Source organism: Topomyia yanbarensis, chromosome 2 (genome assembly GCF_030247195.1).
Source record: "Topomyia yanbarensis strain Yona2022 chromosome 2, ASM3024719v1, whole genome shotgun sequence".
In the NCBI taxonomy this organism is placed as follows: domain Eukaryota; kingdom Metazoa; phylum Arthropoda; class Insecta; order Diptera; family Culicidae; genus Topomyia; species Topomyia yanbarensis.
In genome coordinates, this window is record NC_080671.1 from 218,290,346 (window position 1) to 218,362,434 (window position 72,089).

At 38.9% G+C, this 72,089-nt stretch overlaps 1 protein-coding gene and 1 long non-coding RNA gene across 2 annotated transcripts; both read left to right on the forward strand.

Annotated features, from left to right (window-relative positions):
• The first annotated feature begins 7,238 nt into the window (after positions 1-7,238).
• LOC131680072 (uncharacterized) lies at positions 7,239-17,871 on the forward strand. The gene is made up of 6 exons (XM_058960794.1): positions 7,239-9,058; positions 9,113-10,531; positions 10,925-11,831; positions 11,990-12,357; positions 15,358-15,889; positions 17,638-17,871. The coding sequence occupies exons 1-6, from the start codon at positions 7,239-7,241 to the stop codon at positions 17,869-17,871; spliced, it is 5,280 nt and encodes a 1,759-aa protein (XP_058816777.1).
• A 27,384-nt stretch (positions 17,872-45,255) lies between these two features.
• LOC131681276 (uncharacterized) lies at positions 45,256-45,949 on the forward strand. Its single transcript, XR_009303883.1, has 3 exons — positions 45,256-45,304; positions 45,449-45,489; positions 45,654-45,949. It is a non-coding gene; the product is annotated as an uncharacterized LOC131681276 (long non-coding RNA).
• Positions 45,950-72,089: the final 26,140 nt, after the last annotated feature.

The following is a 72,089-nucleotide window of genomic DNA, read 5'->3' on the forward strand; positions in this document are numbered from 1 at the left end:
GTTCGACTCTAAAGGTACCTGGGGATGTCACATTAGGTATCTGAAACAGAAATGCCAACAAAGGATCAATTTTCTCCGAACAATAACTGGAACATGGTGGGGTGCTCACCCAGGAGACCTGATCAGGTTGTACCAAACAACGATATTGTCGGTGATGGAGTACGGGTGTTTCTGTTTCCGCTCCGCTGCGAACATACACTTCATCAAACTGGAGAGAATCCAGTACCGTTGCTTGCGCATTGCCTTGGGTTGCATGCACTCGACCCATACGATGAGTCTCGAAGTGCTGGCGGGCGTTCTTCCGCTAAAAAATCGATTTTGGGAACTCTCATATCGATTGCTCATCCGATGCGACATTCTGAACCCGTTGCTAATTCAAAACATCGAGAGGCTCGTCGAGCTTAATTCTCAAACCCGTTTTATGTCCTTGTACTTCGACTACATAGCACAGAGCATCAATCCTTCTTCGTACAATCCCAACCGTGTTCGTTTCCTAGATACTTCTTATTCTACTGTATTCTTCGACACATCCATGAAGGAAGAGATTCGTGGAATCCCGGACCATATACGCCCGCAGGTGATCCCCAATATATTTTATAATAAATTCCGAGAAGTCGACTGCGACAAAATGTTTTACACTGACGGATCAAATCTCGATGGGCCCACTGGCTTCGGTATCTTCAACAATACTATCACCGCTTCATTCAAGCTCAATGATCCCACTTCAGTTTACGTCGCAGAGTTAGCTGCAATTCAGTACACCCTTGGGATCATCGACACTCTGCCCACAGATCACTACTTCATCGTTTCGGACAGCCTCAGCTCCATCGTGGCTCTTCGTGCGGTCAAGCCAAAAAAGCAACTCCCGTATTTTCTGGGGATGATACAGGAGTCCTTGTGTACGTTATCTGAAAAATCTTATCAGATTACCTTTATTTGGGTCCCCTCTCATTGTTCTATCCTGGGCAATGAAAAGGTCGACTCATTAGCAAAGGCGGGCGCATTAAATGGTGACATATACGAAAGACCAATCTGCTTCAACGAATTTTTTAGTATTTGTTGTCAGAGGACACTCAACAGTTGGCAAACCTCGTGGAGCAACGGGGAACTTGGACGATGGCTACATTCGATTATCCCAAAGGTATCAACGAAGCCTTGGTTCGGGGGGATGGATGTGGGTCGGGATTTTATTCGCGTAATGTCCCGACTTATGTCCAATCACTACACCATGGATGCGCATTTGCGGCGTATTGGGCTTGCGGAGAGTAGTCTGTGCGCTTGTGATGAGGGCTATCACGACATCGTACACGTTGTCTGGGTATGCGCCGGGTATTGTGACGCCAGGTCTCAGTTAAAGGAATCCCTTCGGGCCCGAGGTAGACCACCCAATGTACCAGTCCGAGATATGCTGGCAACTCGTGATTTCCCCTATATGTCCCTTATTTATACCTTCATAAAAACGATAAATATCCCAATTTAGCCCCTCTCTTTTATTTCTCGTTTTTAGAGTTTCCTCCTGCCTTGTGGAACCGATCAGCTCCAGAGTGCCACTATGTAACCGCCGTCGCCCTTACCACTACGCCTGCATAGAAGGAAACTGAAGCGAGAGCGACTCGAGGTCCGATGAGTTTTGAAGGATTCCCCGCGGGTCCGAAGAATACCATCCGCCAATCCGGTACTCGACGACTTACTAGACTGAGGCGCAAATTTGTTTTGCTGATCCCCCTTACCCCCCCCCCCCCCTTTCGAGCGAAAGTTGCAAGTTTTGCTCTTCTTTCCCTGTCTCTCCCCCGTCCATGATACAACTGCTGCTACACTGATGCGGAAATAAGCCACCCTCTGAATATCTTGACCAAGCATAAGTTTTAGTTAAAAAATTCAAATTAGTATTCTGTATTCCTAGTTTTAAGCTCTTTATTGAAACTCTTGTCCTCCATCTTGTAAATAGAATTGAATCCCTAGTTTTAAGATTTCTGTGAAGTTCTCATAAATATTTGTTCCCCCTTTTGTGTACTAAACCATATTGTTAGTTTTAAGATAACCGTAAAATATTTCGTAAAATACTATTACTCCCCCTCTTGTATATCAAAGTGAATCCCTTGTTTTAATTTTTTTCATAAAAAAATCTTTTGGCCCTCTCTTGTATATTGAATCTTATTTCTAGTCTTAAGATAGCTGTAAACTTTTTTTTTCCTTTGTAAAAAAAATATTTCAACATTGTAACCTCCTAGTTTTGAGATATCCAAAATGTAAAAACATAAGCATTTGGCACCGCCAAGCTAACGCATTTGTGCCTATCAAATAAACGAAATGAATAAAAAAAATGAATCAAATGAATCAAATGAATCAAATGAATCAAATGAATCAAATGAATCAAATGAATCAAATGAATCAAATGAATCAAATGAATCAAATGAATCAAATGAATCAAATGAATCAAATGAATCAAATGAATCAAATGAATCAAATGAATCAAATGAATCAAATGAATCAAATGAATCAAATGAATCAAATGAATCAAATGAATCAAATGAATCAAATGAATCACATGAATCACATGAATCAAATGAATCAAATGAATCAAATGAATCAAATGAATCAAATGAATCAAATGAATCAAATGAATCAAATGAATCAAATGAATCAAATGAATCAAATGAATCAAATGAATCAAATGAATCAAATGAATCAAATGAATCAAATGAATCAAATGAATCAAATGAATCAAATGAATCAAATGAATCAAATGAATCAAATGAATCAAATGAATCAAATGAATCAGATGAATCAGATGAATCAAATGAATCAAATGAATCCAATGAATCCAATGAATCAAATGAATCAAATGAATCAAATGAATGAAATGAATCAAATGAATCAAATGAATCAAATGAATCAAATGAATCAAATGAATCAAATGAATCAAATGAATCAAATGAATCAAATGAATCAAATGAATCAAATGAATCAAATGAATCAAATGAATCAAATGAATCAAATGAATCAAATGAATCAAATGAATCAAATGAATCAAATGAATCAAATGAATCAAATGAATCAAATGAATCAAATGAATCAAATGAATCAAATGAATCAAATGAATCAAATGAATCAAATGAATCAAATGAATCAAATGAATCAAATGAATCAAATGAATCAAATGAATCAAATGAATCGAATGAATCAAATGAATCAAATATATCAAATGAATCAAATGATTCAAATGAAACAAATGAATCAAATGAATCTAATTTGTGGATATGTTTGGTCTTTGATCCGTTATTTCTCATGAAAGTTCGTACCAATATAACGAATGTGCAGCTGATACAACTCATGGTTTATTCGCCTGTGCCACGTTCCGTCTTCCATCTGAACTCCACCATAGATGGTACGCAACACCTTTCGTTCGAAAACTCCAAGGGCGCTTTGGTCCTCAACGAACATAGTCCAGGTCTCGTGGCCGCAGAGGACCACCGATCTAATCAGCGTCTTGTAGATAATCAACTTCGTGCGGCGGCGAATTTTGTTCGACCGGAGCGTCCTCCGAAGTCCAAAGTAGGCACGATTTCCCGCCAAGATCCGTCTCTGAATTTCTCTGCTGTTATCATTGTCGTCTGTTACCAGTGAGCCCAAAAAAATGAATTTGTCGACCATCTCGATTTCGTCACCGTCAATCCGCACTCGGGTGGGAGGTTCACATTGTCGTCTCTAGAACCTCTTCCTCTCATGTATTTTGTCTTCGAAACGTTGATGGCAAGTCCAATCCTGCTGGCTTCAGCTTTCAGTCTTTGAGCATATGTTTCATTCAAAATTTAATAGAGATACGAATAGTTTAAATATCGCACGTGGAATGTCTCTTCTGAAAATTTTCATGTCAAACTTTCATATTACCCAGTTAAGCCAAATATTTTTCTGATTTAGCCATGAATTTCCTTAATTATAGTGTAGATAAAGGCTTTGAATACAATTGAATTAAAGTTGAGTTGATGTAGCAGCAGTCAAAAAATAGTTTTGTTTTCTCAAACCTTCGCAATTACAATTAATAAATATTTCAGATTGGCAGAAGATCTTATCACACAACTTAGAAATGGATACAGAAATAGCTAGATAGATGCGATAGAAGAGAAACATAGCGAGAGAGATGGGGGGGCGTGTGAGGAATGGCAAATGTTGGTTAATGCAGTGACATTATTTTTATAGGTATATTATTATGATATACTGATTTCTTATATTCTTGTCATAAATAATGTAAGTAGTAATTTTTGCGCCATAACCAGTATAACCTAAGTCTTGCAAAAGAGCTAAATTTTTGCTAGATTTTTGGGCTTCAAACATACTTACTACTTTACTTTCGGTGACGCCACGAGTATAATTATATGAGAAATCTTTTATCGCACTATTAGGTGAATTACTTGTTGATCTGTGTATTGATATACCATCCAACATTTACCTCATGATTGAACGCAATGCCTAATCCAAGGGATAAATACTTGAACTCACTGTTTCTTTATCAACACATTATTTTGTCATTGAAGTGAACTTATATATTGATTTTTAAGAAATAGTTAATTTATTATAAAGGTAATTCACAAAATGTCAACATCGAATTCCTTGAATCACGTAGCTATGTTTTCATACCCCGATATTCAAAATCGGTTTAGTTTTGCCCCTAAAACACCAGTAAAGCAACACTCTGTATGAAACAATCTCATTTTTAGTTAGTGGAAATTGGTAAGCGAGGACTAAAAATACAAAATGTTTAATATCTCCGCCGCTCGTGCACGGATTTAGACAATCTGTAGCTTGTTAGAAAGGTATTTTTACAAGCTTTCTGTTTATGTGCATGTCTATGTTTTGTGGGACAATATTATATTTTTCGGAAGTTATTTGCGAAAAACCTGCTGTGTTTTGACAAAATCGTCCATATCTCAGAAAGTAAACAACATATCGAAAATCAAAAATAATAGTGTCAAATGGCAACGTTAGGCCTTTCATTTGAAACTAGTTTCATTAAGATCGGTTCAGCCATTGCTGAGATAATTACATGACATTTTGTACATACATACATACACACATACACACACACACACACATACAGACATTGTCTCAATTTGTCGAGCTGAGTCGATTGGTATATGAGACTCGGCCCTCCGGGCCTCGGAAAAGGTTTTCAAAGTTTGAGCGAATCCTATACATTTCTTTTGTAAGAAATGTAATAAAAAGGTAAAAATTTCGCTAAAATGTCTCTCAAACAACTTAAATTTGCTGTTCTAGGTCACTGACGGCCAACCAAACTTTCGTTGACTACATTGACCACCATAGACGGTTCTGGAAGTGCCCGGGAAAAGCGGCCATCTTTCAAAATTTACGAACTCACATCAGTTTCCTGGAAATGGTTGGGCCGATTTTCACAAACTTAGTCCCAAATGATAGCTATAATATCCCCACAGATGTTTATAAAATTTCGTACGGATCGCTTATATAGGGCCGAAAATATAGACTAAATCGTCCGGTCACATATGAAATTCCCATATAATTTTTTTTCGAAGGGAGGACGCCATGAAATTTCAGAGATTGAATTCGTATTTTTGATGCCAAACTTCTTTAAAATGCATGAAACGTCGAGATTTTATGTTATACCGAAAAAAATTTTTTTATAAATGTTGACTTTTTGGGACTTTGCCGATTTCGCACCTTTTTTCAGTTCAATATTACCGTGGCTGTTTTTTCTTTTTCAAAATTTTAGAACTCGAATAATGATTTATTTTCCTGTATATGTTTGCCATGTGATGTACAATAATAAAATGTAATATATGCATTTAAAAGCTTTTAATGAATATAAACAACGCACACATTCTCGTGATTCATGATTGAGAAAGGCACAATTGCACCGCTAGGTGGATTAAAATAGGTTTATCAGTTCAATATCACCGTGGCTGTTTTTTCTTTTTCAAAATTTTAGAACTCGAATAATGATTTATTTTCCTGTATATGTTTGTCATGTGATGTACAATAATAAAATGTAATATATGCATTTAAAAGCTTTTAATGAATATAAACAACGCACACATTCTCGTGATTCATGATTGAGAAAGGCACAATTGCACCGCTAGGTGGATTAAAATAGGTTTTTTTAAATAGATTCACAATAGTTCATTTCACATGTTATGTTTTAATGTTATGGTAGGAAGTGAGTAAACACTACAACCACCGCGGAAATGTACCCTTCACCTAAGAATGGTTTGCAGTAAAATATTAATAGAATTGTATGTATTTAATAATTATTGAACAATCTTAACAAAATACACCTACGGATGGTTTGCAATAAAGTTATTGATTATTGTTCAATCTGAACAAAATAAAATTTTAAACGAATGACATCATCCGAATACTCCAATAATGTATAGGAGATGCAAAGTCCCAGACAGCAGACTGAACAGAGTAATAGTTGTTTAGTAGGACCGCACTCATAGCATAGGGAAGTGAATTTTGGTACCGCGGTATTCAAATAAATTAAACATCGAATTAGAGGGACACACAATCTGTAGAACACTAACACAGAACACAACGAGGAAGCACAAAAACAGCGATGTAATATAACATACGAGTACGGCATGCAGTACGAACACAAAGGTACATATGAGGTTTAAAAGTAGAGGGACATAGGCAAGATCAGTCAGTCGAAATTAAAATCCAACGAAAAAAGGGACAGTGCGCGAGACAAAATAAAATTAATCGGACAGAATAAAATTTAGTGTTCTTAAAACGGACAACGTGCTTTTCATAAGATAGAAAAAGGAACCAGTGTTCGCTGGTGAACTATCATACTGTTGGTGACCCGGGGATCAAAGGTGCACGCAGCTGCTGGAAAGGCAGAAAAGCACGCGAGGATCCGGCACAAGTTGATGAATTTCGTATACATTTAATGGTCCTTCGAGCCGGATCCCGCGTTTTACGAGAAGCAAATTTAATCCTCTGGAAAAAGTTGTGGTGAGACCTTGCGGTTACTGGTGGATTGGATAGCCGGTGCTATACTTCGCTGGTGAAGCTGCTAGCAAAGCGGAAAAAACGTGGCTTGAGCCGCAATTGTACGGAATTAACTTCGCAACGCTTTACGAGAAACAGGTGGGTGAAAATCTTTAGTTATTTTATTGCCTGCCCACTGTTCTGTGCGAGTTCTGTTCTTGTCCAATATATGAGCGCCTTTTAATATTTACCCGTTCAAACAAAGCGAAAAAATGAGCGACATTGATCGAGAGGTGTATATTGGGAAGCTCCAGCAGCGTTTGTCGAATCTGCAAGAATCAACGTCTTTTCTGGAAAACTTTCTTAAAAAATATAAGCCGGAAGAGAATTTAGGTCAGGTTCAGGTTCGGCTAGAGAAGCTGGAGGAATTCTTTGTTAAATTTTCGGATGTTGCAGCAGAATTAGAATCGTATTCGACGGACAAGTATCCGATCAATCTAAAAAAGGATCGTTTTGCGTTTGAGTCATTATACTATTCAATAAAAAGTGGTCTTTTGTCGAAACTACCAAAATCAGAACCCCCGTCCCTTCCTCCCAGTTCAGCTGCTTCTGGATCGGCTATTGTTCACTCACATATTCGTTATTCCGAGCTGCCGTTGGTCAAATTTAGCGGTCGGCCAGAGGATTGGGTATCTTTTCGCGACAGTTTTGTTACTGGAGTGGTCAACCGGGCGGAAATTCATGAAATCGACAAGGTACAGTACTTGAAGGGACTGGTTCAGGGCGATGCAGCCAGATTGATCGGTCATATAGAGCTTAGCGAGGAGGGATATGAGTCGGCATGGCAGCTACTGAAACGGAGATATGAGAGCAAACGTCGACTGGTTTTCTGTCATTTACAAGCTTTGTACGAAACCCCACCGATGCAAAAGGAGTCCAACGACGAGTTGCTGCGTCTGATTGATAGTTTTGAGGAGCATTTGTCCAAGCTGAAGCGTCTAGGTGAGCCTGTTAACAGATGGAGTTCTAGTCTCGTCTATCATGTGTATGTGCGCTTAGACTCGAACACAAAGCGGGAATGGGATCGACATTGCAACGCTGTCGATTCGTTGGAGCATGATCACGATTCTCTAAATGCATCACAGGACATAGTGGACGAGATGCCCGCATACACCGACATGATCCGGTTTCTACAAGGCTATGCTAAGGTTCTGCCATCATCCAAACAAGTTTCTTCCAGCAAGGGTGAACGTCCTTTCAAAGGAAACAGCAGCGTGCGTTATGCCTCTCATTTCACAGCAAATTCAAACCAGACTTCTTCGTCAATTCCCGGCTGTTATCAATGCGGGCAGAAGCATTACATATATCAGTGCCCAGATTTTCGAAAACTTTCAATCGGTCAACGTTATGAATTGGTGGACTGCAACGGATTGTGCAACAACTGTCTTCGCACAACCAAGCATACGGCGAGATCCTGTCCATCTAGAAATTGCAACCGGTGCAGCAAAAAACACAACACGTTACTGCATGATTCTAGAGCCGATCAGCAGCGTGGTCAGCAGAATCAGCAACCGGCATCGGGATCTCAGAATCAACTTGGCGCGCACCAGCAAGCATCTACTTCAGCAGGTCCATCAAATCAGAATCAACAATCGGGAAGTCGACAGCAAGGTTCACAATCAGCTGGGTCACAGGTGGTGAGACAAGCGCAGTCAACCTATTCAGCTACGCCAGCCATACAGTGTTCATATGCGACACAAACAAAACATCAAGATCGTATTGTTCTGCTTCCAACAGCCTTCATCAACGTGGAAGATAAAATGGGAAAGCTGACTCGTTCCAGATGTGTTCTCGATTCCGCGTCACAATGCCATTTTATTTCGAATGATCTTTGTAACAAATTGAAGCTTCCACGCAAACGAGTTCCATTACCGATTATCGTTTCCGGAATCGGTTGCTCGTCGGCTAGTGTCACCCATTACGTAGTTGCCGAGATTTCGTCTTTTCATTCAAACTTTAGAGCAAATTTGCGAATGCTAGTTCTTCCCAATGTGACAATAAAGATACCAATCCAAGATGTCGATTCTTCCGAGTGAGATGTCCCGAGTCATATTTGTTTGGCAGATCCAACATTTCACAAATCCAGCCGTGTGGATGTTATTATTGGGGCAGAGCACTTTTTCAGCGTGTTGCAGTACGGTCGAATCGAGTTGGGAAAAAATTTACCACTTTTACAGAACACACATTTCGGCTGGGTTGTGTCAGGTGGATGTGGAAATGAGGATCCACAAGTGTCACTTCACAGCACTGTATATTTGGGAATTCTGGAAGATTTAGTCAAACGATTTTGGCAGTTGGAAACATTTCATGACCTGAGGGAATGGTCGATAGAAGAACGAGCCTGCGAGAAACATTTCGTCATCAACACCGTGCGTAACGAAGTAGGACGATATGTGGTGAAGCTCCCGCGCAGGGAGGATATCTTTGGACAGCTGAGGGATAACCGTTACAACGCGGAACGACGACGAGTAGAACCTCTCGAACGTAGATTGGAAGCAAATGCAGAGCTCAAGGCACAGTACCACCAATTCATAACGGAATACGAAGAACTCGGCCACATGAGAGAAGTCGACTCTGGTGAATTGGATACAAATCCGCAATATTTTCTACCTCATCATGCGGTTCTGAGACCGGAAAGTTCGACAACAAAGCTGAGAACGGTTTTTGATGCATCCTGTAAATCCAAATCTGGACTGTCTCTCAACGATGTCCTAATGCCGGGACCGACCGTGCAGGACTCACTAGTCGCAATAGTTCTACGCTTCAGAATGCATCCGTTTGTTGTGGCAGCGGACGTGACCAAAATGTATCGGCAGATATTGGTTGATCCATCCGACCAGCCGTTGCAGAGAATCTTCTGGCGGTTTTCAGCCGATGAGCCACTAAAAATCTATCAACTGTTAACCGTAACTTATGGAACTAACTGCGCCCCATTTTTAGCCACAAGAGTTCTCCAGAAGTTAGCAGAGGATGAAGCACCGAATTATCCATTGGCGGCGTCAGTAGTACGGAAAGATTTTTATATTGACGACATGTTAACTGGGAGTGACAGCGTACGCGGGTTGCGCGAAACGATCAAACAAGTGATTGATATGATATCATCGGCAGGATTTTCTCTACGCAACTGGTCGTCAAACAGCCCGGAGGTTTTAGTTAACATTCCAGTCGAGTTTCAGGAGAGCAAAACTGAACTTGAACTGGATCACGAGAGCTCAACCACCACACTTGGCCTTCGTTGGGTGACAACGTCAGATGAGTTACGATTCAAGCAGCCAAAGTGGAGTGAATCGGAAACCCTGACAAAACGTGTTGTACTCTCTCAATTAGCAAGTTTATTCGACCCATTAGGACTCATCGGCCCAGCTCTATCGAAGGCCAAAATCTTCATACAAACACTGTGGAAGCTGCAGATTGACTGGGACACACCCCTTCCTACGAGTTTTCAAGAAGAATGGCGAGAATTTCAGTGCCAGATTTACAACATAGAGCAACTAAGTGTTCCACGGTATGTTCTCTCCTTGAATAAGGCTAGTTCTTTGGAGTTACATGGCTTTAGTGATGCGTCGGAAGCAGCATATGGAGCGTGTTTATATCTTCGATCGATTTCGTCCGACGGATGTTGCACAATTCGTCTACTCACTTCCAAGTCACGCGTTGCCCCGCTCGATAATAAATCCATTCCGCGGTTGGAGTTATGCGCAGCTCTTCTGTTAGCACATCTTCTGGAAAAAACTGTCGAAAGCATTGGAATTAAGGCTGCTGTATATCTCTGGACAGATTCTACAGTGGTACTGAGCTGGCTCGCAAGTACTCCATCTGCCTGGAAAACCTTCGTGGCCAATCGAGTGGCGGAAATTCAGGAACTGACGCCACACGCTTCTTGAACTCATGTACCCAGCGAAGATAATCCAGCAGATTTGATTTCTCGCGGGCTGGACGTGACTGCGCTATTGAAGTCCTCGTTGTGGTGGAATGGTCCAATGTGGCTAATCACAACTCATGTGCCATGGCCAGCGAAGTTTAATGTGACCGATAAAGCCAGCCGAGACTCGCCGGAATTCGAATCGCGCAAAGCAGTGGCATTACCAACAATCGCAGTTCAGGAAGATGTGGATCTGATCTCCAGGTTTTCAACACTTCATCGTCTACTATCTGTTTTCGCATGGGGATTAAGGTTTGCATACAACTGTCGTGCTACTTTAAGTAAACGTCGATCAGGGCCCTTAACAATCGAAGAGAAACAAGAGGCACTCATCAAACTAGTGCGTCGTGTACAGGAGGAACACTTTCCTGCGGAATTTGCCGCTCTGCAGAAACAGAAACCTGTTTCTAGATCATCGAGACTCCGATTTCTAAAACCAAGACTTGTAGACGGGCTCATTCGCGTCGGGGGTCGTTTGCAACATTCCAAAATCGCAATCGATGCAAAGCATCCCCTGGTATTGCCTGGAAAGGACCATCTAACGAAACTAATCGCCAGGGCAAAACACTTCAAGACTCTTCACGGAGGTCCTCAACTTCTGCTGTCTACAATTCATCAGCGATTCTGGCCACTAGGCGGTCGAGATATGGTCCGACGCTTGGTTCATTCATGTGTCACCTGCACAAGAGTCAAGCCGCAAACCTTGGAGCAGTTGATGGGAAACCTTCCTCGTGATCGCATCACTAGCAGCCACGTTTTTGAAAACGTGGGAGTAGATTTTGCTGGACCAATGTACATCCGTTCCGGCATTCGCAGAGTTCAAACGATCAAGGCTTACGTCGCAGTGTTCGTCTGCCTTGCCACAAAGGCACTGCACTTGGAGGTAGTGATGAACCTGAGCACGCCTGCCTTCCTGGCAGCTCTTCGGAGATTTGTCGCTCGTCGTGGAAAACCAGCCAATATATATATTGCGACAACGCAAAGAATTTCCGTGGAGCCAGTACACAGCTAGAGGAGCTCCGCCGACTTTTCATTTCACAGAGTCACAAGAATGCTGTTATCAACTTTTGTGAGCCCGACAACATCAGATTTCACTTCATTCCGCCACGATCTCCATCGTTTGGCGAACTATGGGAAGCATGTGTAAAATCAATGAAGTTTCATCTACGTCGGATCGTCGGAAACGCCACGCTGAACAAGGAAGATTGTGAGACAGTATTAGCTGAAGTCGAGGCGTGCCTGAACTCGCGACCGATCACACCGTTATCCACCGACCCATCTGATTTGCAAGCTCTAACGCCCGGCCACTTCATCATTGGAAGGCCCTTGAATGCCCTGCCCGAACCTGACCTGACCGCAACTCCGCCTAATCGATTAGCTGCATGGGAACGATGTCAGCAGATTGCACAGCATTTTTGGAAACGCTGGCATCATGAATACTTGACGTCACTTTAGAAAACATACCGCTGGTCCACCACAACGAAGAACCTCGCAGAAGGAGCCATCGTTATCATGAAGGAGGACAATCAGCCACCGCAGAGGTGGCCCTTAGCACGAGTTGTATCTGTCCACCCTGGAGAAGACAAACTAGTTCGAGTAGCCACGGTACAGACAGCGACAGTAGGACCGCACTCATAGCATAGGGAAGTGAATTTTGGTACCGCGGTATTCAAATAAATTAAACATCGAATTAGAGGGACACACAATCTGTAGAACACTAACACAGAACACAACGAGGAAGCACAAAAACAGCGATGTAATATAACATACGAGTACGGCATGCAGTACGAACACAAAGGTACATATGAGGTTTAAAAGTAGAGGGACATAGGCAAGATCAGTCAGTCAAAATTAAAATCCAACGAAAAAAGGGACAGTGCGCGAGACAAAATAAAATTAATCGGACAGAATAAAATTTAGTGTTCTTAAAACGGACAACGTGCTTTTCATAAGATAGAAAAAGGAACCAGTGTTCGCTGGTGAACTATCATACTGTTGGTGACCCGGGGATCAAAGGTGCACGCAGCTGCTGGAAAGGCAGAAAAGCACGCGAGGATCCGGCACAAGTTGATGAATTTCGTGTACAATAGTTTTTTTTATAAATATATTTTGAAGTACATTTCACATGTCAGTGATGAAAGGGAAAGCCTCTTAGATTAGCAAAGCATTTCAGATAATTATTGGCACTCTGATATTATGATGCTCTCTGTGCCATCTACTTGGGAGTTACAATCGTTCTGGCTTTTAAGTTATTGTAGAAAGGTATGTGTCGTAATCTAGTTCTACGATGCCAGGAAAATGTTTAGAGATTTCTACTATGAATGAAGGAAAGAAGAATACACTAAATTTGAACGTTAATAGTTTTAAAAAGACCGTTCCTAAGGAGATATTTTTCATTGCATGGGTATCTGCAATAATGTAATATCTATTCCAATGACCATTGGCTACTACGTGGTTTCGGAAGAGGTTGTAAGTCGAGATAGAAGCTCATAGGATTGATTGAATAGGTAATCATACAGCCTTGTGATGCTTTTATAAATTTTAAAATCTGAAAAAATTGTTCTAGGGTCGGAGATGAGACCCTCTGGAATCAGGTCATACCTGTTCCGGGGACCTTTAGCTATAACGTGGCCTAATATCAAGTGCCAAGAAGCGGTCTGAGCCAAGTTATAAGCTCATAGGTTTGATTGAGTAGGACATCATACAGCCTTGCGATATTTTCATAAATTTTTAAATTTGAAAAAAAAATTGTTCTAGGGTCGGAGATGAGACCCTCTGGAATCAGGTCATAACTGTTCCTGGGACCTTTAGCTATAACTTGGCCTAATATCAAGTGCCAAGAAGCGGTCTGAGCCAAGTTATAAGCTCATAGGTTTGATTGAGTAGGATATCATACAGCCTTGTGATATTTTCATAAATTTTTAAATTTGAAAAAAATTGCTCTAGGGTCGGAGATGAGACCCTCTGGAATCAGGTCATAGCTGTTCCGGGGACCTTATCCTACAACGTGGCCTAATATCAAGTGCCAAGAAGCGGTCTGAGCCAAGTTATAAGTTCATAGGTTTGATTGAATAGGATATCATACAGCCTTGTGATATTTTCATAAATTTTTAAATTTGAAAAAAATTGTTCTAGGGTTGGAGATAAGACTTTCTTGAATCAGGTCATATCTGTTCCGGCGATCTTTAGCTACAACGTGGCCAAATATCAAGTTCCAAGAAGCGGTCTGAGCCAAGTTATAAGCTCATAGGTTTGATTGAGTAGGACATCATACAGCCTTGTGATATTTTCATAAATTTTTAAATTTGAAAAAAATTGTTCTATGGTCGGAGATGAGACCCTCTGGAATCAGATCATAACTGTTCCGGGGACCTTTAGCTACAACGTGGCCTAATATCAAGTGCCAAGAAGCGGTCTGAGCCAAGTTATAAGCTCATAGGTTTGATTGAGTAGGACATCATACAGCCTTGTGATATTTTCATAAATTTTAAAATTTGAAAAAAAATGTTCAAGGGTTGGAGATGAGACCCTCCGGAATCATGTCATACCTGTTCCGGGGACCTTTACCTACAACGTGGCCAAATATCAAGTGCCAAGCAGTGGTCCGAGCCAAGTTATAAGCTCATAGGTTTGATTGAGTAGTTAATCATGCAGCCTTGTGATATTTTCATAAATTTTTAAATTTGAAAATAATTGTTCTAGGGTCGGAGATGAGACCCTCTGGAATCATGTCATACCTGTTCCGGGGACCTTTAGCTACAACGTGGCCAAATATCAAGTTCCAAGAAGCGATCCGACCCAAGTTATAAGCTCATTGGTTTGATTGAGTAGGATATCATACAGCCTTGTGATATTTTCATAAATTTTTAAATTTGAAAAAAATTGTTGTAGGGTCAGAGATGAGACCCTCTGGAATCAGGTCATACCTGTTCCGGGGACATTTAGCTACAACGTGGCCAAATATCAAGTTCCAAGAAGCGGTCCGAGCCAAGTTATAAGCTCATAGGTTTGATTGAGTAGGAAATCATACAGCCTTGTGATATTTTCATGAATTTTTAAATTTGAAAAGAATTGTTTTAGGGTCGGAGATAAGACCCTCTGGAATCAGGTCATACCTGTTTCGGGGACCTTTAGCTACAACGTGGACAAATATCAAGTTCCAAGAAGCGGTCTGAGCCAAGTTATAAGCTCATAGGTTTGATTGAGTAGGACATCATTCAGCCTTGTGATATTTTCATAAATTTTTAAATTTGAAAAAAATTGTTCTAGGGTCGGAGATTAGACCCTCTCGAATCAGTTCATAACTGTTCCGGGGACTTTACCAACAACGTGGCCAAATATCAAGTTCCAAGAAGCGGCCTGAGCCAAGTTATAAGCTCATAGGTTTGAATGAGTAGGACATCATACAGCCTTGTGATATTTCATGTACGGTACCGACGACCGCCTCGGTACGATCTGGAGCTACTGAAGCAACCAAATGTCGCCACTGCATACGCGCAGCACCTCGAGGCAGCGTTGCCGGGCGAGGGAGATCTCGACGTGGCTCCGCTAGAGGATTGCTGGAGAACAGTAAAAGCAGCCATCAACAACGTAGCTGAGAACATTGTCGGGTACGAGGAACGGAGACGACGGAGCGATTGGTTCGACGAGGAGTGCAGAGCGGTTTTGGAGGAGAAGAATGCAGCGCGAGCGGTCATACTGCAGCATGGAACCCGACAGAATGTGGAACGATATAAACAGAAGCGGAGGCAGCAGACACGCCTCTTCCGGGAGAAAAAACGCCGCCTAAAAGAAGCGGAGTGCGAGGAAATGGAACTGCTGTTCCGTTCTCAAAATACACGGAAGTTCTACCAGAAGCTCAACGCATCTCGCAAAGGCTTCGTGCCGCAAGCCGAAATATGTAGGGATAAGAACAAGAGCCTGCTGACGGACAATCGTGAGGTGATCGAAAGGTGGAAGCAGCACTTCGACGAGCACCTGAACGGCGAGGAGAATGTAGGTACAGATGACCAAGGCAACGGAGGATTTGACTACGTCAGTGCAGTTGAGGACGGAAATGAACCAACTCCCACGTTGAGGGAAGTTAAGGATGCCATCCAACAGCTCAAGAACAACAAAGCAGCTGGCAAAGATGGTATCGCAGCAGAACTCATCAAGTTGGACCCGGAAAAGTTGGCCACTTGTCTGCACCGGTTAGTAGTCAGGATCTGGGAAGCCGAACAGTTACCGGAGGAGTGGAAAGAAGGGGTGATCTGCTCCATTCACAAGAAAGGCGACCATTTGGAGTGTGAGAACTTCCGAGCGATCACCATTTTGAATGCCGCCTACAAAGTGCTATCCCAGATCATCTTCCGTCATATATCACCTAAAGTAAATGAATTCGTGGGAAGTTATCAAGCCGGCTTCATCGATGGCCGGTAAAAACGGACCAGATCTTCACCGTACGGCAAATCCTCCAGAAATGCCGTGAATACCAAGTCCCAACGCATCACCTGTTCATCGACTTTAATGCGGCATACGACAGTATCGACCGCGTAGAGTTATGGAAAATCATGGACGAAGACAGCTTTCCCGGGAAGCTGACTCGACTGATCAAAGCAACGATGAACGGTGTACAAAACAGCGTAAGGATTTCGGGTGAACTTTCCAGTCCATTCGAATCTCGACGGGGACTGAGACAAGGTGATGGACTCTCGTGTCTACTATTCAACATCGCTCTGGAAGGTATGATGCGACGAGCCGGACTCAACAACCGGGGCACGATCTTCACGAAATCCGGCCAATTTGTATGCTTCGCGGACGATATGGACATTATCGCCCGAACATTTGGAACGGTGGCAGACCTGTACACCCGCCTGAAACGCGAAGCAGCGAAGGTCGGACTGGTGGTAAATGCGTCCAAAACAAAGTATATGTTGGAAGGCGGAACCGAAAACGACAGGATCCGGCTAGGAAACAGCGTTACGATCGACGGGGATACCTTCGAGGTAGTGGAGGATTTTGTCGACCTGGGATCCTTATTAACGGCTGACAATAACGTGAGCAGTGAAAACCGAAGACGCATCATCAGTGGAAGTCGGGCCTACTATGGGCTCCAGAAGAAACTGCGGTCAAGAAAGATTCACCCCCGCACCAAATGCACCATGTACAAAACGCTTATAAGACCGGTGGTTCTCTACGGCTACGAGACTTGGACCATGTTCGAGGAGGACCTGCAAGCGCTAGGAGTTTTCGAGCGACGGGTGCTAAGGACGATCTTCGGCGGTGTGCAGGAGAACAGTGTGTGGCGGCAAAGGATGAACCACGAGCTCGCTGCCCTCTATGGCGAACCCAGTATCCAGAAGGTTCAATGTTCAATGTCCCGACCAATGATCAGACATTGGTCAGAAATCACCACGATTATTCTGATTTTCACTACTCAGTCTCTGAGTAACTACGGTTTTTATTCGCTGAGTTATATTATACGAGCGTGCACAGATGCAAAGTCAAACCAAAGGAAATTGCTTTATTTTCATCGCGAAATACCCAACCTCAACTGATTTTTGCAGTGGAAAACATTTTGTTTTCATCACGAAATAATTCAGCGCCTTTTCTTTTTTAACGGGAATAGAAAAGTCAATTGTGTTCAGTGAACTAAGCAACCCTGTGGTGAAAATTCATCGCACCGTAATAAAAGTCGCCGACAAAAGTTGGCCCAACTCGACCAATCCACCAATACACCCGCCATCTCTCCGAGGTTCGTCGTCGTCAAGATATTTGAACGAACCGACTCTGCGCTACCCTGCGTCGGAACCGAACGCGCGCTGCTGTTGTTGTTGGACTGGTTGCTGCTGCCACCAAGCGTCGAAGCGGCCGGCCTAGAAATCTTCAAGATTGCTACCAACGCCGCCGCCATGGAAGAACGAACGCATGGATTACCGTAAGCTAGTGCTATTTCATCCTTTCCCACATTTAAATAAAACCAAATATGTCTAAATTAAATTCTTAATAATCAAATGGCCTTTAATTGTTCATGTTTAAAACGATTTTTTTTATCTTAATAGCAAGAGCCCTTTTCGCGAGTTTTTTCGTTGGTTTTTGCAGTCAGGGAAGATAGTCCGCAATTCCTCCGGAGCAAATCGCCCAAGCCGGGTCAAGTAACTAAATTAGTTACAAGTTAGGTAGAACACAATCTTTCTTAATAACATTGTTAAATACTAATACGGACATGAAGAGTGAAGCCTACTGTGAATAACAATACATCGTTCTGCTTGTTTACATTGTATGACGTCATGCTCGATTGGCTCCGGACAGTTTGTTTGGCTCGATAAAAGTACCTTCCCTTGTCTATTACTATGAGTGTCTATAATTTCTGCTGATGGTTTGATACTCGGGGTAAACTCGTTTTAAATATCAGTGTATTGGTTGTGGCACTAAAACTGGATTCTAATTGCACTGCGCACTTAATATTTTTCTAGTAAATTCTTCTCATAGACTGGTTAGTTCGACTGGTCTGTCTATGAAAGTACCATCTCTATCACTTGAAATACCTGTGCTTTGACAGCTCGCAGTTTTCAGTAGCAGTTTGATCACTCGCACTTTGAAGATACGGAGTCCAGGTTGGTGGAAAAGGCGCAATATATACTGCTATAAACACAATTTTATAACTATCCGTAGAACCAGATTAATTGTATAACATGTGCATGTACGACGAGATTTGTACATCCACATTAAGACCGGTTTATTTTATGTCCGTTTAGATGACTCAATGTTTATATTCTTATATACCAATCGACTCAGATCGACGATTTGGGACAATGTCTGTGTGTGTGTGTGTCTGTGTGTGTCTGTGTGTGTATGCAACGGACAAATTCTCATTCGTGTTTCTCAGCAATGGCTGAACCGATCTTATCCAAACCAATTTTAAATGAAGGAACTAAAAAACCTATTTTAATCCACCTAGCGGTGCAATTCTGCATTCCTCAATCATGAATCACGAGAATGTGTGCGTTGTTTATATTCATTAAAAGCTTTTAAATGCATATATTACATTTTATTATTGTACATCACATGACAAACATATACAGGAAAATAAATCATTATTCGAGTTCTAAAATTTTGAAAAAGAAAAGCAGCCACGGTAATATTGAGCTGAAAAAAGGTGCGAAATCGGTCCCAAAAAGTCGACATTTATAAAAAAAAATTTTCGGGATGACATCTCGACGTTTCATGCATTTTAAAGATGTTTGGCATCAAAAATACGAATTCAATCTCTGAAATTTCATGGGGTCCCCCCTTTGAAAAAAAAAATTATATGGGAATTTCATATGTGACCGGACGATTTAGTCTATATTTCCGGCCCTATATAAGCGATCCGTACGAAATTTTATAAACATCTGTGGGGATATTATAGCTATCATTTGGGAGTTTGTGAAAATCGGCCCAACCATTTCCAGGAAACTGATGTGAATTCGTAAATTTTGAAAGATGGCCGCTTTTCCCGGTCACTTCCGGAACCGTCTATGGTGGTCAATGTAGTCAACGAAAGTTTGGTTGGCCGTCGGTGACCTAGAACAGCAAATTTTAGTTGTTTGAGAGACATTTTAGCGAAATTTTTACCTTTTTTGCTTTCATCGGAGTATCGGTTTGAATCACAATTTGCTATGTGATCGCACGCCACAACCTGTAACTCCGGAACCGGAAGTCGGTTGGGGATAAAATTTAATAACCATTTACGGGGACGCAACATCTTTCATTTGAGGCCAAGTTTAGTCGAATCGGTCTAGCCATCTCCGAGAAACCGATGTGACTATTATTCTGAATTTAGATACTTCCGCCGGGACTTCCGGAACCGAGGATGGTGGCCAACGTGGCCAAATAGACTTTGAATGGATGTTAGTGACCTAATACTACAAATCGAAGCAGTTGTGGTCATATTTTGGAAAAAAAATCACCTTTATACATTCATTGCAGAATTTCTTAAAATCGACATTTTCTGCGTGTTCGTACTTATCACCCTGTAATTCCGGAACCGGAATTCGGATCCATTAGAAATTCAATAGCAGCCTATGGGAACGTTGTACCTTTCATTTGAGACTATTTTTGTAAAAATCGGTTCAGCCATCTCTGAGAAAAATGAGTGACATTTTTGGTCACATACACACACACACATACACACACACACATACACACACATACATACATACACACATACATACACACACAGACATTTGCCGAACTCGACGAACTGAATCGAATGGTATATGTCACTCGGCCCTCCGGGCCTCCGTTAAGAAGTCGGTTTTCAGAGCAATTGCAATACCTTTCTATTGAGAAAGGCAAAACAGTATGAACGCTATTAATTTGTTTTTGATTCTGATGTTTAGTTCCCAAGATATGAATACTTGAATGCGTAAAAATGGCGTTTATTGCAGTTTTTTTGAATTATCTGCCGAAATTGACAACATAGATTAACAATTTATATGTTTTAGACAGCTTTAACGAATACCTTTCGAACAAGCTATAGATTGTTGAAATCGGACTATTATCAAAAGAGATATTTAACATTAAATGCGGACGAAAGATTTCCCATTGCCAGAAATATGACCAAAAGATGTAATCTATTATTAACGCCAAAACGGCTTATTTTAGGTCAATGGTATCTTCAGAGAATTTAATGGAGGCAATATGCCCTTTCTTTTGGTATTGTGCTTTTGCTGATTAATCCCCCTATGAGTGAGATATTTCACACAAATTTTCTTGGAAGTGATTATATCGAAATGATGTCTTCAGCAAATTTGTAGCTCTTATTTTTGCGAATAACTTTACTAAAGACTTTAAATATCTATTTTGAATACTTTAAAAGTTATGGCTTGTTGTTTGTTGATTACTCTTTGTCGCCTATTTATTGTTCAATATAGTAATAATCCATTGAAATAAGCTAAACATTATTTCGATAAAACGAATTTTGCATTTCATTTTACTTTCTACAATAGCTAGAAATAATCACCGAACACTTCCAAGTTGTCTGGAAGGAACTTGATAACTTATCAGTACAAAAATGTTCATTTGTGCGAACCTTCTGACTGCAATTTTTCTAACTTATAACCATCGGATCAATCTGAAACATATCCGAAAATGAAAAGCGAAATAAATAACTCCAAGCAACGGCATAGCCAAGAGAAGGTTTTGGGGTTTAACACCATACAACCCCCCCCCCCCCCATCCCACCACACCAAAAAAAAATTGGATTGAAGTTGAAAATTTATTGATGCAGACTGATTTAATTCAATATTACAATAACAATTATCTGATCCGTAGATTGATAACCTGTTGTTGTAAACATCATGAGGACTTTTGATAAATTGTCCAAATGAGGTCCTGATATGTAATTGATCTATTGGTCTTGATTTCACAGTTGTCCAATAGCATCAATATCAAATTCCTGCCTGAAAACATTCCAATAGAAAATTCCAGAGTTCTGTAATCAATCATAATCCTCAGATTTATTTTCAAATTGAGCTCGTTTTTGTAGAAATGTACTGTAATTAGGGTCTTTATTCAATAGAAAGCGAAGTTAAAATTGATTTAATGTCTATGAAACATAGAACTGCTCACCAAAAAAATGCATAACTTTCAACATTTGCTAAAAAAGTTTTTGCCTTTCTCATTCACTCTAAAATTCGTCAACCTAATCCCGACCCGGAGAGCCGTGTGTCATATGCCAATCGACTGAGTTCGTCGAGATCGGAAAATGTCTGTGTGTGTATGTATGTGTGTATGTGGAAAAAAATGTGACCTCTGTTTCTCAGAGATGGCTGGACCGATTTGCACAAAGTTAGTCTCAAATGAAAGTAACGAGTTGAAGAGTGCAATCACACAGCAAATTCCCATATAAACTGAAATGAAAAATTTTCAAAATCAAATTTGTATTTTTGATGCCAAATGACTTTAAAATGCATGAAACATTGAGATGTTTGACAAAAATTGACTTCTTTGGACTTTGCTACATTTTTGCCTTTCTCATTTCTATATGCAATCACTCCAAAAATCGTCAATTATACCGGCCCGGTGGGAGTATGCAGTGAGGGGTTGCTACTTTAAAATTAAAACTAGTTTAAAATTTCTTAACAAGTTGAAAATTTTCGGCAGGACCTGGACCTCCCGGATCTTTCTCCATGATCCGCCGCTGGTTTCAATCGATGTTTCAATATCACATAGTATCTCAAGATCGTGGCTGTCGATCCATTGTATGTATGTGCACATCGTACTGAACATGTAATATTCATTTCCACCATTTTATTGAACATAACCATCGTAGTTTGGACAAATGAGACAGGCACAATTGCACCACTAGGTGGATTAAAACAGGTTTTTATTTTGGGAATGCGTCGAGTTGAGACGAAAACGTAATATGATTAATAACGAGGATAACACTTTCCGAATGTAGAGAGAAATTTATGAAAAATGACGATTTCCATTCGATTCTAGCAGGTTCTGATCGATTTTGATGAGCATTTGATTTTTGTTGTATGACCAATGACATGTATAGGTCAAATGTTTAAAAACAGTAATTTAAGGTCCAGATAGCATCATTTTGAAACCGCCAATTTCGAAAGATTAGTATCTTCGATGAGTTTTACAAACGTTAAACAGCGCATCATTTGATAAAATAATTTTGACGGTATATCGTCCAAGAAGTATGTATGGTGAATTTTCTCAGGTTAATATTCATGACTACAATAAAGTCTCAACAAATTCGCTAAAGACACGAACTCTGTTACTATTTTCTGAAAAATTAATTCTGCATGATTTTAAAGCTTCAAAAATTACGGTTTCGGAATTATGCCGTTTGGACAGTGTGATCGATTTTCACCAAAGCCCCACCAAACCGAATTTCTGGCTACGCCGCTGACTTCAAGTAAGTAGAAACAAAGTCGTTCTACGCTCGTTGATGGGCTTTAGCAGACGAACAAGACTGAATTCGAGTAAATCCTCTCTTGAGCATGTTTCCCTTATCATGAAGATATGCGAAATATGCGAAAATAAAAAGTTCATCATAATCAGAAATAGTTATCAGATTACATCAAGGGACGAGACGAATATTTTAACAGCTTCAGTTTATTATAAAGAAAAAAATTGCCCGATTTAGTCAATGTCCCCATTTTGTCAGCCTAAAGTACACAATGAGACTGATAAAAATGGGTCTTTATTGTATGTATTATTCACTGTGTTTCACATTAATAGGTACATTTCATTTTTGGGGATTTTTTATTGCATCGAACTACAACAATTTTTAGGTAGCTTTCAAGGGATTATTTTATAGAATTCTTCCAAAATTTGGCGAACCTATTCCAATTCGTATACCAATTAATTGGTATACTTAAGGGTTTATATGTTGCAGATAGAGAAAATACTGAAATTTTCAGCTTTTTTCCTACACAATATTACGAAAGCTTATTAAACAATTTTTCCTAATAAGTTTGTGAAAATTATAAACTATTTGAAATTTTTTAATAGTTTTATTTTTATTTAGCCGTGATTTTTTAATAAATAGTGACCATCGCTTCACAACGTAGTCTATTTCTCATGGCTTGCGGTGAGCACGATCTCTCGAATTGCTGAACTGAAAATTATGGAATAGAAATTAATTTTTAGTATTCTTTACAGACCCGCTGGTGCCCTAAAACGATTTCGTTAGATTTTCAGAGCACTGTGCACCCAGTGCATTAACGCAAGTAACGGAAGGTTATCGAAAAGTTTCGTGAAAAAAAATTCCAGTAATGATGATGATTTTCCCAAACGGTTCGTTTTCGTAAGGTTTTTATTTGTTCTTTGGCATTAGGATTAGCGATAATAATTCAAATCAAGGATACTACTGGGAAGTCACCTTTAGAAAAAGACGATGTCGATGTAAAATTTGAAACTATGCACGCATGCACTTCAGAGATAGCGTGATATCAGGAGCTGCGATTTCATATCAACGCTTTTTTGTGAAAAGGGCGATACTCACAAATGTAAACATAGGGCTTTTTTCATACATGCGAATGAGGGCTTTGAAACGCAACAAATTAACCTAAAAATTTTGATTCTACGATATTGCTTTCTTAAACTACAGCAAAAAATACAACGGGCGAAACTGTATTTTTGTTTGTTTATTTAAAGTTTCGCCCTCCACGCTCCATGCAAACAAACAGGGCGATACTTTTTCTGCTAGCAAACTGTTATTTTCGTATTTTTTTTAGGATTATCAAGTTGATACCAGCTGTAAATAGTAACAATGATCTCAATTGAAAAAACACGGACGAAATCGGTGATGTAGAACGGTAGTTATTGTAAAAAAACGTAAGGGCGATACTTCAATGCTGATAGGTGGGACCGAAAAAGTAAACAATCGCCAAAGGGGCGATACTATCATTTTGTCAATTTGAATAGCAAAAACAATTTTTAATTTAATAATTTCTAATACTTTAAGAAGTTTTGGGTTTCGATCACTGAATCATGCAATCTAGGATGTAAAAAACACAATAGTTATTAAATAGGAAATAAAACCAAGTCTGGAAATATTCACTGCTATCGCCCTTTTCAAGAAAAAGCGTTGATTTCTTAGTTCTAAGTCGCGTTGGAAATTTGAGTAAAGTATAAACTTCAAATCGATTCAACAAAACATTCGTTTTTTTTTGGCTCAGTACAATATATAACCCCTTTAGGAAAATTCAGCTTTCCCACCACAATATAGATATTTTATTAACAGAGCATTAACAATAATTCGTTGGTATGTCTATTTTATGGGCCATTTTTTCGCTTTCCCATTGATTTGGTTTGAGATTTCTAGCACTGATGTTGTCCTATGCTGATTTGAGCGATTCTCTGAGTCCTGCCACTATCCCATGTAGTATGTATAATCAAAAACATCGCGAAGCATCAAGTTCTAATTTTTCTCAAACGATATAATATCCGAAGAGAGTGATAAGAGTTATAAGAAATGTCTCATCACACTGTTAGGTGGATTAAACACGTTTTTATTTTGAAAGTAACAGTATACACCTGGTTCGGTTCATAGTATTTTCCTTCAAAATTTTTTTTAAGAAACTCGTGTTTTGTAAGCTCCTTCACGGATACTTATTTACAATCCGTAGCAGATACAGATCCAGCGGATACATATCACCCTACAGTAGCAACAGGGTACCGTCACAATCGTCTGAGCTCTCGATCGAAGCAGATCGTTTTTCTTGTGCTGTGCATAGAGTAAATCACTATATATACATTGTGAAGGTCAACCATTGTTTGAGGCTGGCTTTGTTCGCCGGTGCCTAGGTTGGTGAAGTGAATAGTGGAATAACCGGACAAGCCGCTAAATAAGCTAAGTATCTTTTTTTTTCATTTCCCTTTCCCCCGATCGGTCGCTACTTCTTAGATCTGTTTCCCCTGAATATAAGTTTCATCTCTCGTTTACACCACGTGCTATCCTCGTGCCTAAATGGCCGAGGGCGAAGTAACATTAGATGGGAATGATATTCCCATGGATATACCGGATAAACCCGAAGTTACTCCCTCCCCTGATTCCCCGAGTCCTCCTCGTATTAAAACATACCCAGCCAGTTCGACTGGACCCAGGGTGGTCTATTTCCGGCCCATCACGAAATCGCTTAATATTTTAGAAATCTCACGGGAGCTGACTGCTAACTACCCGGCCGTAGCTCAGATAACACGTGTTAGAGCTAATAAGATACGCATATTACTGAATGACCTCGACCAGGCAAACCAGATTGCTCGCAGCGAACGTTTTACAAAGCAATTTAAAGCGTATATTCCTTGTTTAGCAGTGGAGATCGACGGGGTCGTCGCCGAACCGGGTTTGAAGTGCGAAGACGTGTTGAAGTACGGAGTTGGTTGCTTTAAGGACCCCTCACTTGAACATGTGAAGATTCTGGAATGCAAGCAATTGTATTCCGCAAGAACTGAGAATAATAAGACAACTTATTCATTGTCAGATTCGCTTCGGGTGACTTTCTCCGGGTCTTCTCTCCCCAACTATCTCCTCCTGGATAAGGTTCGTCTACCTGTTCGCCTGTTTGTACCGCGGGTAATGAACTGCAGCAATTGCAAGCAGCTGGGCCATACAGCCACCTATTGTGGCAATAAGAAAAGGTGCGGCAAATGCGAGGGAGAACATGAGGATGACTCTTGCGGTGGAGAAACTGAAAAGTGTATTTACTGCGGCGGCCTTCCGCATGATCTTAAATCATGCCCCGCGTACAAACAGCGCGGGGATAAAATTAAGCGCTCCCTTAAGGAACGCTCGAAGCGCTCTTATGCAGAAATTCTTAAGAATGCTTCGCCATCTGTCCCTTCCGAAAATTCCTTTGCTCGTTTGGCTGGCGTTGAGCAAGAATCTGACGACCCACAAGAGGGAACATCTTTGGTTAACTCAGGGGAGTCCAGGAAGAGGAAAAATCTAGCCTCCCCTAGATTGCCTCGTAAGGGTGCCAAGGTGTCGTCCACTCAGAGTGCGCCAATTACAATCAATAAATCCAATGGAAGTGATGCACTAAAGCCGAAGCAAGTTGCTCCAGGACTTGGAAATTTTAATTCTAACAAGGAGTATCCACCACTTCCAGGGACACCAAAAACCCCAAGTGTTCCCTTTTTTCAAACAGATACTCAGTCCAGTAGCGGACTAATGAAATTTTCTGACATAGTGGACTTAATTTTCACAGCTTTCAATGTTACTGATCCTCTTAAAAGCATTCTGATACATTTTCTCCCTATGGTGCAAACATTTTTGACAGTTGACTGCTAAATGGCCCCTCCTTGCAGCGATCGTATCCTTCGATGGCTAAGTCATCAAACGAGGTCACTGATTCGATCACTGTCCTACAGTGGAATTGCAGAAGTATCCTCCCGAAAATCGATTCCTTCAAATTCTTACTAAACAGTTTAAAATGTGATGTTTTCGCATTATGTGAAACTTGGTTAACTTCCGATATAAATCTCAACTTCCACGACTTTAATATAATCCGTCTGGATCGAGAAAACCCTTATGGAGGAGTACTTTTGGGGATCAAAAAGTGCTATTCTTTCAACCGAATTAACCTCCCTTCGACACCAGGCATTGAAATTGTCGCTTGTCAAGTTTTAATCAAAGGTAAAGACCTTTGCATTGCTTCCATCTACATTCCTCCTAGAGCCTCGGTAGGGCACCGAACGCTTTGTAATATCACGGAATCCTTACCGGCTCCGCGGCTAGTTCTGGGAGACTTTAACTCGCACGGTACGGTGTGGGGCTGTCTTATTGATGATAATAGATCAACATTAATCCAAGATCTTTGCGACAATTTCAACATGACCATCTTAAACACGGGAGAAATGACGCGGATTCCTACACCACCAGCACGCGCAAGCGCGTTGGATTTATCACTATGCTCAACATCGCTACAGTTAGATTGCAGGTGGAAGGTGATCCCTGATCCCCACGGTAGCGATCATTTGCCTATCGTGATTTCAATTGCTAACGGTTCAAGACCATCGGAAACAATCAATGTCTCGTATGACCTCACACGGAACATTGATTGGAAGAGTTACGCGACCGCGATATCCGTTAAAATCGAATCCACTCAAGAACTTCCTCCGGAGGAAGAGTACAGGTTTTTGGCTGGCTTGATTCTCGACAGTGCGAATCAAGCTCAGACTAAACCAGTACCCAGCGCGAATACCCATGGACGGTCTCCCACCCTGTGGTGGGATAAAGAGTGCTCAAAGCTGTACGCGGAAAAGTCCACTGCATATAAGGCCTTCCGGGAAGACGGGTTACCCGCTAGCTATCTACAGTACGCGTCGTTAGAAAAGCGAATGAAGAGTCTAATGAAAGCCAAAAAACGCAGTTATTGGCGCCGGTTCGTCGACGGGTTAACGAGAGAAACAGCGATGAGCACTCTTTGGGGTACGGCTCGACGTATGCGTAACCGTAATAGAACCAACGAGAACGTGGAATATTCAAACCGTTGGATATTTGCTTTCGCCAAGAAGATCTGTCCGGACTCTGTATTCGGAAGTTGTTCGAGAAAATGATCTTGTTTCGCCTCGACAATTGGGTTGAAGCAAATGGCTTACTGTCAGATACACAATTTGGCTTCCACAAAGGCAAAGGGACGAACGATTGCCTTGCGTTGCTTTCTACAGAAATCCAAACGGCCTATGCTAACAAAGAGCAGATGTCATCAGTCTTCTTGGATATTAAGGGGGCTTTTGACTCAGTTTCTATCAACATTCTGTCAGAGAAGCTGCACCAGCATGGTCTTTCGCCAATTTTAAATAACTTTTTGCTAAACCTGTTGTCTGAAAAGCACATGCACTTTTCTTATGGTGATTTAACAACATCGCGATTTAGCTACATGGGTCTTCCCCAGGGCTCATGTCTAAGTCCCCTGCTCTACAATTTTTACGTGAATGACATTGACGATTGTCTTGCCAATTCATGCACGCTAAGGCAACTTGCAGACGACGGGGTGGTCTCTGTTACCGGGCCCAAAGCTGCCGACTTGCAAGGACCATTACAAAATACCTTGGACAATTTGTCTGCTTAGGCTCTTCAGCTGGGTATTGAGTTCTCCACGGAGAAAACTGAGTTGGTTGTTTTTTCTAGGAAGCGTGAGCCGGCGCAACTCCAGCTTCTATTAATGGGTGCAACGATCAACCAGGTTTTCACATTTAAATATCTCGGGGAATGGTTCGACTCTAAAGGTACCTGGGGATGTCACATTAGGTATCTGAAACAGAAATGCCAACAAAGGATCAATTTTCTCCGAACAATAACTGGAACATGGTGGGGTGCTCACCCAGGAGACCTGATCAGGTTATACCAAACAACGATATTGTCGGTGATGGAGTACGGGTGTTTCTGTTTCCGCTCCGCTGCGAACATACACTTCATCAAACTGGAGAGAATCCAGTATCGTTGCTTGCGCATTGCCTTGGGTTGCATGCACTCGACCCATACGATGAGTCTCGAAGTGCTGGCGGGCGTTCTTCCGCTAAAAAATCGATTTTGGGAACTCTCATATCGATTACTCATCCGATGCGATATTCTGAACCCGTTGGTGATTGAAAACTTCGAGAGGCTCGTCGAGCTTAATTCTCAAACCCGATTTATGGCCTTGTACTTCGACTACATGGCACAGAGCATTAATCCTTCTTCATATACTCCCAACCGTGTTCGTTTCCTAGATACTTCTGATTCTACTGTATTCTTCGACACATCCATGAAGGAAGAGATTCGTGGAATGCCGGACCAAATACGCCCGCAAGTGATCCCCAATATATTGTGGCAATAAGAAAAGGTGCGGCAAATGCGAGGGAGAACATGAGGATGACTCTTGCGGTGGAGAAACTGAAAAGTGTATTTACTGCGGCGGCCTTCCGCATGATCTTAAATCATGCCCCGCGTACAAACAGCGCGGGGATAAAATTAAGCGCTCCCTTAAGGAACGCTCGAAGCGCTCTTATGCAGAAATTCTTAAGAATGCTTCGCCATCTGTCCCTTCCGAAAATTCCTTTGCTCGTTTGGCTGGCGTTGAGCAAGAATCTGACGACCCACAAGAGGGAACATCTTTGGTTAACTCAGGGGAGTCCAGGAAGAGGAAAAATCTAGCCTCCCCTAGATTGCCTCGTAAGGGTGCCAAGGTGTCGTCCACTCAGAGTGCGCCAATTACAATCAATAAATCCAATGGAAGTGATGCACTAAAGCCGAAGCAAGTTGCTCCAGGACTTGGAAATTTTAATTCTAACAAGGAGTATCCACCACTTCCAGGGACACCAAAAACCCCAAGTGTTCCCTTTTTTCAAACAGATACTCAGTCCAGTAGCGGACTAATGAAATTTTCTGACATAGTGGACTTAATTTTCACAGCTTTCAATGTTACTGATCCTCTTAAAAGCATTCTGATACATTTTCTCCCTATGGTGCAAACATTTTTGACAGTTGACTGCTAAATGGCCCCTCCTTGCAGCGATCGTATCCTTCGATGGCTAAGTCATCAAACGAGGTCACTGATTCGATCACTGTCCTACAGTGGAATTGCAGAAGTATCCTCCCGAAAATCGATTCCTTCAAATTCTTACTAAACAGTTTAAAATGTGATGTTTTCGCATTATGTGAAACTTGGTTAACTTCCGATATAAATCTCAACTTCCACGACTTTAATATAATCCGTCTGGATCGAGAAAACCCTTATGGAGGAGTACTTTTGGGGATCAAAAAGTGCTATTCTTTCAACCGAATTAACCTCCCTTCGACACCAGGCATTGAAATTGTCGCTTGTCAAGTTTTAATCAAAGGTAAAGACCTTTGCATTGCTTCCATCTACATTCCTCCTAGAGCCTCGGTAGGGCACCGAACGCTTTGTAATATCACGGAATCCTTACCGGCTCCGCGGCTAGTTCTGGGAGACTTTAACTCGCACGGTACGGTGTGGGGCTGTCTTATTGATGATAATAGATCAACATTAATCCAAGATCTTTGCGACAATTTCAACATGACCATCTTAAACACGGGAGAAATGACGCGGATTCCTACACCACCAGCACGCGCAAGCGCGTTGGATTTATCACTATGCTCAACATCGCTACAGTTAGATTGCAGGTGGAAGGTGATCCCTGATCCCCACGGTAGCGATCATTTGCCTATCGTGATTTCAATTGCTAACGGTTCAAGACCATCGGAAACAATCAATGTCTCGTATGACCTCACACGGAACATTGATTGGAAGAGTTACGCGACCGCGATATCCGTTAAAATCGAATCCACTCAAGAACTTCCTCCGGAGGAAGAGTACAGGTTTTTGGCTGGCTTGATTCTCGACAGTGCGAATCAAGCTCAGACTAAACCAGTACCCAGCGCGAATACCCATGGACGGTCTCCCACCCTGTGGTGGGATAAAGAGTGCTCAAAGCTGTACGCGGAAAAGTCCACTGCATATAAGGCCTTCCGGGAAGACGGGTTACCCGCTAGCTATCTACAGTACGCGTCGTTAGAAAAGCGAATGAAGAGTCTAATGAAAGCCAAAAAACGCAGTTATTGGCGCCGGTTCGTCGACGGGTTAACGAGAGAAACAGCGATGAGCACTCTTTGGGGTACGGCTCGACGTATGCGTAACCGTAATAGAACCAACGAGAACGTGGAATATTCAAACCGTTGGATATTTGCTTTCGCCAAGAAGATCTGTCCGGACTCTGTATTCGGAAGTTGTTCGAGAAAATGATCTTGTTTCGCCTCGACAATTGGGTTGAAGCAAATGGCTTACTGTCAGATACACAATTTGGCTTCCACAAAGGCAAAGGGACGAACGATTGCCTTGCGTTGCTTTCTACAGAAATCCAAACGGCCTATGCTAACAAAGAGCAGATGTCATCAGTCTTCTTGGATATTAAGGGGGCTTTTGACTCAGTTTCTATCAACATTCTGTCAGAGAAGCTGCACCAGCATGGTCTTTCGCCAATTTTAAATAACTTTTTGCTAAACCTGTTGTCTGAAAAGCACATGCACTTTTCTTATGGTGATTTAACAACATCGCGATTTAGCTACATGGGTCTTCCCCAGGGCTCATGTCTAAGTCCCCTGCTCTACAATTTTTACGTGAATGACATTGACGATTGTCTTGCCAATTCATGCACGCTAAGGCAACTTGCAGACGACGGGGTGGTCTCTGTTACCGGGCCCAAAGCTGCCGACTTGCAAGGACCATTACAAAATACCTTGGACAATTTGTCTGCTTAGGCTCTTCAGCTGGGTATTGAGTTCTCCACGGAGAAAACTGAGTTGGTTGTTTTTTCTAGGAAGCGTGAGCCGGCGCAACTCCAGCTTCTATTAATGGGTGCAACGATCAACCAGGTTTTCACATTTAAATATCTCGGGGAATGGTTCGACTCTAAAGGTACCTGGGGATGTCACATTAGGTATCTGAAACAGAAATGCCAACAAAGGATCAATTTTCTCCGAACAATAACTGGAACATGGTGGGGTGCTCACCCAGGAGACCTGATCAGGTTATACCAAACAACGATATTGTCGGTGATGGAGTACGGGTGTTTCTGTTTCCGCTCCGCTGCGAACATACACTTCATCAAACTGGAGAGAATCCAGTATCGTTGCTTGCGCATTGCCTTGGGTTGCATGCACTCGACCCATACGATGAGTCTCGAAGTGCTGGCGGGCGTTCTTCCGCTAAAAAATCGATTTTGGGAACTCTCATATCGATTACTCATCCGATGCGATATTCTGAACCCGTTGGTGATTGAAAACTTCGAGAGGCTCGTCGAGCTTAATTCTCAAACCCGATTTATGGCCTTGTACTTCGACTACATGGCACAGAGCATTAATCCTTCTTCATATACTCCCAACCGTGTTCGTTTCCTAGATACTTCTGATTCTACTGTATTCTTCGACACATCCATGAAGGAAGAGATTCGTGGAATGCCGGACCAAATACGCCCGCAAGTGATCCCCAATATATTTTATAATAAATTCCGAGAAGTCGACTGTGACAAAATGTTCTACACTGACGGATCAAATCTCGATGGGTCCACTGGCTTCGGTATCTTCAACAATACTATCACCGCTTCATTCAAGCTCAATGATCCCGCTTCAGTTTACGTCGCAGAGTTAGTTGCAATTCAGTACACCCTTGGGATCATCGATACTCTGCCCACAGATCACTACTTCATCATTTCGGACAGCCTCAGCTCCATCGAGGCTCTTCGTGCGATGAAGCCCAAAAAGCAATTGCCATATTTCCTGGGGAAGATACGGGAGTCCTTGTGTACGTTATCTGAAAAATCTTATCAAATTACCTTTGTTTGGGTCCCCTCTCATTGCTCTATCCCGGGCAATGAAAAGGCCGACTCATTAGCAAAGGTGGGCGCATTAAATGGTGACATATACGAAAGACCAAGCTGCTTCAACGAATTTTTTAGTATTTGTCGTCAGAGGACACTCAACAGTTGGCAAACCTCGTGGAGCAATGGTGAACTTGGACGATGGCTACATTCCATTATCCCAAAGGTATCAACGAAGCCTTGGTTCAGGGGGATGGATGTGGGTCGGGATTTTATTCGTGTAATGTCCCGACTTATGTCCAACCACTACACCTTGGATGCGCATTTGCGGCGTATTGGGCTTGCGGAGAGTAGTCTGTGCGCTTGTGACGAGGGCTATCACGACATCGAGCACGTTGTCTTAGTATGCGCCGGGTACTTGGACGCCAGGTCTCAGTTAAAGGAATCCCTTCGGGCCCGAGGTAGACCACCCAATGTCCCAGTCCGAGATATACTGGCAAATCGTGATTTCCCCTATATGTCCCTTATTTATACTTTCATTAAAACGACAAATATCTCAATTTAGCCCCTCTCTTTTTATTTCTCGTTTTAGAAGCTTTCTCCTGCCTTGTGGGACCGATCAGCTCCAGACTGCAACTATGTAAACGCCGTCGCACTTACCACTACGGAAACTGAAGCGAGAGCGACTCAAGGTCCGATGACTTTTGAAGGATTCCCCGCGGGTCCGAAGAATACCATCCGCCAATCCGACCTACTAGACTGAGGCGGTAATCTTTCGCTGATCTCCCGTTTGCCCGAAAGTTGCAAGCTTTGCTCTTCTCTCCCGGTCACCATCTACGCTTTCTCTCCCCTGTCCTTGATACAACTGCTTCTACAGCCCCCCTCTGAATATCTTGACCAAGCATAAGTCTCCGCTAAAAAAGTTCAAATTTGTATTCTGTATTCCTAGTTTTAAGATAGTTGTAATTTTACCTCTTTGTTAAAACTATTATCCCCCATCTTGTAAATAGAATTGTATCCCTAGTCTTAAAACACCTGCGAATTTTCTCATAAATATTTGTTCCCCCTTTTGTGTACCAAACTATATTGTTAGTTTTAAGATAACTGTAAATATTTCCTAAAAATTATTACTATTGAATTCCTTGTTTTAAATTTTTTTCATGAAAAAAATCTTTTGCCCCCTCTCTTGTATATAGAATCTTATTTCTAGTCTTAAGATAGCTGTAACATTTTTCTTTTTTAAAAAAAATATTTCAACATTGTAACCTCCTAGTTTTAAAATATCCAAAATGTAAAAACAAAAGAATTTGGCACCGCCAAGCTAACGCATTTGTGCCTATCAAATAAACGAAATGAATAAAAAAAACAGGGTACCGTGCTCACCATTCAGCAGCAGAACGCGGGGTAATTGTTCCGAATCGCGGCTTTTTTGAAAACCGACCCATTTTTTTGGGTTCTAAATGACTTATTTTACAACAACAAATGAAAAAAATCGGGGGGAAAGCTCTCAAGTAGTGAAAACTAGAAAAATAAGTTGTTCCAAGTAACTGTACTAACTGTATTATTGTGCTCGAGAAAGTGGCGTGAGGGTCAAAGCTAGTGTGATTCGGCTCGGCCGCATAACCGAGTCCAAGGGTCCGAAACGGCGCAAAGCCGCTGAGGATACGCAGGACGAGGAGGGAGTAGTCTTTCCGTGGTAAGTGCAAGCAAATCTGTGATCCACTCGTTTGCCCGGTATACTCAAACATAGGGGCTATACCACGCTATAAGAGCGATGTGGAGTAGCCACATTAAGCAGTGAAAATATTTTATTCACACGACCGATAGCTTGCCATTTACTCGGACATGATCAGACGTGTTCGAGGAAAATATCGCAAAGCTTTATAATCCTAAAAATCCAAAATCATTCGAATAAACATGTCTACACATAAACATTATTTTGTAACTAAATAAAATATTCCAACTAATGTGGCTACGCCACATAGCTCTTTATGCTCTTTATTCGTCAATCAATCGTAAACTACATTACAGAAATGTTTTTTTACTTATATTCTTCGAAGTTGCAGAGTTGTACAATTTTTTCAAATTTGTTCAAGACATTATTTCTCATGTACACTAGCGCCCCGTGGTGACAACGTTCCAAATTGAGCAAATAACTACCCATACGACATTCACCTTCCTTTAATCTTATCCGTAGCATTGATCGTTAACATTCACACTAGCCCCACGTAGTGACAGAATTCTTCAATGAATTCACCTAATGGATTCCATTGGCTAAAGAGAGTAGTTATGCAAAAATATGAATTTCAAGAATGAGCGTCCTGAATTTCCCAACTTTTAGGTGCATATATTGTTTAGTAACTTACTACAAGTTACTGCAATCATTTTTTTCATTTGCGCGTCTTTGTATATATTGAATATTAAATAGTTATTTTCTACCGTTATTCTTAGTTTAGGTAAGTTTCTTGTTTCGGTCGGGTTTTCAGTAGTATAGATAGTGAGGTGATCAGTCTCTCTACCTTTCGTCTTTTGTCCATTGTCGTTAAGCAATTTATAGTTGTTGTTCATATTATTAGGGGAGACTGAGGAGACTTGATCCCCGGGGAGACTTGATCCCATCATTGTAAGTCAAAGGCGGATCAGAATACATTAATCGAATATACTATAAAGTTGCGTAGTTTTATCTAAACATAAATTTCATTAACACAGAAAAAAGAAATTGGACTTTTGTGTAACCGAATTTTTACCGATTTAAAAAAAAATCTCAGAAGAACTGAAGAAGATTTATTTTCTAAATTTTCAAACTTTTATAAAATTGATAATATCACCCACTACATACTCTACTTTTGCATACAGAATTACAGGAGAATGTCAATTATATGAATTCGTTATGATTAAGCTGATTCTTTTGTTCAACTATATTTTTACTAAAGTTTGCTGAAATAGATGCTATGGGTTCACTTGATCCCTTCAAATTCGTGGAGATTTGATCCCCTTCGCCATACTTCATACACACCACTAAAAATAACCAAATTCACACCAGAACAATTGAAGTCATTGTTGTCATAAAAAAATGTCAAAAATGAACGCTTCATCGTAAAGAAACATAACTGTAATTGTTTACTACAGTATACGTAGTAACCATTCATCCCACATTTGACGTTCCTCAACCATAATAAAGACAGCTTTCAAATAATTGCACGGAGATTTGGGGAATTCGTAAAAAAATCAGATGAGAGATATATAATATAATATAATAATATGTAGTAATATGTAGTAACAAAAATAACAATATCTAATCATAACAATTTAATCAATACTACAATCCATTTATAAAATTGAATGGGGTAATGTACCCGTTTTTGCCCTATTAAGAAGGGTACCACATTATAACAATAATAATTTTATCATTTCAGCTTCTTTGATTTGTTATTAAGGCCCATTTTTTATTTCGATTATAGAGGTTTTAACGTTAAGGTCATTCGCCTCTTATTAAGAGCCAATACAATAACAAAATTGTCTTGAGAATGGTGAAAATCTTCTGTTTGAGCGCAGCAAAATCTCTAATCGAGTACGCCTATTATCGCAATACCATTTAAGTCAATGTGTTGAGCAAAGATAGCAGACGCTGCTCTAACCAAAGGCTTCAGATGGTTAGGATGATAGTAGAAACAGGGCAAAAATAGGCTTATTACCCTACATGCTCTTTTAAACACGTTTTCATAAAGGAAGCAAGTGTCCCCAAATTAGGGATCGAGTCTCCACTAATCTAAGAATTTTCCATTTTTTTGCTGTTTTCCAGAAATGCTCATAGCTCATGTCCAGTATAATATTTCCATGTAATTTTTTTATGATTATTAGTCATCCCTAGAAACAATATAAAACTACAAAAAAATACATAGTTTTTTATCATTCCACGGAGTTAGACTGAAAAATAAAAAAGGGGATCAAGTCTCCTCAGTCTCCCCTACTGTTGTTAATATTATCATTAATATTATTATTATTAATATTGGAATTATTATTATTGCTATTATTTATTTTTTTTGTCAAGGACCTAGTGTTGACAGTAAGTACGTTTAAGGCTTTCAATTCGTCTGAGGTTGCAACAATTCTGGATAAGGCAGGTAGCGTTGCTTTTACCAGGAATGTATTCTATATTAAAGTCGAATTCTTCTAAATCTAGTCTCATTCTAGTGAGTTTGGAGGTTGGGTTTTTCATATTAAATAAAAATACTAATGGTCTATGGTCTGTTCTGACCGTAAATTTTCTTCCGTATATGTAAGGTTTGAAATAATTTATTCCCCAGTGTATTCCTGTTAGTTCTTTTAGTATTGTCGATTTATTTTTCTCTCCTGGAGTGAAGCTTTTGCTCGCGAAAGCTATGGGTCTTTTCCGTTTTTAATTTGGGATAAAACTGCTCCGCATCCTACGTCTCATGCGTCAGTTGTTAGTATAAACGATTGAGCAAAGTCGGGGTATTGAAGTAGTTTTGGTGAGATTAGGTGTGTTTTTAGTGTGTTAAAGGCGTTTTGGCATTCATTTGTCCAAACGAACTGTTTATTTTTCTTTAGAAGTTGATTTAGTGGGTGTGCTATTGTTGCAAAGTTTGGCACAAATTTGCGGTAATAGTTACAAAAAGCTACAAATCGTCTACAGTCGTCACTATTTTTTGGGTATGGGGTAGTTGTTAATAGTGTCGAATTTGGAACTATCTGGTAGTATTCCATTATCTGTAATTTTGTGTCCTAGATACGTCACTTCTGTATTGAGGAATTTACATTTTTGGGGATTTAATTTTATTATATTTTATTATATTTTCTGATTCTGTCGAAGACTTTTGCTAGATTTTGCAAGTGGTGTTGGATGGAACATCCAATAACAATTATGTCATCGATATAGACGAATGCATACTCTGGTGTTAGTCCAGCCATTGCGATTGTCATCATTCTCTGAAAACTGTTTGGGCTAATATTTAATCCAAAAGGTAAGCTTGTGAATTGGTAATGACCACTCTGTGTTGAGAAAGCGGTAAATTTTCTAGAGTTATTTTCTAACGCTATTTGGTGAAAACCAGACATTAAGTCTAATGTTGAAAAGTATTTGGCTCTGCCAAGTTGATCTAAAATTGTGTCGATTCTAGGTAGAGGAAATTTGTCTGCCAGGATTTTTTTGTTGAGTTGTCTGAAATCTATTACTAGTCGCCATTTCTTGGTTTCATCATTTGATTTCTTTGGTACTAATAAAATTGGACTGTTATAGGATGATATTGAAGGTTCTATTATTTCGTCTTTTAGCATTTTAGTAATTTGAGTTTCTATTTCTGTATTTTGAGAATAGATTGTTTTATAATTGGGTATGTATACGGAGGTATTGTCCTTTAAGTTAATGTTTTGGTTGTAAAAATTGTTAGTCAACAGTGGTTCGTCAGTGAATGCAAAAATGTCTGAATAGTTTAATATTAGGCTGCTTAATTCTTGTTGTGCGTAGCTTGGTACATTTTTCATGTCTATCTCATTTAAAACTTTTTTATTTCTCATATTATTCTTATCTTTATTGTTAATTTTCATTATATTGTAGTTTGCTAAGGGTTCCATTTCAGGTTTAAGTTCTAAGTTGGATATATTTACAGTTGATTTCGTTGTGTTCATTATTTTTACATAGGGATTTTGTGGAGATATGATAGCGTTTCCTACAAAAATTCCAGGTGCAATTTCTGTAGAGATGACTACCATGTCTTCCTTAAGATTGTTGTTACTTAATTTTCTAATCACTTCGCATCTCTGCGGTATTATGAAATTGTTGTTTACGCTGCCTTGTATAGGTACGGACACGTTAGTATTATTTACTGAGAAATTTAATAACCAACATTCGTAATCGATTATACATTTATGGGAGGAGAAAAAATCTCTGCCCAAAATGTCATCGGTTAGAATGGGAAAGTCTGCGTTAACTAGATGAAAGTTATGTTTAATGATTATGTTATTTCCGAAATTTAATTCAGTTTCGGTCAGTGCTGTTGTTTCTATTTCGCCTTCCCTTATTCCAGATAATTTTACTCTGATATTCTTATTTACTAATTGTTTGGGCATTACACTATTACTCTTAAAAATAGAGATATCTGCACCAGAATCTATTATCAGCGTACAGATCGAATTGGCCATACGCACTCCAACTTTTCTGAAGTTAGAAGCGCTTATATTAAGAGTCAACACATTGGCCCAAAAAATGGTTTTGAATTTGTTGTTGTTGCTGTTCGCTCGGTGCAGGGACCGGCACAGCTGGTGCTTGGCCTTGGTCAGCCATGCATGATTGCGGTTCAGTACTTGCTAAATACATGTTTTGTCGATTCTGCGGGAATCGATTTGTTCCATATCGAGTCTGTTGAGGTTGGTAATGACCACGGCCTCGTTGGTTATTATACACGTTTCTATGTGGATAAGTATAATTGTTATTATACGATCGCTGTGGACCGTTATAGCGCTGATTGGTATTAAAATTTCGCTGAATTGCGTCGTTCCTCCCGTTTCCTCTTTGGGAACGGTAGTACTGCTGTGTGTTATAGTAACTTGGGGGGTTTTGGAAAGAGTTTCGTTTAACTCGGTTGTCCCATCTGTTCGATTTTTATTTATGTTTAGTAGGGTGGCGGATTCTTTTTCATTACAAGTTTCGTTTTCAACCATTAAGTCGATTGCGTCCCTTAATGTATCAAATTTGCCGACTCTTAACATCATTTTAGTTTCGGGGTGGCGTGAGCCGCTTATCAGTGCTTGTATGCCTCCCTTTTGTGCCTTCTTTTTGGCTACTTCACCCGGAAAGGCTTCTCGGATGTATGCGTTGGCGAGCTGATTGCTCAGTTCGTCGACGCTTTTAGCAAAAGTTCGCGGGTCGCTGTTATGCTTTATATTTTTTTAAATTGTTTTCTGCGGAATCCGAACTGCTTTTGTCTGTGCAGTTCAATTGAATTTGCAGGGCGATCCACAGTGGCTGGAGGCTGGCCAAAACCTCAAAAAATTATTTTTGAAATATTCATATTTTATATTTTTTCTAAATTTCTCATGTATTGAATGATGTATATTCAAAATTTTATTATCATTGGATAAGAACACGATTTTTAACATGAGTTTAAACGTAGCAAAGTCCGAACTTTTTAATGATTTTCATTTCCGAAACTACCATTGCTCTGTTCACTTCAAATGCATGTTGCTCTTTTGATTTTGGTCCGATTTTAGCACAACTAGTTTCATTGTGTAGAAGAACGAAAGAATTTGCTTGGTGAATAAAATACATTTGGTAAATTTGCTTGGAACTATGACTTTTTAGTTTAAATATGTTTGAGGTGGTCAGATCAAAAATACTTTTTTCACTAATGTATTCTGTACAAATTTCGGAATCATTTCGGAACGGTCACATAGTATACATTCTATGGGAAATAACCTCTACTTTTCGAATATCATGGTCTCGTTCTGCGCCTAGGTGCGCAAAAAATTTTAAGGAGATTTCGAAGCTTTGTTGCTGATATGGAGGCGCATGGTGTTTTGTGTAAAATAGTTAGATAATCTACAGTAAACCAAAACGTTATACAATGGATTTAAAGCAGTGTTCTTCATTTTTTATGATATTGCTGACATTGGTGAACAGTAACGGAAAATCTATCATAAAAACGGGATCATAGTTATAAGAAAGGTTCAATGACACTGTATGGAAAAATGCATTTAATATTTTATGACTTTTGACATCAAAAACGAGCTCAGCACCTCAAAATTTACTTAAATTGTGATTTTCAGCCAAATTAGGTAACATTTGAGGTTTTGTCCGACCTTTGTTTGAAGACCCGCCACTGTGCGATCTCAACTAGGCTGGCTGGGACCGTAAAAGGTAAAAAGGTATCTCGCTTTGCCTGTGAGCTTGGTGAGTACTAGCTGTACCGCCGTGGGTTTCTGAGCTTCGGTCACGATCGTATTTATAAAATTTACAGCATCTATGAAACCTTTAGCTCCTTCTTTATTACCATCGTATAGTGGAATTAAAGAGGCTAGCTTCGCTGCCGTTTTAATGTCGAAATTTGCCATAATTTTTAATTTATTTAGCTGATTCGTGAAAATGATAGCTAAATTTATCCCTTTTAATCCCTTTTAATCTAAATTTATTTTAAATTTGTGCAATCTCTTGTTTGTTGCAGTTGTAATATCAAAATTTAACGTTCTCGATGATTTTTTAAAATAAAATAATTTCTCTGAGGTTAATGTATCCTCATTTATTAGTAGATATTCTTGTTTTGCCCTGTAATTGGCTTTGCATAATTTTTCTTTTTCAATTAAATTGGAATAGGAAAATTTCTTGGTGATAGATTTTTTTAAATTATTGTCGATCTTTATTAATGTTTCTAGTGCTTTTTCCATATGTTTTTTTTTTGTATTGTTAAATTTATTGTTTTATGTCTAATGTATGTGCATTCTAGACCTGATCTAGACTTGCAAGCGATTTCCTTGCCTTCTTAAACGCTTGGCGCTTGACGTATCTTGTGTACGTTTGGTAAATGGTAAATATTAATTGTATGGAGCAAATGGTCAGTAATAACCAGTATTTCGTATCTTGGTTATCTTGCCAATTTGCGTGCTGTTCCAAGCTATTGATAATATTTATTTGCGGATCTCCGCTTACTGTCGGGGATTTACTTGTTCTAGACCCTATTTTTTCGAAATTTAATATATAGTAATTTAGTATCTAATAATTAAAATTTAATATACAGTATATAATAATTTAATATCCACCTGTGATATATGCTTTTAGGGTTATTGGGCGGATACTTCAGTTGACAATTTTATTTTTATAGACAATTTTAGCCTAGATTTTAGCTAAAACCTGTTTACTGTTTGATTGTGTAGTGCATAAATTAGGTTTTGGTTAAGTAGATCATATTGTATGATACTGAGGCATAAATCTAGACAATCAATACTATATAGTAATCAAATAACAACCTTTGTATAGCTGCACTTGGTTGGCTTTGACAGGTTAGTTTTTGTTCTATTTTAATTTAAAGACAATTGGAACAGTACAAGACACTATTTGTGTCGATTCTTTTCACTATTGTACAAACTCTTCACTTTTTACTGCATGCGCATTCATCGAACTCTTACCTCAGGACTCTGCTGCTGTTGCTAGTATCACCGTCACTCTCCGTCAGTCATGCACCCAAACCGTCCGAGTAGGTTGAGATACTGCTACGTGTCGAATTAATTTGTAACAACTCGTGGGCCTGTGGCTAGTGTGGCGGCATCGGTACCAAACTGTTGCCGTACAACTGCTTAATTTGCAACAACTCGTGGGCCTGTGGCGGGTGTGGCGGCAACGGTACCAAACTGTTGCCGTACAGCTGCTTCACTTCCTCATGGTGTTATTCGGGTGGATAGATAACTATTATTTGTGTGAATTCTTCTGGATTTCTTGTCACTTGTCACTAATTTGAGTTCGTTCTAACGTTTACTAGTATACAGTACAGCTGCTTCACTTCCTCATGGTGTTATTCGGTTGGATAGTTAACTGTTATTTGTGTGAATTCTTCTGGATTTCTTGTCACTAATTTGAGTTCGTTCTAACGATTACTAGTGGGTGTTAGATGTCCATTTTCACTTCATATTTCGAGTTCTTCAGTGGGGTGTTTTTTGACACCACCAGTGCATGGAGCACTTTTATAGGTAGCTTTGGTGGCAAGCTGCTTACGCGGAGCCTTACCTCCAGTAGATTTACGAGCTGTCTGTTTAGTACGGCCTATTGTCTAAGAAATGTGTCGGTGAATTGAAGAACTTTTTGCAAGTTAGTAATCCAATAAATCGAGAGCGACAAAAATTCACTATCACTTGTGCTGCCTTCACTTTACTTTTCACGGTCGCCATTTTGGATACGTGATATTTTAAACTTTTAGCCTGTACCCTTGTTGGCTGTTTAACATAATGTGATTTATTCCATTTTAAAATCTTACGAGCTAACCTAGCTAACCTGACTTAAACTATTCTATGTACATCAAAAATTTCAAAGTACATAATTATGTACGGGTAGCGTAAAAAAGCGAAAATAAATCAATAAATAAGTATGGGTGCATTGGTTGCTATCGGTGCTTTTGTTTGGTTACGCAAGGCTGTTTATTTGTCGCCTCAGCATAATAATGACCTAGTGAGAATGTTGCTATAACAAGTGGTGCGACCCAGAATGGTTTAACTGGAATGCGCCCATCTGGTTATGCAAGTTGGATTTGAAAACGATCGTTCAAGTAATTAACGATCTGTGGGAAAATATGAGTGTGGCCTCGTTTCAAGTGGCCTGACTAAAGGATATGTTAAATTTGGTTTTTATGACCTGTGACCTGAGAAAGATTCACATTGGTGCATATAGGGATTGGTTTTGTGGGAATAATTTGTGATGCTAGAAAGTAAGTCCGTTACAATGAGCTTTTTGGTAGATTAATTACATTTCTACTAAAAAATTAATTTCTCAGCACCCGGGCTTTTCCTGGAATAACCAACTATACCAGGAGATAGCTGAAAGTATGTGCAATCGACTAGACGATATCCGGTTACTGGTCAATTTTTGTGGTTCACTCAAAATTAAAAATATTTGAGCCAATATCATTTAGTATGACAAGCAAACTTTTTGGTAGGTGAGCTTTTTGGTAGATTTTCTATTTCTATTAAAAAATTAATTTCTTAGCACCCGGGCTTTTCCTGGAATAACCAACTATACCAGGAGATAGCTAAAAGTATGTGCAATCGACTAGACGATATCCGGTTACTGGTCAATTTTTGTGGCTCACTCAAAATTAAAAATATTTGAGCCAATATCATTCACTATGACAAGCAAACTTTTTGGTAGATGAGCTTTTTGGTAGATAAATTATATTTGTACTAAAAAATTAATTTCTCAGCACCCGGGCTTTTCCTGGAATAACCAACTATACCAGGAGATATCTAAAAGTATGTGCAATCGACTAGACGATATCCGCTTACTGGTCAATTTTTGTGGTTCACTCAAAATTAAAAATATTTGAGCCAGTATCATTTAGTATGACAAGCAAACTTTTTGGTAGATGAATTTTTTGGTAGGTGAGCTTTTTGGTAGATAAATTATATTTCTATTAAAAAATTAATTTCTCAGCACCCGGGCTTTTCCTGGAATAACCAACTATACCAGGAGATATCTGAAAGTATGTACAATCGACTAGACGATATCCGGTTACTGGTCAATTTTTGTGGCTCACTCAAAATTAAAAATATTTGAGCCAATATCATTCAGTATGACAAGCAAACTTTCTGGTAGATGAGCTTTTTGGTAGATAAATTATATTTCTACTAAAAAATTTCTCAGCACCCGGGCTTTTCCTGGAATAACCAACTATACCAGGAGATAGCTAAAAGTATGTGCAATCGGCTAGACGATATCCGCTTACTGGTCAATTTTTGTGGCTCACTCAAAATTAAAAATATTTGAGCCAATATCATTCAGTATGACAAGCAAACTTTTTCGTAAGGAAGCTTTTTGGTAGATAAATTATATTTCTACTAAAAAATTAATTTCTCAGCACCCGGGCTTTTCCTGGAATAACCAACTATACCAGGAGATATCTAAAAGTATGTGCAATCGACTAGACGATATCCGCTTACTGGTCAATTTTTGTGGCTCACTCAAAATTAAAAATATTTGAGCCAATATCATTCAGTATGACAAGCAAACTTTTTGGTAGATGAGCTTTTTGGTAGGTGAGCTTTTTGGTAGATAAATTATATTTCTATTAAAAAATTAATTTCTCAGCACCCGAGCTTTTCCTGGAATACCCAACTATACCAGGAGATATCTAAAAGTATGTGGAATCGACTAGACGATATCCGGTTACTGGTCAATTTTTGTGGCTCACTCAAAATTAAAAATATTTGAGTCAATATCATTTAGTATGACAAGCAAACTTTTTGGTAGTTGAGCTTTTTGGTAGGTGAGCTTTTTGGTAGATAAATTATATTTCTACTAAAAATTAATTTCTCAGCACCCAGGCTTTTCCTGGAATAACCAACTATACCAGGAGATAGCTAAAAGTATGTGCAATCGACTAGACGATATCCGGTTACTGGTCATTTTTTGTGGCTCACTCAAAATTAACAATATTTGAGCCAATATGACAAGCAAACTTTTTGGTAAGGAAGCTTTTTGGTAGATGAGCTTTTTGGTAGATAAATTATATTTCTACTAAAATACTCCTGGTATAGTGGCTTTTCCTAGAATAGCCACTATACCAGGAGATAGCTAAAAGTAGAAGCAAATACAACTTAAATACGCCAAGGTCCCATACAAAAGTGTCTTCATTTTTTGGCTAACCCAACAGATAAATTAAACTACCCAATTCTCATGTTGTGACTTGCCAATCCAGAATTGTTGTGAAAAAATGAACTTGGCAACAATTTCAGATCAAAGTAAGCTGTTTGCTTTATATTTTCATTTGTTGTCATAAAATCATCTTTTCTCGCTTGAAGCTGGAATGAGCACAAAAAGAGCCCTTGGAGGTAATTTCAAACCTTTATTATCCTGTTGAGGGAGGCACTAAAATGCGTCAATATGGGTGTAACATTTTCTCTCACGGTTTGTTTTTTTTTTCAACCCGGCGCCCCACCAATGACATATTTGGCTCGACAATGCATTGTAAACAGCAACAGCCGTACTGTTTAAAAACTGCCGAATTGAACTCCAAGTAAGTATGAAGTACTAATTCGTTCAATTGTTGCATTTTGACCAAATGCACTGTTTCGGATTCAAGAAGTTTATGACAGTCAGTTTTGGAGTCATTTCTCCAAAACTGTAGCTTGTCAGTTTAAAGATAAACCACTTACTACAGCCCCATCTCTTTTCTTATAGATAAGCTGAATGAACGGCACGTTGTATGCTGCGTTGTTGGAAACGTTATGTGCTACAGTTTCAACTCAGAAAAACGCCCTGCTTTTAACGAAGCACAACCATATAGCCATACTTTGACTAATCTCGTACAAGTTTAAATTAGACGCAGTATTTGGAGTATTGGCAAATTGGCTATATTCTACTAATCATTAAGAATCGAGAACAGCATGGTGAATCGAAATAAAAGCTGATGGTAGATGAATATTTTGTCCTATCTAGCTCGAAAACGTTTATTTATAATCCTAGTGCTGGATAATAATGGGTCCTTAGAAAATCAAAAGCTACCAAGATCATTCTGATTCCAAGCCAATTGGACTCCCAAATGCCAATGAGAAAATATTAGAACAAGAGTAAATGCAACAATAAATGTGTAATAGATTGATATTACAAAATAATTTTTTTTCATAACCTAATACCAAATACAAATTAAATACGCCAAGGTTCCATACGAACGACCCAACAAACATTTCGTGGTTTCATAAACGTTTTAACAGTTGCTTTATTCAGCTCTAGCTGAACATTGGAAGTATACGTGTAATCATATATCGTTTATTTCACCCTTAAACATCCGGGATTTGGAGAATTTATTCAGCTTGTCTAATTAAGACACATGAAAGAACAATTCTTCAGCACGTATACAGCCTGAAGAAAACCACAGTTCAGCTTTATCAATAAACCTTTTCGTTACCGCTATTCAGCGGAGAGAATTATCATAGGAAAATTGTTAAAAAAGACGTTTATTTCAAGTTACACCACGCCATCAATCTCTTTGAAAGCCATATTCTTTTATTAGTGTTACGTTACAGTTAGAGAAAAATTGTATTACCTTGTTGGATATCATATCACGTACCTGGATCCGAACCAGCAACCTGTTGAATACTAAGCACTTACCTTACTGTCTGCACCAATCTTGCATACATCGAATGCTTAAGATTTCACCGATGTACCGACAAGTCTAGGCTGCTGAATAGAGTCTGTACAAAGGCTACAGTAGCCTTCTATAGATTTGAGTGAACCTAGTTGGCTTGGGTTCGAATCCCAGCCCACGATAATTTTTTTATTTCAATTTTTTTTTAATTAATAATTTTTAGAACATTCGGGAATTTTAAATTAGATAATTTATTTATTTCAAAAATGTTGAATATAGTCGTTTTTGTTTCCAAGATGAGGATTTATGGTTGTCACAAAACATTTAGATAAGTAAAAATGGGTGTTATATGAAAGTGGTGGTAACTGAATGATGGATTGAAGTCATTTATAATTCTAAGGTGGCAATCTCAATTACCACTCCCTGCCAAATGATGTTCTTTCCATTGTGATTTTTTTTTTTTGGTAAGCGGAAGTCGCTGTTCAAATTCAATAGTTTATTTATATCAACTAAGTTCGCCAGCGTGAATAATCATTTCATTGTACCTTTGTTTGCAAGTCGATGGATAGAAAAAAATCATGGTAACAATGCTGGTGTCAAAAATTTATAGCGACGTTGGAACAAAAAGTTTCTCTTGTGTTTAATATGAGAATATTCATGTTTCACAAGTAAACAGGCCGTTTCGAATTAAAAGGTAAATTTACATAAACGAGGGCGCGTGTGATTTGGTAAGCTTGTACATTGAAAAACTGTAAATCGTGTATTTCCCGTGGTGAGAACTCAGCAGATATAAAAAAACTAAATAAACTTTCTTTATTTCTTTATTCATTTCTTGATCTATTGCTCCTTAACTGTAATATATGCAAAACATCTCAATTGGAATATACCGAAATAATAAAAAAAATCCTTCACTTAATAGTAAAAAAAATATTGTGTGTGTATTGGGACTCGAACCCAGGTCGGTTGCCATTCCTCATGATTTGCTAATCGCGCCAATTTTGGTAGTAGTTACAATTACCTTTGTTAAACACATAATTCAGCTAAAAGTCAAAGGTGGTATAAAGGCAAATGTAAAGGTAGAAACAACCTTTTGAAGACATGTAGTGCAGCTTAATGATTAAAGGTAATACTATTGGTAACAGCATCGTTTATTCAACTCGCAATTCAGTCTAATTAAGATGGTTGAATAAAAGCTTTAATATTGTCGCTATTACATTTATTAGCAGTTAGTTCAGCCTAGTTGGAACTGGCGAATACTGGATTTTAAATAGGCTGAATAAACTGTTAATGTTTAAATAATTCAGCGAAAGTTTTATTCAGCTTACATAAACTTTAATCTGCTTTAAATCAACACGTAGTCTTATAGTTCAGCTCCTAATGTTTGTTGGGGAGTCACCACTCACCACATTATGATTCACCGAACAAATTATGCTACCCAATTCCTCTATTTCATCATGACAGGACAAACTTTCCAAAAAATATAGAAGCGTTCTTTCGTTCCGTAAAATCTTAAAAAGATCCTGGAAAAGAGATTGAAATTCTTGCAAAGAGAAATACTGATCAACGGTGATCATTTATTAATGGTGGATGTATAATCAGCGTCCCGTAGCCTTATTCGTGAAAATGTTAGGAAGTGAGAAATATTGGTGTTCGCTAACTGCCCAAAAGAGAAACCGTTGGTACTATTGGACAAAGGTGTATTACAGAATTTGGTTGTGTAGGAGGATTCCCGTACTGTAGGAAACAAGTTCGGTGAAAAATGTAATAGGTTGAAATACAAATTGAACTCAACCATCACAAATCGTCTCCGATCTAAGATTCTAAATAATAACAGCAGGGACATGTCATCAACTATATCGTCAGTGAATGCAGTAAATACACATTGAGTGTGTATTCTCTCGGATTAATACTACATATGACGGTGTTGTTACACTTGTAATTAAAATTTTGCTCGATACCTTTTCCATTAGGATTTGATTTCTCCAAGGATCTTAGACTTGGCCTTTTAGACCGATTTGAAAAAGCAATCACCCTTATTCTCGTTTATGACGAATGCGAGATTCGTTCGAAAGCGATTCGAAAGAATAGTAAGCAACGACACGACTAGACACTGGCACTTCAAAAGTGTATCGCAAATCTGACTACCCCCCAGTGACTCAGGTAACTGGTACTGTCAAAATTGGGTTTTGATTAGAAATTTCATAAAACTAGCAACGCTGATGAATCTGTTGTTATTTTTTCAAACAGCATACTGTTTCAACCCATGGTTACGGTTTGTTGTGGCAATCAAGGCTGGAAGAAGTCATTTCAAATGACATTTTTAAGCGAAAGTTCGGGAAAAAACCAATACGACAGCACCGCTACTAGTTTGACTTCGGCTGCTGTGCATGTAAACGGACGAGAGAAAAGCAAAAACGTTCGTGCTGCTGATCGTGCCTGTTACATGTTCGTGAAGCTTCGGTTATTCGGCTTGCTGCCGTAGTTGGGTTTCGTTCGCTAGCTGTTGCGAATGTATGTGAATGGCCCGTGTGTTTTACTTACATCATCCGTTGCGTTGGAACTGTTGCAAATAAATTTCATAGCAGCGGCTCAAAATGAATGTAGTGAACGACATTCATGGCTCATATTTGCAAGATTGGAATGTGCGGCAGTTCGTTTTTCGCTTGCTATAGGAAAGGACTGCAAGCAAAATGTTAGCGGTCACATAGTATCGTTGAAAGGAAAGTTGTTGGCCATTGAAAATCTATAGTTTTGTATATTTACAATTCGCTGATGCGTCAAAATGGAAATATTTTCAACTTTTTAGTAATGAGTTTTATATTGAAGGAGAAGTTGTTGGCCGTTGAAAATCAGTAGTTTTGTACATTTACAATGCGCAGGGGGTCTGCTGATGCGTGAAAATGGAAATGTTTTCAGCTTTTTGGTAATGAGTTTTATATTGAAGGGGAATTCGTTGGCCGTTGAAAATCAATAGTTTTGACATTTAAAATGCGCAGGGGGGTCCGCCGATGCGTGAAAATGGAAATGTTTTCAGCTTTTTAGTAATGAGTTTTATATTGAAATGGAATTCGTTGGCCGTTGAAAATCAATAGTTTTGAACATTTACAATGCGTAGGGGGGTCCGCCGATGCGTCAAAATGTAAATGTTTTCAAGTTTTCAGTAATGAGTTTCACATTGAAGGGAAAATTGTTGACCATTGAAAATCAATAGTTTTGACATTTAAAATGCGCAGGGGGGTCCACCGATGCGTGAAAATGGAAATGCTTTAAACTTTTTAGTAATGATTTTTATATTGAAGGGGAATTCGTTGGCCGTTGAAAATCAATAGTTTTGAACATTTACAATGCGCAGGGGAGTCCGCCGATGCGTCAAAAAGGAAATGTTTTCAGCTTTTTGGTAATGAGTTTTATATTGAAGGAGAAATTGTTGGCCGTTGAAAATCAATAGTTTTGACATTTACAATGCGCAGGGGTGTCCGCCGATGCGTGAAAATGGAAATGTTTTAAACTTTTTAGTAATGAGTTTCATATTGAAGGGGAATTCGTTGGCTGCTGAAAATCAATAGTTTTGTACATTTACAATGCGCAGGGGGGGGGGGGGGGGGGTTAAAATGGAAATGTCAGCTTTTTGGTAATGAGTTTTATATTGAAGGAGAAATTGTTGGCCGTTGAAAATCAATAGTTTTGTACATTTCCAATGCGCAGGGGGGTCCGCCGATGCGTCAAAATGGAAATGTTTTCAAGTTTTCAGTAATGAGTTTTATATTGAAGGGGAAATTGTTGACCGTTGAAAATCAATAGTTTTGACATTTATAATGCGCAGGGAGGTCCGCCGATGCGTCAACATGGAGATGTTTTCAACTTTTTGGTAATGACACAGATAACAGACGTTTAGGCTAGAACAAAATTTCTTCAAAAACCTGTGTAAACTTTCAAATTAATAAACGTTAGAAATCCGTGTTTCACTATTGCCATCTGCGCAACTGTTTGCTACACGTGTTTGACAGCTGCACTCTAACTGCATTGTATCGATCATTGCGCCATCTGCAAACGTTTGCCAAACGTGTTTCAGACGTCTAATTTATTCGGAATTTCAGTAGCGGGTATTTACACACGATTCAAATCGAGCCTAAACGTCTGTTATCTGTTGTAATGAGTTTTATAGTGAAGGGGAAATTGTTGGCCATTGAAAATGAATAGAAGTTGTTGGCCGTTAAAAATCAATAGTTTTGGACATTTACAATACACACGGGCAACCGCCAATGTGACATAATGGAAACTTTTTTATGCGGTAGTAGCATAATCAAGTTACAGAATGATGGTATTGCAAGACAAAATTTTCATTATTTTTCTCCTTTCATCAGGAAAATAAATCGTTTCATTAATAATTTTGTGCCAATACATAAGAAACAATTAAACGAACAAAAAGATTCTTTTTTCATAATCCACCATTACATTTTGGCATATTTCGATAGTGGAAATCTCAAAAGGAAATGTTTTCGATCATTTTTACCGCTACCTTGCAGTATTTTAGTCGCATAATATCATAGTAGCGAAAACTCGGTTTGCTTACATTGGCGATTTAGGCCAGTATTGCCACAATTAAATCTGTACCGGGATCCTTTCTATCTGCACTCTTCTATCGAAAGAAGGACCGGATTATGTACCCAAACAATAACGAGGTTGTTAAAAAAAATCATTTTTCTTCTACATTTTTTCCATTCGGGGAAATCAAACCAGACATTCTGACTCGGTTGTTTTATTTGAGCTGGAATTCCGCAAGAACCCAGTAAACTAAAAGGCGGCGCCGTAACTTGCCGTTCACTGTAAAAGTAGTGTGGGAAATCAGTTAGAATTCTGGATGAGTTTGACTGGGTAATGTCAATATCAGCTCCAGCTCAAATTTTCACTGCCACTTTGTTTACCAACCAATGGTGGCCAACAGAGTAGCGGCGAGAAGCTGAGATGGGGTTGGAAATATCAATAAGATGCGAGAAACCGGCTTGCAGGAATTAAAATGGAGTACGTCAGAGTAAACGTGTGCACTCCGAGAAGATTCGCTCAGCTTTTATTAGACATCATCCCTTTGATTTGCTAGAAGCATGTTTCTCGCATATTGCATTATAATGTCAGCTTCAGTTCAAGCTCAATCAGTACCAGCTCCACTTCAGATTCTTGCCATCACTGCTGCCTAACTCAACTGTTTACTGGGATGCATCGCAGGGTTAAATTATTTTACCTTGCTGTCATGTAAAAAATCTGTACCAATCAGTACTTTTTTACAAAAATCTGTAATGTGTACCCTAATAAAAAAAATTATACACAAACTTTAACCCACATAGTCCAACGATTCCACATAATGTATGAATGATACCCTGAACAGGTCGTTAGGCTCTTGGATCATTAGATGTTTATTCGGGTACCGTACAGAATCTGTGCCAAAAATGCTTCAGAAATCTGTACCTTTCTACATAAATCTGGACTTGCGGCATCACTGATTTAGGCCCTCATGAAAATTCTATGTCGAAGTGAGAATTGCGTATCAAAAGAAAAGTGCGAAGAGTGACCAATTTGACAAACACAAAGTCGTTTCAAGGTAATCATCATAAGGTAGGCATGTGTATAATAAGATTATTGGTGGCAAACTCTGAAAAACTCAGAAAACTTGAAAATGCTAAATTGTTATATTCAAATCAATTTGTTCCAATTAATGATTTGTTTTTTAGAATGATGTAGTATTTACGCCATCCCAATCCTGTCGGATGTAAAATCAAAACACTGGCGTCACATATGTAAAAATCTTATCCGTTATCATATTGGGGTTTATGCCACTTGCTGTTTGACGAGACTATAATTTAATATTGTAAACGGTCTATGCAAGAGAATGATCATTGGAGGATAGTCCTTCGTGAACACAGAGTTCGCTAAAATTTAAAACTGAATATATGTAAATTTGTAATATCTCGATGTCACAGCGTTCACACGATTCAATAATACGTGACATGACAATAGGGGGGCGTTTCGTTCCAATTTTACGTCAGAATGGTCCAGCTCCTGATTGGTTGATTCTGACTTTTTTACCGTACGCAATGTTACTGCAGAGATAGCGAAATGATGTTTTTTTAACGTTAAATATTTATTGTTTCATTTTTGTTACATTTCTGTATAGTATACAAATTAAGTGATACAGTTTCGATAACTTTTCATCTTTGGTTACTTTTTTTGTTTTTTCTCTGTTCAGTGGTATTTTATTCTTGTTTTCGTGTTTAACTATTTTTTAGTTTGGAATGTAGAAATGATGTTTGGCAGTGTTGCAATATTTATAGAAAAGATTGTCATTACTTTTGACAAATAAAATTATTATCGTTAAAGACGAAAAAATGACTAAATTGAAAAGAAATTGTACGGCAAAGTGAAACAAGTATTTATCATGCATTTACCGTATACGTGGTTGATTACCTTTAACAAAAATAAGACAGAAACCACAATATAATCTAAAATTTTTCAGAAAATGGCTTCATCAAACCTTACTAAACACCCATGATATAGAAAAACGGTGCCATTCATCAATATAGTGGATTCAAGATACAAAATATTGCCGGCATAAAATAAATTAACATGCCTTCATTTTCATTAATAAAAATAGCAACACTGTTCGGAAGATGGTAGGAAGAAAATGCGCGAAAAGAAGAATATCGAAGGAAAAATAAGAAGCCGATTGTCACGTCTTGTCTTAGTGTTGACCTAACATCGAACAATTTGGCTATCAAGAAACACACCCAGACCAGGGATGCCACATTGACATCTGTGTTTCGGCGAAAAAATCTTTTTACCATCTGTGATGACAAAATGCCAAAAATCTGTCATGTAATGTCACAGATTTTTTTCACAATTTTTGATCACAGATTATCAAAAATTGTGAAAAAAATCTGTGACATTACAGAAAAATCTGTGAATATGGTAACCCTGACCCAGACGCGACAATGTTCACACCTTTCTAACATTTACATCTTGATTCCATATTAAAATTTTCCAGAGCTGTCAGATAGCTTTGTTGGAAATGTGCATCCTAATAAAAAAATCTGTATAGTCTTCCCTAATAAACATCTAATGATCCAAGAGCCTAACGACCTGTTCAGGGTATCATCCAAACAATATGTGGAATCGTTGGACTGGGTTAAAGTTTGTGTATAATTTTTTTATTGGGGTTTATTCTCTGGTTCGTAACTCTTTGACTGGACCGTGTTTTAGTTAGACCTCCACTAGTTAGACTGTTGTTCAACTAAAAAGCAGTTTTGTGGTTATTTACGCATAATTTAACTATTATTTCCTAACTATTGATTTTGAATGGCCAACAATTTCCCTTTCAATATAAAACTCATTACTAAAAAGTTTAAAACTTCTCCATTTTGACGCATCGGCGAACTCCCATGCGCATTGGAAATGTACAAAACTATTGATTTTCAACGGCCAATAATTTCTCCTTCAATATAAAACTCATTACCAAAAACCTGAAAACATTTCCATTTTGACGCATCGGCGGACCCCCCTGCGCATTGTAAATGTTCAAAACTATTGATTTTGAACGGCCAACGAATTCCCCTTCAATATAAAACTTATTACTAAAAAGTTTAAAACATTTCCATTTTCACGCATCGGCGGACCCCCCTGCGCATTTTAAATGTCAAAACTATTGATTTTCAACGGTCAACAATTTTCCCTTCAATGTAAAACTCATTACTGAAAACTTGAAAACATTTACATTTTGACGCATCGGCGGACCCCCCTACGCATTGTAAATGTTCAAAACTATTGATTTTCAACGGCCAACGAATTCCCCTTCAATATAAAACTCATTACTAAAAAGCTGAAAACATTTCCATTTTCACGCATCGGCGGACCCCCCTGCGCATTTTAAATGTCAAAACTATTGATTTTCAACGGCCAACGAATTCCCCTTCAATATAAAACTCATTACCAAAAAGCTGAAAACATTCCCATTTTCACGCATCGGCAGACCCCCTGCGCATTGTAAATGTACAAAACTACTGATTTTCAACGGCCAACAACTTCTCCTTCAATATAAACTCATTACTAAAAAGTTGAAAATATTTCCATTTTGACGCATCAGCGAATTGTAAATATACAAAACTATAGATTTTCAATGACCAGCAACGTTCCTTTCAACGATACTATGTGACCGCTAACATTTTGCTTGCAGTCCTTTCCTATAGCAAGCGAAAAACGAACTGCCGCACATTCCAATCTTGCAAATATGAGCCATGAATGTCGTTCACTACATTCATTTTGAGCCGCTGCTATGAAATTTATTTGCAACAGTTCCAACGCAACGGATGATGTAAGTAAAACACACGGGCCATTCACATACATTCGCAACAGCTAGCGAACGAAACCCAACTACGGCAGCAAGCCGAATAACCGAACTTTCACGAACATGTAACAGGCACGATCAGCAGCACGAACGTTTTTGCTTTTCTCTCGTCCGTTTACATGCACAGCAGCCGAAGTCAAACTAGCACCGGTGCTGTCGTATTGGTTTTTTCCCGAACTTTCGCATTAAAATGAAATTCGAAATGACTTCTTCCAGCCTTGGTGGTGGGAAACAAAACTGCTGTGTGGCGGCATTCACACACACCAAAGAGATTACATTCATTGAACGACATTCATACGTACACCAACCATGAAATTCGTCTATGACTTTCCTGCTCGGGCAGCAGCGTGAAAGTTTGTAAGCTTATGACGTTCATAAAAAAAAGTCACGTTTCCAGCCCTGGTGGCAATAAGTTTGGCAAAGAAAAGGAAAAAAATGCTCCTTGTATCGTTCGACGATGTTCGATAATTTAGGAACGGTAAGTGTACTTGAATTTTCGAAATAGAATCGGTTAATTTGTACCTTTAAATCGACACTGCAGATCAGCCCGGAAACGTTCCAAGGAAAAAAAAAACTTCTATGAACTGGGTGTCCTGTCGTAAGAAGTGGAGACAAATATCAGCCGAAAGCTAAAATCAAACGCCAAATGGTGGCCGAATTGCGAAATAAACAGAACATCGTCCTTATGGTCATGCTGCTGCTGCCCAATTTGCCACCTTAAAGCAAATTTGATATAAAATGGTTGTGAGATGAAGTCAATTATTTCACCGGCTCTGTTTTCTTTTAAAGAAACAGTGATATTATATGTAGGTTAGAAAACTGCCACCTCATCTGCCCTTGAGTAGGATGATTATTTTATAGTAGTGCAGGACTAGTAGTAAGCATAGTGAAACTTAAATATATATAATGGTTATGATAGAATAATCACTGCTGCAGGTCGATCATTCACATGAGTATTCGGTTCGGGAGAGTCGATTTCACTCGTTTTGTATTAGTGGTGCGATCCTACATTCTACTTAACAAAATATAAAACTGAAATAGTTCTTTGTTTAAGAAAGCTCGTTCTACATTAATGTATTCAATTCAACATGTCTATGGTATGTATCATGGATATGAATGACCGCTTTTGGTTAATAACCTTTACATTAAAGCTATGTGAATAACAATAGGTGCTACGAATATGCGATAAGTTAACGTCTTATGTACATTGTCTTAACGTCTTATTGTACGTTGTCGAGGCATCCCGACCGCATACTGAAAAATTTAAACCTATTTATGCTTTCTAATGAATAAGCGGATTTATTTAAAGAGTGAATAGGGGAGACCGGGGCTAGTTAACGGTATTTTCAGTTTTCATTTGTTATTGCTTTGATTTATATAGATCTTTCAAAAATTGAACACTTTGCATGAAAGGGCAGACTGTTTGCAACATCTCTGAATTTTATTGAAGTGTTTGTCTCCATTTTTAGCGACAAAAATATGTGACGCGGAAAACCTACCCCAGTCGCGGCTTAAGTTGGCGGTATGTATGGGGTAAGTTTGCAAAATGCCAGAAAATAAGTTATTGAATAAAAATTCGATTACATCAGCGGTCCTTATGAAATGTGCTGATTGTCTATTCGATAAAACTGTATATTATTCGACACTTGCCATCATATTTCAGTTTCAATACACCGCATTTTGACCTCGACGCACACTCCATATTCAAAAGCAAATTTTCGAAATTCTTCAGGCGATTGGCCGAAATAAATGTCCCCTGCATTGACGAGGGGCAATACCAAATGATTCTCTTACTTTGGAGTAAATTCCAGAAATGAAAATATTTGATGACTATTTTTACACTGTAAATAGTACCGCCAACTTGCCCTGCGTGCGTTACCGCCAACCTATCCCTACCGCATATTTTATAAAAAAAAGTTTAAAAAATAACTTGATTATGTATAGGTGAAATATCTATAAGGATACTAAGAGCTCTTTTTCCGCGCTATCCAAAAATATATCATTAGGGAAATAGATTGAAAATTAACTTAAATAACACAAAATATTTAAATTTAAGTAAATTTACAAAGTGTGCTCGAAAACACAATATCACCCAAAACTTCTACAAAACAAAATGTTTTGCAACAAAAACACATTGGATAATGTGTTTCACATGTAACCCGTCAGGGTAGCAATTTAGCACTGGGTGCAAATATACCTATTTGTGTGTACTCTCTCCGTAGAGTGTACTGTTATTGCAACATAACTCACCGCTGTTCATTATGCTCGTTCACGTTTTTGATGTAAATTTCGTTTAAATAATAGTCCATGAGCGTTGTCATTAGTCTAGGTATAGTAATTTTTGTTGTGTATTTGTAGTAATTTTTGTTGTGTATTTGTAAATAAATAGCATAGGGCTTAGGTAGGCTACCGCTCTCCTCTTGCAAAATAAGTGTGCGTTGGTTATGCTGCTCACCGATGACAGCTGTGCGACGAGGCGGTTGGTGTTTGTTGTGGTCGAGTGCGGAGGGCGGCCATCGTAAAAGAGAGAGAAAGTGACGAACCACGAAGTTAAACAGACGTTCATGAACAAGTTTTCTCGGGACAGTTTCCCGCCACGTTTAACCAGTGAGGTGAAGTGCGCGCGTGCGACGGATAAAATACCTGTCGAAAAGTGCCGGCCCGTGGTTCGGGCACAGTAGTAAGTGTGGTGCTGGATCACCGTCGGGGAAGCTAATTACCAAGGAGCTTTCGCTTCCCCGGCTAACCGCAAAGGATCCAGACGCACCAATCCGCCCTCGCTGGGAAGGATAAGCCGAACGAGCCTTGCTCTCCTTCCCAGGTAATAGCCAAGGAGGGCGAAGCAGGGTGGACAACGGCTCCCCCTGGGAAGAACATTGCGGTGTCTTCCGGGATTCTTTGCGGGGAGCAAAGAATCCGGTGATTCGTCACCACCGTCGCTAGGGAGGTTCCGACAAAGGAGCAAAGCTCACCTCCCTAGCTAATTGTTAAGGACCGCTGCCAGAGCAGCCAACGTAAACAAGGAGAACTCGGCCGTTGCTGTCCTGACCGGTCGGGAAAAACCTCCGCCTTCCCGCCATCGCCAGCAGCAGTGAATCTACAATCGACCAGCAGTAAAGGGAGAGTTGGTGGAAATAAACACGGTAAAATTAAATTTATTTATTTGTGTTCTATTAGCTTGTAGTGTTACGAAAATCCGAAATTCCGGTAGAGGCACCTAAGCCGCCCTGAAAATAAGGGTTCGCCGGGCAAACAAGAACCCGAGTAGTGGGCAAACCACTACTTACACACATTACTTGAGATACACAACTAGATTATTGAAGGAACGAATATTCTTACATTTTAAAATTTATAGTTAAAAATAGACATGTTATTCCATTATTTGATTAACTGTGTACGGCAACACGACTTCCTACTGAAACTGACACACTTGTGTTACATCCAGACACTCGAGTCCCTGTGCAGCTAGGTACGGTTGCGGAGTTCACACCAAAAAATTGAATAACTTGCTGACTCCGAGTGTCCGTATTGACGCTTCTTGGTAGTAGTTGTCATTACTAATAATTAGTATTGAGCTTATCCATAATGGAGTTAGTGACGACCACAAGTTGTTGCACGGCCATTCCATCTGGCTTCTGCACACGTACGCACTACGTGAATCTTATCGACTGTATTCGAAAACATCCTGTTAAGCAGGGTCTGTCAAGGCGAGAAATACATCAGCTTTTACTGAATGGTAGTTTCACGATTGTCTAGCTCAACTTACTTGCTTGAGTTTTCCTCCAAGTCGGTATTGATATACATTTGATCCTGCATATGGGTATTAGATTGACAAACGCGCTGCTTCCGCTTAGTTTTGGTGCGATGAAATTATGACCATTAGGTTTAAATTGCCGTAATATTACCACTAGCATAAAGTCGAGCATTTTTGTAATGGTTGCATCGATGGTGTGGTGCATTCTTCTCTTCTATGGAAGTTCCGACAGTGACTGAAAATATTGCTGTACTCAATAAAAGTAAATGCGATGGAATGAAAGTGATTACCGTGAAAACACAATCACATTCCTGGTATTTTCGCGCATTAGAAGAGGGCGCACGAAACAGTTAACGTTAATTGTACAACCCATTACTTTTCACTTCATTGATTCCTAGATTTACTCTCTATTTAACAAAATGAACCACCTCTCAATATTTTGCATAATAATTATTTTATCTTTTCCTAAAAGTTTTGTTTATTTTCGTTAAACTTTATCGATTAACTGGGATACGAAAATCGAAGCAGTGTTGCGCAAGAAATTCATTTTTCATAATTACCGAGGGGTGACTCTATATACTGGTAACTGGCTAAAAACGAATTGAACACTTTTTCTTCGGATTATTTCATTGAGTTTCTGGTCGTGTCGTTGGTAAGCCCATTTGATTTTGCTGTCGTAAACGGGAATACAAACCACTTTCGAACGAATCTCACATTCGTCGTAAACAAGAATAAGGGTGAATATCAGAGAATACTGGAGATAGCACAGTACATATATGCATTTGAAAGCTTTTAATGAATAAAAGCAACGCAAACATTCTCGTGTTCGTGATTGAGAAAGGCACAATTGCACAGCTAGGTGCATTAAAACAGCGAAATTTTAGAACTCGAATAATGCGAAATTTTAGAACTCGAATAATGATTTCTTTTCTTGTATACTTGTCATGTATAATAATAAAATGTAATCCATGCGTTTGAAAGCTTTTAATGTATATAAACAACGCAAACATTCTCATGTTCATGATTGAGAAAGGCACAATTGCACCGCTAGGTGGATTAAAACAAGTTGTTCTATTATACCTAACTAAAAATCGGACATCTAAATCCAACTCTACCATCCTACGAACGACGAGAACTGATTCACACGCGTATCATTACATTAGCGATGTTTAACTTTGAGTCACAAGGGTGCGGATACATGTAGCATACAGGTAAAATTTTAATAAAGAAGCTTTTTAGCAGACGAACTTTTTGGTAGGTAGCTATAAGCTTTTTGGTAGGTGGTATATTTTTCTACTATAATATACTAGTAACTAAAATCAATTTCTCGCCCCCATGTCTGTGAACCAATATCATTCAGTATGACAAGTTAACTTTTTGGTAGATTAGCTTTTTGGTACTAGGCCTTTACCTGGATTAAACAATGCACCAGGAGATAGCTAAAAGTATGGGCAATTGATTAAACAATATGTGGTTGTTAGTCATTTTGTGTTTCTTATGCAAAATTTAAAAACACTATTTGCTCGATAATTATGGCAACTCCAGTAGTTCCGATTCCCTCCACCAGGCTGTGAGCTTTATCTAGAAAGCGCTTTTAAGGTGGAAGTCTGTATTCAGTGAGCTTTTTATTGGGGGAGCTTTTTGGTAGGTGAGCTTTTTGGCACGTGAGCTTTTTGGTAGGTAAGTTCACAGAAGTCGTTGTGAATCCCTGCCAACTCGAATAAACAATCAAACCATTAAGGGTTCTAGCCCTAACATCAGGTAATCCGAAAACCATATGATTGTTCTGCCCGTCGAGTTTGTTTGGCCGTGGAGGTGCATGGTAGTTGAATAGAAAAAAATCGGTATATTGATACCTAGGATACATTGTCGGTTATTGCAACTCCCTGCCAACTCGAATCAACATTCAAACCATTAAGGGTTCTAGCCCTAACATCAGGCAATTCGAAAACCATATGACTGTTTTGCCCGTCGAGCTTGTTTGGCCGTGGAGGTGCATGGTAGTTGAATAGAAAAAATTCGGTATATTGATACCTAGGGCACATTGTCGGTTATTGTGAATCCCTGCCAACTCGAATCAACATTCAAACCATTAAGGATTCTAGCCCTAACATCAGACAATCCGAAAACCATATGATTGTTCTGCCCGTCGAGCTCGTTTGGCCGTGGAGGTGCATGGTAGTTGAATAGAAAAAAATCAGTATAATGGTACCTAGGACACATTGTCGATTATTGTGAATCCCTGCCAACTCGAATCAACATTCAAACCATTAAGGGTTCTAGCTCTAGCATCAGACAATCAGAAAACCATATAATTGTTCTGCCCGTCGAGCTTGTTTGACCGTGGAGGTGCATGGTAGTTGAATAAAAAAAAATCAGCATAATGGTACCTAGGACACATTGTCGATTATTGTGAATCCCTGCCAACTCGAATCAACACTCAAACCATTAAGGGTTCTAGCTCTAGCATCAGACAATCCGAAAACCATATAATTGTTCTGCCCGTCGAGCTTGTTTGGCCGTGGAGGTGCATGGTAGTTGAATAGAAAAAAATCAGTATAATGGTACCTAGGACACATTGTCGATTATTGTGACTCCCTGCCAACTCGAATCTACATTCAAACCATTAAGGGTTCTAGCCCTAACAACAGGCAATCCGAAAACCATATGATTGTTCTGCCTGTCGAGCTTGTTTGGCCGTGGAGGTGCATGATAGTTGAATAGAAAAAAATCAGTATAATGGTACCTAGGACACATTGTCGATTATTGTGACTCCCTGCCAACTCGAATCAACATTCAAACCATTAAGGGTTCTAGCCCTAACAACAGGCAATCCGAAAACCGTATGATTGTTCTGCCCGTCAAGCTTGTTTGGCCGTGGAGGTGCATGGTAGTTGAATAGAAAAAAATCGGTATATTGATACCTAGGACACATTGTCGATTATTATGAATCCCTGCCAACTCGAATCAACATTCAAATCATTAAGGGTTCTAGCTCTAGCATGAGACAATCCGAAAACCATATAATTGTTCTGCCCGTCGAGCTTGTTTAGCCGTGGAGGTGCATGGTAGTTGAATAGAAAAAAATCAGTATAATGGTACCTAGGACACATTGTCGATTATTGTGAATCCCTGCCAACTCGAATCTACATTCAAACCATTAAGGGTTCTAGCCCTAGCAACAGGCAATCCGAAAACCGTATGATTGTTTTGCCCGTCAAGCTTGTTTGGCCGTGGAGGTGCATGGTAGTTGAATAGAAAAAAATCGGTATGTTGGTGCCTAGGACACATTGTTGATTATTATGAATCCCTGCCAACTCGAATCAACATTCAAGTCATTAAGGGTTCTAGCCCTAACATCAGACAATCCGAAAACCATATGATTGTTCTGCCCGTCGAGCTTTTTTGGCCGTGGAGGTGCATGGTAGTGGAATAGAAAAAAATCAGTATAATGGTACCTAGGACACATTGTCGATTATTGTGAATCCCTGCCAACTCGAATCAACATTCAAACCATTAAGGGTTCTAGCTCTAGCATCAGACAATCCGAAAACCATATAATTGCACTGCCCGTCGAGCTTGTTTGAAAGGTGGAGGTGCATGGTAGTTGAATAGAAAAAAATCAGTATAATGGTACCTAGGACACATTGTGGATTATTGTGAATCCCTGCCAACTCGAATCAACATTCAAACCATTAAGGGTTCTAGCTCTAGCATCAGACAATCCGAAAACCATATGATTGTTCTGCCCGTCGAGCTTGTTTGGCCGTGGAGGTGCAAGGTAGTTGAATAATAAATTTCAATATAATGGTACTTAGGACACATTGTCGGTTATTGTAAGCCCACTCGAATCAGGAATCTGTGTCTCTTAATGACAAGCACCAAGCCAAGAAAACGCTCCTTGTAGAGATTCTGCTTTTGGAGGGATGAGCATTAGCGAAAAAATGTTGAATTGAATTGAAAAAGAACTAGACAAAAAAATCCTCCCAGGTTAGTGAGGAACTTGAGTTAACTGTGCGAACTTCAAGAAAAGGCGTTCTCGTAAATAATCTACATGGGTAATGTCATATTCGAACCAAGAAAATGCCCAAAAGTGTGTAATGAATATTTCTTTATTTTTAAAAGAAATCTGAGCTTAATATAATGGTTCTTCTTGTTAAGTTACTTTTCTTGTGTACTCCATTGTTTTACTATTAGTGGTTAGGTCCTCTCCTCTTTATTCGGGCTTGAGACCGGCAACGATGATCAATAAAGCATATGAATACATAGTTTTATGATACTTCATAATTACGAAGTATCATAAAAATGAAATATCACATTGTTAGATTTAATGAAAACTTGAATAGCCAAGACTTCCAAAAATCTACACAATCATGGTTGGCAGAGTTAGATCTAACCACTTTAATATATGTACTTCAGTTATTTACAGCTAGTTAGTATTTTGTTCGTGCATATTGTATCGTACTTCACATCATTCACATATCACGCATATATAAGTAGTGAAGGACAACTCTTTTGTGTATATTTTAGCGCATCGTATATGCCACTATCGACTACAAGCAATGCAGCGAGTCCAGATTTCAGTGGCTATATCTTTCACATTGTTGTATTTTTCATCTTTATGGGCATTACATTTCGGACAAACATTTTCAATATTATCGGAATTGGAAATTAAAATATCAAGGAGTCGTTTTCTACAATCTATTGGATTAAAGTTATTATCAAATATTGTTTTGCCGAGTAAATAATTTTCAATATTGTTAATAACATGAATACCACAATGCACACCATCTTGCTGTAGATTTATTAAACAATTTTGGACCTGTAATTTTTTTTATATTTGTTAGTTCTAGAAGATCTTTGTTGTTTTGTCTATGCTTTTTGGCAGCTTTACTAACAGTTTTCAACAATGAATTGTACATAAAATCAGGGGAATGACGTTGAAATGAATCGAAATAGTAGAACTCGTTATTTTTAAACTTAATCACTCCAACCGTAAAATGTCGGTTCAACAGCAAGGGCATGACATTACAGATTGATTGAAATATTGTTTTATAATATACTGTACTATATCAGGGCATTCTGATTTCGTTAACCCAAAGAACACGCGACTGTGATCGCAGAATAAAATGGATGCAACTAATTGGTTCATTGAACAAATAAATTTCAAACTAAACTCCACGAGGAAATTTGTTAACCAGGAATTCCAATTGTCACTCCATAATGAGGAAAGGTCGCCGTATTCTAATGATTCTTTGTCTTTCAATACCATTTTAAGTGGATCACATTTTTTATCTCTGTTTTTGGTATAATAAGTTATAACTGGGGTATGTTTATCATCTAGTAAACTGAATCCTTTGAGCATTGACGATTGAAAACCTTCAAAAATTGCTTCCTTGCTTTCTAATAGGTTTATGTTACAGTAATTTTCATTAGATTCAATAATACTTTCTCTGACACCTTCCGATATTAAACTGAATCCCTCAAGTACTGACGATTGAAAACCTTCAAAAAATGACTCATCGCTTTCTAAAAGATGTATGTAACTATCTTTCTTAAAAGATTCAACAATGTTCGCTTTGGTATCTTTTTGGAATTGCAATACACCCAAATCATTATTAAGTTCTATTGGTTTATTCGAAGTAAGGATTTCACTTAAACAGCTAGGCGACTGGGTTGCCTCTTCTAATATGGTTGATAATCTTGTTTTAGTTCCTTCATCACAAAATGAATCTATTTCAGAAGGATTTGTTACGTTTATTTGGTTATAAAACCACTCGCGAGGTATGGGTATTCTTTTACGCAAAGGAGTTGACGAAGCCATCGGTTTTTTAATATTGTTTTCAACAAAAATATGAGATTGGGTTGGAGTACTAATTAAAGATAGTATGCTTTCTAAACTATCTACACTTGTTGGTTTGACGTAAGATTCGAAACTTTGATTTATTTTATTTGAATGATCGTCTTGATTTAATTGTGATACCTCTTCAATTATAGTTGATAACCTTATCTTTGTTCTTTCGTCAGAAGCCTCATCAATTTCTGGGGTCTTTAGTATACTAATGTTTTTAAGACACTTTGCATTTTTTCATTAAAAGGCGGCATAAATTTAATATTATCTTTCTGTTCTTTGTTCTAGAAATATACTTCCATTATTTGAACTGGGAACAGTTCTCTACTGATTTTTATTTTTTTACTGGAATGATCACTATTTTCAGATTTCATGCTGCGCTTCTTGTATGTTTCCTTAGTCCTTTTAATGTCTGAGATGCGTATATCTGATAAGTTTTGGCAGCTTTTCAAAGATGTTATAGAGTCGTCTACATGCTCTTCCTTATCATTCTTTGTATCGGAACTATCACCAACCTTACTTTTTCGTTTGATAGAGGTCTTAGACGTTTTTTTAGCACTGCTTCTGACATTTCGTGTTGCACGTGCATTGGGTAGACCAAGTTCGAAAGCAATGATTTTTAGTATTATTTCTGGTTTGAATATATGTTCTATGTGATCATCCAACCTAATTGGTGGATTACCAACTTTCATTGATTTTTTATAGCTCTTTTTGTATTTTTGTGATGTGCTTCTATTACGCCATTATTTGATCTATTTTTTGTTTTATTATCTTCTTCGTTATTACTATATATTTTGTAAGATAGGGTTGGTGTTAGCAGCGGTAGATATGTAACATATTTCCGTAAAATTTTTGTAATGAATTCGTGAGTTTTGGCCGTGGAGGTGCATGGTATTGTGCTTTGGAATATATCAATGCTTTTGTATTTTTTTATGATAATTTCATCTAGATCACACCGCGCTTTTTGATAAAAAGGACTAGATTCATAAATTGTTTTAAACTGTTCAACATCTATACCATTATAATTTTCTGTATCTGCTTGCTTGATACCGCTTATTTTTTCAGGTAAATCTACATTATTGCAATTTTCTATATAACATGTCAAGCTTCGATAGTATTTACTTTTTTTCAGAACTGTTGTCAGCTATCAAATATTGCCATAATACTTGTAATAGTGAATAAATTTCTGAATATTTCCTTATATGACAGAGTTTTTTTGCAAATATCTCTATTGGGATCATTTTTGTCAGGCAAGAATTGATCTATATCATTAAATAACGCTTTTGAAATATGTGACGTGCATAAACGAATAACAACAATATCAATACTAGTACTGGGTTCTACTTCTAGTTTTTCAATTAAAGTAGCACAAGTTTGTAAATATTTGACAATATCCATTGCGTTAAAAGTTTTTATAAGAGCATTTAAGCCTGCCATCGAAAAATCGGAAGTAACGGTTCTGAATATAGTGTGAATATTTCTCGTAGTAGTTTTTTTGACTGAATTAATAATTTTTGCAATAAAGCTTTCAATGTTACTTGTTGTGTGTTCCGTTGTAAATATTTCTGTTAACGGAAATGTGGTTAATACTCTGTCATCCTTATCGCATGGAAATCTAGTCACAAAACTGTACATAAAAACTTTATCTTTCAACGATGTTCGCGGATCCGACCAAGCACCACCCGTGGCATCAAAATAAAAATCAAGTGGACCGTATACATCGCTAGCTTTCAGAACTACTGATATTTGTTTGCGGCTCAATAACATCATTGTAAAGGGTTTAAAGTCTAAATATTTTATGAACGTATCCTTTTCAACAGCTGTTTTTTCCAGCGATACCCAGGCATTCTTATCCTTTCGGAGGATTGCTCTAGCTTCTGATGCATTTTTTCTGATCGTTTCATCCGATGTTAGTTGCCCTAAGTCATTTGTTGATTTAAATTGATTAATATTTGCATCTACTAAAAGTGTTTTATTGCGTTTGTAATTTATAGGACACATTTCTAATAACGACATTTGAGCAATAACTCTCTCTTTGCCACGTGTTTGAGCAGTCATTATTTTTGGATGATTTATTTCAATTATATCCTGATAAACATTAAATTCTATATCATCTAATCTATTTACATCAAATGTTGCTTTGCAAATAAATCGTTTGCATTGCATGCTTTGACACACAGTGTGGATGATTATAGTTCTTTTAGATTTGATCAATGGAGTTAAATCCTTCTTAGTTACTACATACCAAACGCAAGTTGGATGCACTCGTATTATTAGGTCATGGTAGGTAGTGACTTCTTCCTATCCAGCCATCGCTGAAATATTTTTTCGAGATTTGAATGAATCTTTGTAAGTCAAAAGTCGTTTAGTTATAGAGATCATTTTTTTTATTATTCTCATTCTTTTTAAAATTATTTAGATATTTTTCAATATCAATATCGATTTCTTGTATTGTGTTCTCAATTAAGCATTCAGTCGTTAATAAGTTTGCTGAGATATCTATCATTTTAGAACCAGTAATTTGATCACAATTCAAGTAATCATTTATCTTTTCAATGTTGCTAGTAAAGTAACTTTTATCATGAACCAAATCTTTATTTTTAGTATTTGTCTTGAGATTTGTCCCCTGTTCGCAAGAAATAAGCTCTTTAGTTTGCTCGAATGAGTAAATTCAAAGTATTTTCAATGTGAGATTTTTCGTTTTCAAGATTGCTTATAATTTCATTTGAAATACATACAATATGCACATTTAAATTTACAACTGCTTGTTTGTCCACAACTGAGTGATTTTCATTAATATTGTTAGATTTTGAAGCAATGTTTGCTTCATTTACGGTATCGTTTGTAATTTCGTGTAATGAATTATTGTGACACACTCTTTCGAGGTCATTTGGGTTTATATTATTCTTATTCAGATTAGATTAGATCTTTTTTAATGTCGTTATTTTTCTCTTGTATTGTGTTCTCAATTAAGCATCCAGTTGTTTCTAAGTTCGCTGAGATCTCTATCATTTTCGAATCAGTGATTTGCTCGGGACTCACGTCATAATTTACTTTTTCAGTATGACTAATAAATATCTCATTATTGGGATTCGTTGAGAAAATGTTATCATGAACCAACTCTTTATTTTTGATATTTGTCTCCTGTTTGCAATCAATAAACTGTATAGCTTGCTCGAATGTATTTTCAGTCTTTAAGGAATTCAAAGTGTTTTTAATATGAGATTTTACATTATCAAGTTTACATACAATTTCTTTTGGTGTACCATTTTCTATGTATTTTAGCAATCGACCAACGTGGTGATTTAACATCTTTAGTTGCATTCGTATGTTGCATTCTTTAAGATTCATACCTAACTCTATTCTAAGTTTTTTGAAAATAACTGAATTTGGTTTGAGTGGCAAATACTGTAAATCATCACCATGCTCATTTAAAATGCGTATTATAGTTTGTTTGCATTCGTTGGACGATAAATCAAGTGGTCTGTTTATTGAGTGTCTAACTCTTTTTCCTGTTGCCATGTTTATATTTTAATACGTAATTCACTGATAATTAAAAAAAAGATAAAAAAAATTATATCAAAATAAATAACTAACGAAGAATAATGCGAAAAGGTCAAAGCTTTTCACTGTATGAAGCATGCACTAAAAGTATGATATTCGGTATCCAAATCTGAAATAAAATTGTGAATCATGTGAATTATACAAACAGTAAAATAAAAACGATGCTGCGCGATTCTATAACATTCCCCTGAAAATTATTCCCCGTTAAAATTTTTGCGTATCTTTTGAAATAGAATACTTCTAACATTTCAACGCAAGGGCTCCGATTCAATAATTTCTGCTTGGATAAGTCTCATTCTTTGAATGCGTTTGATTTTCGCTGCAGGGGAGACCGGGGCTAGTTGGCGGTGTTTTCAGTTTTAATTTTTTACCGCTTTGATTTTGGTAGATCTTGCAAAATAGAACACGTTACATGAAAGAGTAGACTGTTGGCAACATCTCTGAATTTTATGAAAATGTTTGATATGTTGCCTTCATTTCTAGAGACAAAACTGTGTGACGCGGAAAAGCCGCCAACTTACCCCAGCCCCGGGGTAAGTTGGCGGTATGTATGGGGTAGGTTGGCGGAGGTTTTCTGGTAACACTGTTCGAGATAAGTTGCTATTTTCGACTCCGCGATTGATTCTCGTTTTTTCGTTTGTTTTACGTGTTTCCGGCGTCCGTTTTCTCTTCAGGTGGTTAAACCGTGTCCGGGACGCGTGTGGCGAATTGAGTTCGGCTTCTGCTCGGTCCCACAGTTGGGGAAAGTGCCGTTTTTCAGAAGCTGGTTCCGGTGAATTCAGTTACGTCGGTCTGCCGCGTCTCTCGCTTTTGTCTGTGTTGGTGTCACATCATTGCAATGCAGCAAAAGTTCACGTTTGACCGTCGGGATTGGTAGTGTGTGTAAAGCTAAATTTGCTGCTTTGGTGTCGTGCGTGTGTACAGTGTGTTTCGTAGTGGATCGGTATCACTTCTGGTTCTTGTAATCAACAGGAGTGCACCAATTAAAATGAAATGATCGGGTGTGTTTTTACATACAACATTCGAATAAAATTAATCGTATCGGACGGTTTTATTAGCGACCAGCTACACGCAGAGCACACATACCACTCCATGGATGAAACTGGAACAGGAGTTGGAAGAAAGGCAACATTCAACACATGAAAAGAGTGAGTTCGTTCCGACATATATGTGTATATGTACTATTTTTTCTATTCGCTTGCGTGAGTGCGTTCTCATGGCTGTGTTTACTTTTCATTCCACTAGAAAACACGAGAATGTAGGTATGTTTGGTTCCAGAAATGTGTGAAGGACAAATGAAGTATGCAATATTAATGCGAGATTGAGATTAAAGCAATATTTACACTTATCCGATCCGTTTCAGTGGCGTTTCGGTGCCGTGCGCGGGCACCGGTATTCTTTCATGCGGGCTGGATGCGAGCATTCACACTTCTGCAGTACGTCATCGTGCCGGACAGGTGTGAGTGCTCGCATTTGAATTGTGTCGGGGAGTACGGGTGTCCGTGCGCCGTGCTGGGCCGTCGCTGGGTCTGGTCGGAGGGGGTGGGGTTGAATTTGGCTTTAACCGGGTGGAATTTGTGAAGAAACGCCAAATAACGCGCACTCCTATTTTGCATGCATGCGTGTCCATAACCATTGCAACTGTGTCGGTGTCCTAGACGTCAAAAAAAAAAAACTGAATGGCTGAGTTTATTATTGACTGAGTCGGGTAAACTTATTGAGGAACAATGTGTTATATTCAGGTGTGGCCAAGATGGTCTTTTGGTATTCGTGGGATGAACTGTACATGAGCGGTGTGAGTGATCTCAGAATGGATCGGCTTGCTTTCGTCATACCGTTCGTTCCGCTCCCATTGAGCTGTGTGAGCACTGTGACGTCGACCCGTTGTGCTTCTGGATTGTTCACATATTTTTGGTTGCAACATTTGCAGGCCGTGTGTTCAGCCACTCCTGTATATGCCACATTGATTGAGGTGGACCTGGGTGCGTTTGGCAGACTCTTTGTTTACTCTTCCGCTAGCAACTCGGTCGCATTTGTGTTAATTTTTGACTGTTGTAGTATGCTAGTGAAGATCATGGTCTTTTGAGATGTACTGCAACATTATTGGAAAGTTTGACTTGACCTATATGAGATGGTTGCGGGGGAGTTGCTTGGTGGTAGCGCTAGTGAGAGGACGTGTTTTGTGTATGCGGTCAGTCGTCGCACCTTCAATTTGTTCCTCAAATATAATGGTAGTGTACATGTGCAAAAAATAAAATGTGCGAGCAGTAATAATCATTCAATGATGGAATAATGCATTCGTACTTAGCTATTTAAGTGAAAAATGTGTTCTCCTCAAAATTTTCGGTTATTCGATGACGAAGCCTTACAAAAGTTGTGTTGTACAGAGAATAGAGTGTTAGTGAGTTCCGATGGCGATTTGTAAACGATTGACATGTAAAAGCGAGCGAGGCGTACGGCAGAACTACTCGGGTGCGCTCGGTCCATGTCTGTGTGCGTTTTTAATTTTCTTACAGGTACTGTGTATGCGACAAAAGGGATCATCCATAAATGACGTAGCATTATATGGGGGAGGGGGGAGTTTTGTATTTTGTGACGATGTATGACGACAGGGGGTAGGGGGTCATGTCATGCTACGTAGCTTTTTAAAGGGGAACAACTAACATCGTTTTTAATTTTTTTAAATTTTACAGGTCAAGGGGGGGGGGAGGAGAATTACCGTCAAGCTACGTAATTACCAGGGGGTATTTAAAGATTTGTGACGAAATGCTACGATGGGGGAGGGGGGTGTTAAAAATCACTCAAAAAATGCTACGTCATTTATGGATCGTCCCAAAGTAGAAATGTGACGGCAACGAACGTGCCATGGTGATTGAACGAGTGTAAATAAACGAGTGAGTGTGAGAGTGTGCCTAAATATCTCGCGTGTTTTTTGTGAACGGCCGATAGGCGTGCTGTCGGAGTTCGCTTTGGGGGGGAATTCCAGACAGGCGCTTGGTATTTTCGGAGACGTCTGCCCGCTGGGTTCCGCGATATTCGCGAGGTTGGGGTGGCAGCCCCCTTGTGGGGTTTCGTGTCAGTTAACGGATGTCAGCTAGTCGATTTCCTCGATTTTCCCAAGGCTAATAATCGATTATTGATTTTCGAGTATTCTAGTGATTAATCCAATATCTGCGTTAATTGAGTACAGAACGCATGATTACTTGTGTTGCCTTATGTATTTTCTTTGGAATGGTTTCTGCGGATATGATCTTCTACACATGCTCTTTGCGGACTTGCGGCCGAAGGGAGTTTGGTGCGCTTTGACGGTATTTTTGTCTGCTGTTTTAGCGCTTCGCTAGCCTGTGTGTAACGAATCGAAATGGATCATTACCGGAATGTGAACTTGTCGTTTTCGGGACAGTGTGGTGTTTGGTATCATGTGTGCTAGTTGACTTTGTTGCCAAGCCGAGGTGCGCGAAATAAAACTTTATGAATGCTAAAAGATCAATAGAGATTAAGTATACAGTAGTTAAATCAATCGCGCACGGAATTGATTGCTCCGAATCGACATTGTATTATTTACTTAGAATCGGTATTTTATTGAACTATTGTCTTAGAAATAACACAGTTTTTCATACTACGTTTTTGAAGTTCAATATTAGTAAAAGTCACTTTTGCTACGAAACCATTATACATGTGCAATTCCAACTATCTATAAGAATACTACAATAAAGTAACTCACACACAAATACCTGTTGCATATGGTTTCGAATTTATTTCAAACGATCGGCGGGTAAAGTTAGCACCGATACAGCAGAAACCACCAAAAATTCGTCGCGTGATAAAAAAGGGGATGAAACCGATTTATTAACATATCCATAGTCGGCTATCAGGAGTTCAAGTTGCTTATTCGGCCTACCGTACTAATACAACAAATGATAAATTCCCCAAATTCTCGGCAGCCGGCTGACCAGAGCAATTATTGC

What these genes read in the sequence shown, in the direction of transcription:
- LOC131680072 (XM_058960794.1), top strand. Translation starts at nt 7,239, where the DNA reads ATGAGCGACATTGATCGAGAGGTGTATATTGGGAAGCTCCAGCAGCGT. An exon ending in CAAAGGCACTGCACTTGGAG is followed by an intron (nt 11,832 to 11,989) that starts GTAGTGATGAAC and finishes TTCATTTCACAG; the next exon opens with AGTCACAAGAATGCTGTTAT. An exon ending in TGCTGACGGACAATCGTGAG is followed by an intron (nt 15,890 to 17,637) that starts GTGATCGAAAGG and finishes CGCCGACAAAAG; the next exon opens with TTGGCCCAACTCGACCAATC.